At 36.2% G+C, this 72089-nt stretch overlaps 2 protein-coding genes and 1 long non-coding RNA gene across 14 annotated transcripts; 1 reads left to right on the forward strand and 2 right to left on the reverse strand.

Annotated features, from left to right (window-relative positions):
- Positions 1 to 7503: 7503 nt before the first annotated feature.
- LOC107770643 (U-box domain-containing protein 5) lies at positions 7504 to 14155 on the reverse strand. Of its 2 annotated transcripts, XM_016589980.2 has the most exons (7): positions 13756 to 14152; positions 13226 to 13290; positions 12410 to 12586; positions 12160 to 12267; positions 10588 to 11714; positions 9115 to 9897; positions 7504 to 7626 (listed from the first exon to the last, which is right to left on the reverse strand). In XM_016589980.2, exons 2-6 carry the CDS (start codon positions 13280 to 13282, stop codon positions 9159 to 9161), a joined length of 2208 nt encoding a protein of 735 aa, XP_016445466.1. In that variant the 5' UTR covers positions 13283 to 13290; positions 13756 to 14152; the 3' UTR covers positions 7504 to 7626; positions 9115 to 9158. The 2 variants fall into 2 exon arrangements, with proteins under 2 accessions (XP_016445466.1, XP_016445465.1); XM_016589979.2 differs by lacking the exon at positions 7504 to 7626 and having other exon boundaries at positions 8765 to 9897; positions 13756 to 14155.
- A 20374-nt stretch (positions 14156 to 34529) lies between these two features.
- LOC107770646 (uncharacterized) lies at positions 34530 to 35175 on the forward strand. Its single transcript, XR_001644661.2, has 2 exons — positions 34530 to 34813; positions 34957 to 35175. It is a non-coding gene; the product is annotated as an uncharacterized LOC107770646 (long non-coding RNA).
- A 1179-nt stretch (positions 35176 to 36354) lies between these two features.
- Positions 36355 to 53982, reverse strand: LOC107802304 (uncharacterized). 11 transcript variants are annotated; one of them, XR_012698789.1, is made up of 7 exons: positions 53686 to 53979; positions 53342 to 53525; positions 50553 to 51633; positions 41642 to 50440; positions 40589 to 40695; positions 37544 to 37614; positions 36355 to 36598 (listed from the first exon to the last, which is right to left on the reverse strand). XR_012698789.1 is itself a non-coding variant. In XM_016625774.2 (3 exons), exons 1-3 carry the CDS (start codon positions 53735 to 53737, stop codon positions 51588 to 51590), a joined length of 282 nt encoding a protein of 93 aa, XP_016481260.1. In that variant the 5' UTR covers positions 53738 to 53917; the 3' UTR covers positions 51288 to 51587. The 11 variants fall into 11 exon arrangements, 1 of the variants encoding a protein (XP_016481260.1); XR_012698795.1 differs by lacking the exons at positions 36355 to 36598; positions 37544 to 37614 and adding an exon at positions 40052 to 40406 and having other exon boundaries at positions 41657 to 41722; positions 42222 to 50440; positions 53686 to 53978; XR_012698790.1 differs by lacking the exons at positions 36355 to 36598; positions 37544 to 37614 and adding an exon at positions 40052 to 40406 and having other exon boundaries at positions 41642 to 41722; positions 42222 to 50440; positions 53686 to 53978.
- Positions 53983 to 72089: the final 18107 nt, after the last annotated feature.

Below are 72089 nucleotides of genomic sequence, written 5' to 3' on the forward strand. Positions count from 1 at the left end.
TGCGTGACCTTCAAATAGTCACATGACATAAAAATCTGGGGTTTCATACCCTCACGACTAGATTTACAACTATTACTTACCTCAATCCGAGCAAATCTCTACTCCGCAATGCCCTTGCCCCTCGAATCGGCCTCCGAGCGTCCCGAATCTAGCCACAAGCAGAACAATACCATTAATATATGCTAAAGGAATCAATTCCATAAGAAAACTACTAAATTAGACTCAAAACCCGAAATCGACTCAAATCCGACCCTCCGGGCCCACGTCTCGAAATCCGACAAAAGTCACAAAACCCGAAAGCCCATTCACTCATGAGTCTAACCATACAAAATTCATCAAAATCCGACATCATTTGGTCCCTCAAATCCTCAAATTACACTCTCCAAAATCCCAAGCCCTAACCCCCAATTTTCACTTCAAAACCCCACTAATTAGATGAGAAATCAACGGGAAAGCACCATAGCTAGGAGTATTAGAGCTCAAGCAACTTACCTCTGCGAAAACCCTTGAACCCCCTTCAAAATTCACCCCAAAAGCTCCAATGTTCGAGTTAAAAATGGTGAAAATGAGCAAAAATCACGAAGTCCTCAATTTATATATTCTGCCCAGTGAAACCGCACCTGCGGCCCCTTTTTCCGCTTCTGCGACACCGCACCTGCAGAATTTCCATCTTCCGTATCTGTGGCCAAATCTCGCACCTGCGCATCTCCCTCCGCTTCTGCGATGCCAACCAAATTCCTCCTCTCCGCATCTACGATCTCCCGCTCGCTTCTGCGGGATCGCACCTGCGATGAGACATCCGCAGGTGCGATTATGACAGCTAAGTTCAACTTTAGCAATTCCTTCAATTTCCAAACTTGTTCCGTTAATCACCCGGAATCACCATGAGGCCCTCAGGACCTTAACCAAATATACCAACATATCCCAAAATATCATACGAACTTAGACAAATCATCAAATCACTCAAAACAACATCAAAACACCAAATTACATTCGGATTCAAGCCTAAGGACTTCTAAACTTTTGAATTCCACCAACGATGCTGAAACACGCTAAACCACGTCCGAATGACCTAAAATTTTACACACTAGTCAAAAATAACACCATGAACCTATTCCAACTTCCGGAATTCCATTCTGACCCCGATATCAAAATTTTCACTACCGACCAAAATTGCCAAAATTCTAACTTTCGCCAATTCAAGCCTAATTCTACCACTGGCCTCCAAATCTCATTCCGAACGCGCTCCCAAGTCCAAAATCACCTAACGGAACCATCAAAATTTAAATCCAAGGTCGTTTACACATAAGTCAATGTCTGGTTGACTTTTCCAACTTAAGCTTCTACTTTAGAGACTAAGTGTCTCAATTCACTCCGAAATCACTCCGGACCCGAACCGACTAACCCGGTATAACACAATATAGCTGAGTAACACAAAAAGAAGCAGAAATAAGGGAAACGGGGCTATAATTTTTTAAGCGACCGGCCAGGTTGTTACATATATACTTGGCTGAGGGATTAGTAATCATTGCCCTATAAAGATCACAATGGAGGACAACATTGTAAAGCCTAAAAGAACTTTTAAGTACTCTAATGTATGGTATAAACACACTCAGTTCCTGAGAGTGGTTAAAGCAGGTTGTAAAGTACAGATGGACGGTTGCAAAATATTTTAGGTTGTAAAGAAGATGAAGCTTCTGAAAAGAGAGCTCAGGAAGCTTAATACACAACACTACAGGAATATAATCACTGAAGCACAAGAGGATAGGGTAGCACTGCATGTTATCCAGGAGCAGCTTAACAAGGACCCTGGTAACCTGATATTGCAATAACAAAAAAAGGAGAAATACCAGAAACTAAGACAATTATCCTACTTAGCGAAGGTGTTTCTGCAGCAAAAAAACAAGGCTAACTAGATTAAACTTGGGGATGACAACACCAGTTACTTTTACTATGTTATAAGGCATAGGAAGCTCAAACAAGCCACAGTTCAACTTAAGAATAACCAAGGCATCTAGCAAACAGAACAAGCAGATATTTTTAGATTGTTTGTTCAATACTATGAGGATATTCTCAGGAAACAATGTGAGAGAAGAGTTAGAGACTTCAGATGATTTCTAAGGAATGGACCTCTACTAACAACTGAGATTCAATTGAATCTACTCAAACCGTTTACTGAAGAGGAGGTTAAGAAGGCAATCTTTAGCATTGACATTAATAAGAGTCCAGGGCCAGATGGTTATGTAAGTGATTTTTTAGAGCAACATAATGTATAGTAGGAAAAGATATAACAGGGCCAGTGTTGGAATTCTTCCAAACTAGCCAACTTCTGAAAAAAATAAATGCCACCAAACTGCACATATTCTAAAGGTATCAGATCCTGAAAATGCTAGCCAATATAAACCAATTGCATGTTGTAATTTAATCTATAAGGTTATCTCAAAACTTATCTGCTTGAAGCTTAAGGAAGGGGTTAGTCATTTGGTGGTTGAAAATCAAACAGCTTTTATACAGACGAGATCTATGGTGCATAATGTCTTAGTCTGTCATGACCTCTTAAGACACTATAATAGAAAAACTACTCCTAGATACCTCATGAAAATAGACCTTAGGAAAGCATACGACATGGTGAGCTAGGAATTTATAGAAGAGGCACTAATTGGCTATGGGTTTCTAGGAAAAAATTATTTATACTAGTGATGGAGTGTATAACCTCGCCTAAGTATTCCATCATTGTTAATGGAGAAAAAAATAGATACTTTGAGGGTAGAAGAGGACTAAGGCAGGGGGGGCCATGTCACCCCTCCTATTTGTTCTAGTCATGAAATACTTGTCAAGAACACTCAAGAGTATGAGTGAGCTCCAAGACTTCAAGTTTCCCCCAATGTGCAAACAACTCAAACTCACACACTTGGTATTTGCTGATGATTTAACGATCTTCTGCAAAGGCCAAGAGTAGCGTGTAAAAAGATTTATAGAGGCACTGGATCACTTCACAAAGGTCACTGGCTTGATGGCTAACATGGAAAAATCAAGCACGTTTATTGTAGGGGTAGATGATGACACCAAGAATAAGCTATTGGATATCACTAGATTCACAATAGGAGCCTTCCCTATTAGGTATTTGGGGCTGTCACTTTCTTCAAAAAAATGGAATAAACTGGATTGCCATCAGTTGACTGATAGGATCACTCAGAGAATAAAATATGGCTACTCTAAGAAGTTATCCTATGCTGAGAGACTACAAAGTATTAATGCAGTACTCTTCTCCATACATAATTTCTGGTTGACTGTGTTTATACTTCCTCAGAGTGTACTAAAAGAAGTCGACAAGTTATGTGGAGTTGTATAAAAGGAAAGAAGAAGACTCCTTTAATATCCTGGGACAAAATTTGTGTGCCCAAAAAATTTGGAGGACTTAATATCAAGAGTTGTAGACACCGAAATATCGCAGTCGTGGGCAAACTAATATGACAGTTATTAGAGAAACATGACTCCTTATGGGTTAAGTGGGTTCATGATTTATATATGAAGCACGATAGCAGTATATGGACACACAGACCCCCCACCCCCCACCCCCAACCCCCGGATTGCAGTTGGTATTGAAAAAAACTAAACTCTTTGAAAAATGACATGATCACTTGGTACTCAAATGGCAAATATAATCTGAATTCTACTAAGAGGTACTTTATTACAAGAAGCTATATTGCTCTTAAAGGTAACCTTACTAAATGGACAACTACTGACCTGGTGTGGACTGTTATTGCTCAACCAAAGCATCGATTCATTCTGTAGCTAGTTGTACATAATAGGATCTTAATAAAAGATAGACTTAGACAATTGAATATTCCAGTGGATAATAGTGAATGCTGCATATACAGTACACATACAACAGAAACTCCTACGCATCTATTTGCAGATTGTGCATGGATCAGCACACTTCGCAAGGAACTGGAAAACTGGCTGAGCATCCAATTCCAAGCCGGAGAGGTGAAGAGGGTAATGGAAAGGATCAGAAGAAAGCATTGGAAGCAGGCTGCCAAGGAAACTGTAGCCACTATAGGGGGAGCTATCATCTACCAAACGTGGAGGGTAATGAACTGGGCCATCTTTAAGAAACAAAATGTAAATATTGAGTTAGTTGTAGAACAGATTAAGAAGGAAATTGTGCATAGATTAAAGCTTCTAATACAGACAAGGAAAACCTATAGGAACAATAGACTGATACAAAAAATCATTAGTAACTAGGATTCATATTCCGAGGCCTAACTTCTCACATTAACTTTCCTAGAAGGTGGATGTGTGGTAAAGTGCTCTTTAGGTATATTGTGCACTCATGTTTGTTTGTACGGTAATATTCACGGTTGTTACCAAAAAAAACTTAAATACATCTTGCAGTAGTAAAAGGATGAACTCACTAGAGTGAAGTAATCCCTATTATAAAGAAAACACCTATACCTTTATCCAACCCAACATAACGACTTTTTAATTTCCCTCCTTTACATATATCCTTAACCTTCCAAGTTCCATCTATCTTCTATATTTCTTTTTCTCAACAATCATTGGTAAATATTTTAATATGATTTGTGAAAGGATGAAGAACAAGTGTCAAGCAAGTCAACATATTGAATTTATCCATGCAATTCTCCTTATCCACTTAAGCGTAGTATTCTGGTTCGCTACCTAAAATGCCCAAGAAAAGAAATAGGTAAAAATAGCACGGGCTAGCCAGTTTTTTGACTAGGTAATTAAAAAATAGTCAGTTTTTACAAAGTCATTAAAAAATAATCACTATTTTGCTGCAACACGGACCGGTCCAGCATAATATACTGGAGATTGGTGCACCTGTGTATGAACTTCCAGCATATTATGCTGGAACTCCAACACGCGGAAAGTTCCAGCATAAAATATTGAAGATTGGAGCACCTGTGTATGAACTTCCAGCATATTATGCTGGACCGGTATATTATACTGGAACTCTAGTATATTTATACTGGAGTTCAAGTATATTATACTGGAATATTTTCCGGATTTTGAATAGTATTTTCGTTTAGATTTATCTTTACATGAAAAGTGGCTAAATTTCGATTACTTTTGAAACTGTGACTATTTTTCAATTGCCACTTGTAAATCTGGCTATTTTTGAATTTCTCCCGAGAAGCAAGCAATGGTGCAAATCCTTAAAAAAATGATGCAAATCCTAGAATTGGTAATTGGAATAATTCTGATGTGATATGAATGTTGAAATATGCAATGTTTCCAAATCTTATTAAATGTCAATGATCTTTTTCTTCTCTCTTTCCAGTGGGAAAGCCAAAATTTAGAACAAAGACAATGAAAGAATATGATATTTTCACTTTCTTTCTTTCCAAAAAATGGACTAACCCATAAATTTTGTGTCCCCCCGGAGAAAAGGGAGAAATACTTTTTTCGCTTTAATTGGAAGGAGTAAAGTGAGTTGAATAATTGGAAGCCTGGAAATAGCTCACCATTTCAAACCTTTTTTCGTCTCTATCTATCTCTATCTTAGAAAATTTTATCGTCCCAATTTATGCGGCTTGTTCAAATTTTGAGAGTTGAACGAGCTTCTTTTTTTTTTTTTACAGTAGTAATTTTTTAATATACCTTTTAAATATTTTAAATTGCTAATTATTGTAACTTATAGTACTTTTTACATAATTTATTTAAAAGAACTTAAAGATTCTATGTTCGAACTGATGGCCAAAATTAAAAAATTTGACTCTCGAAATCTAAACAATAACACATAAATTGAGAGTAAGTACATAATAACAACAACAACAACAACAATCCAGTAAAATCTCACTAATGGGGTCTGGGGAAGGTAGTGTGTACGCAGACCTTACCCTACCCCGAAGGAGTAGAGAGGCTGTTTCCGAAAGACCCTCGGCTCAAAAAAAAAAGGACAAAAGGGCAAAAAAGAGACAATATTAGTATCACAACAACAATCATAGGATAAATAAAAACACCATGAAAAGAGTAAGTACATAAATATTTCCTATTTACATTTACTGGCTTAAAGTACTGAATCTGCCTGCGCATTCAATTATTGAAGAAGAATTAATCCAAATAGTCGTTCACCTAATCTCTAAAACGAAAAATAACTGGCATATACAACAATAACATACCCGGTAGGGGTGTCAATGGATATTTAAAAACCGACTAAACTGACTGAACCATACCGTACCGAACCGATTTTTAGGCTTCTTTAAATAAAACCATAGGTTTTTATATATATCTATAACCATACCAATAATTAGGATAGATTTTTTATTTTATAAAAATAAACCAAAAAAATACCGAACCGTACTGAATAAATTTACATGTAAAAAATAGATTTATATATTAAGTTTAAGAATAATAATGTATTAAAAATTTTCTTGGGCCTTGAAATTGTGAAAACGGTTACAAGCAAACAAGTAATTAAACTCAAAATCTTAATTCTCAGACCTATAATGCTACTCCTATTGAAACTGAATTATTTCCAACATATTCACTAGCAAGACACAAGTTATTCTAGCTATTAGTAGCAAACTACAATGTATTGAATATGTTTCCTTTCATATGATTTAAATTTATCTTTTTGAATATTTAATCTTCTATAAACTTTATTCTTGAGTTCTAACTTGGTTAATATCTTTTCACTCGGTTAATATCTTTGTTTAGTTTCTTTTACGCTGTTGTAGAATAGTTGATGGATCTATACTCTGGCCTTTTTTAATATTTTCTTAATTCATCACTCTTTAAAGAGTAAAAATATCTAGAGAGTTTGCTAAGTTCTATAAAAGTAAGTATGTTATTGCATTCTACTTTTACTAGTGACTTTTACATGACATTTAAAAAAAAAAAAATTAACCGAACCATACCGATACCGAAGAGAAACCGATATGATTGGGACGGTTTCGAAAAGTCTAATTTTGGTTATGCATAATAGAATAACAGAAAAATTGGTATGGTACAGATTTTAGAAAATAACCTTCCGAACCGAACCATTGACACCCCTAATACCCAGTGTAGTCCCACAAGTGAGATCTGGGGAGGACAGAGTGTACGCAGACCTTACTGCCTTTAAATCAATATATACCGGCTAAAAAAAGTAATCACCTAATTTGGCAGACTATTGTAACATTCTCATTATTGAAATCCCTAAGCACAAAATGTACAGAACGGGGATGGACCTAAATTAGACCCTACAGTGTATTATTTCCAATCTAACTAATATTGAGTGGACGCCAACAAAAAGTTGAGAGAACAAGAGGGACAGTATACTTGGCTGTCATACAAACCAGTAGCCAAAAACCAAGAAATTAAACTCATTACTCATATGTTCATCTGTTAATTAGTAATTAAGTACACATTGCAAGAAAAAGGTGGTATGAATCTAGAAAAGTTGGGACCTATTCTAAAATCTCACTGCTGTAAAGGCATTACACAACTGCCCCCTACAGCTATGTATGGGCCTCCAATTATCCATTGCACCTGAAGACCATCTGAATATTTTAGCAGCAAACTGCTGGGAGATTACAATCTTCAAGTAGGCCTAATTACTGATTGCAAAATACTATTGGAAACTTTCTTCAACAGTACAGATGATGGCAACCGGGCAGGCTGTGACATAAGCCAGGAATTTCACTAAGAATATTTAAGATTTAATATATATGAATAACAAGTAATTTTTTACCTATATATGCAGTATAATGTTTATGTACATAGTACAACTTTTTGATCAAGGGTGTTAAACGCCCTTCTGTCTATGTGGCCTTGCCCCGGATGGGTGCAGGGCAAGGTCAAGGGTGCTCTTATGCATGACAGGATAAAGCGAATTAAAACAATTTTCATAAAATCAGATACAGGATAAAGCGGGTTAAATAAAAATTAACAACTTTTATAGCTTTAAACTCGTCAAATTTAGCTAAACAACAGTAGAAAGAAGAAAAGAAAAATAAAACAAAACTTAGACAGGACCATGCATGTCTATGCAGGGCGAGGCAGGTTAAAAGATAGAGAAGATTGCTCAGCAGGGCCAGGCGGATTAAAACTTTTGCGAGTAAGACTTAAATTGCCTCGTCTGACCTCGCCCTGTTAACTATCTCTATTCCGTAGACATCTTAAAATTGTTTTTCTTCTGTATGCACAATACAATTTTTCGATAAAGAGTATTCAACTAACCACCCTTCTGTCTATGTGGCTCCCACATGAGCAGGGCAAGGGAGCTCTTATGTAGGGCAGGATAAGGAGAGCTAAAACAATTTTCTTAAAGTCAAATGCAGGACAAGGCAAGAGGCGGGTTTAATGAAAATTAACAACTTTTACAGCTTTAAACTCATCAAGTTTAGCTAAATAACAGTGAAAAGAAGAAAAGAAAAATAAAACAGAACTCGGACGGGACCATGCATGTCTATGCAGGGCGAGGCGGACAAAAATAGATAAGATTGCTCGGCATGGCAGGGCAAGGCGGATTAAGACTTTTGCGAAGTAAGACTTCAATTGCCTCGTTTGACCTCGCCCTGTTTGCCATTTCTATAATCTATAGGCATCTCATTGCTGTTTTTCTCTTGTATGCAGAAGGTGAAAAAATGCAGAAACAAGCAAGGTCTTTGAATTTTCTAGTTTCCTGGTATCATTTTTTCTTTCAAGAAGTAACTCAACAAGGACAGAATACAAAAATTGTTACAAGTAGATAGGTCCTCTAGGACCACTTTAACATGTTTAGTTTCCACCATAAACTTTTGCAAAATAGACACAATTTCATGCTAAGGGTAAGAAGATTTATACACATTTCATTAGTATTTCATAGACCATTTAACAGTATCCATCTACTTACCAAAAGAAATAGCAAAGGAAGATATTTTACAGCTACAAGTCTCAGCAAAGTCTTCCTTCTCAACACTAACAAAAACTAGAGTAGAGAAATTGTACATATCATATCAAGCAATACTATACATATTTATTTACAAGAAATCAGCACAACTCGTACAGACAGTCATGAGGACATATAATCAGCTAACATTATACTCTCTGTAGTCGGAACGACTGGCAACCTTCATTCTAAGATATATATTGAGTACTATTTTTTACTAATAGGAGCAGACGAACCTTGTTTTGAGAATAAAAGGACAGCCCGGTGCCCTAAGCTCCCCCTATGCGCGGCATTGTTTTGAGAATAACTTCTTTAAAAATCCAGGTGCCTTTGAACTAGATTTCTGCAGTGTAAGGTTAATGGTAGAGCCTCTAGAAATGTCAACATCCGCACCTGAAGATTCTTCATTATTACTAAATTCACCTCTCAACAGTGTCAGTAGCTTCAAAGCCATTGTCTTTCCTCTGCTATTCCCGTTGACAGATATGTTGAAAAGATCAAGGATGATCCCTTCATCCATGGCCAGCCGACAGTATTGAAAGCATTGAGAACACAAAGAAAGAAGAAGAGCCACTGCATGCTCCTGATCCTCACGATTCTCACTGTCGAGTAGTTTCACAACTGAAGCAATGCATCCATCGGCTTCAGCTACAGAAGTCGTAGCATCTTCAGTGATGCACAATTTTTTCAGAATGACAAGAGTGTCGCTTGCTAGAGCTGTATCTTCTAGAAAAGGAATCAACTTGGGAATGAATTCTGAAGGTGTAATCAAGGAAACAATTCTGCTATTTTCAGACAAACTACGTAATATTTTGATGGCTGTTTCATTCAATTCTGCATTCTGGGCATCAAGCATCTCTAGAATGGGAGTCAGAGCACCAGAAGCCACAATTTTTTGTGGACAATATTGGTGGCAGGACAATACTTTTAATACGGCAAGGGCTTCTTTAGAAACCTCAGTTTCAAGAAATGATACCAAAAGTGCAAAAGCATCGTCATTCAAATCTGGAAAATTGCTCCTGATACAAAACAACCCATGTAGGATTAGTGTGAGGAAACAAACACAAGATAAAAGAACAATAGAGAAGCCAAAAAGCAAAAGAAAACAACAGATGAGTTGAGCTTGCATCATTAAACATTAAGCAGGACTACTACTTCACATTCTAGTATCATATTTAATTCTAAACCAGCATGCTTCTGAAAGGCCTTAACCATTTTTTTTCTATTAGGGCAGCTCGGCGCACAAAGCATCCCGCATTCACGCAGGGTCCGAGGAAGGGCCGCACCCAAGGGGTGTGATGTAGACAGCCTAACCTAATGCTCTGAAAGGCCTTAACCAATTGGAAATAAATTGTACAAAAAGGCGGTGAACCAACTTGAACCAAATTCATTCGACACTCTAGCAGAGGCATATCAAGGATTTAAATTTTATGGGTTCAGGACTCGGGTAAGAACGACTGAACCCATCACCTTATTTAAGTTTTGGGTTCATAGTTTAATAGTTTCAATAATTCTAATAGATTTTACACATAAATCTAGGTCTAAGCTAAAGGTTATGTGTTAATTTGAACCCATATGTAGACTACTAGATCCAACCCTGCTGGTAAGCCTTACCTTAAAAGGGGTATGAAGTTAGAAACAATTTCACAAAAAATTAACATGAACACACACACCACACACACACACAGCAGAGCGGAGTAAAGGTTTACCTGCATTTCTGCAAAACTGTTGTCAATGTTAGACATCCCATTATTTGTGCATTTAGATCATTGAAATCATGTGCATCTTTCAAAAATCTAACCATTGTTAGAACAAAATCCTCGGATGACATCCAATTGCAAGCTTGATCGTTATGTTTGAAAAAGTTACTAATATCTCCAACCAAGATGCATTGTGACTCCCAAGAAAGTGAACTGAACCCGGTTAAGAGATTCAGGTCCATATCTTGAATGCTTATACCAGATTGAATTTTGTGAATACTGCCATTGCTTTCCCCTGAAACCACATCGAAGTCATTTGGTGTCTTAGCAACAGACACAAGACCAGCATCTGGCAATCCACAAGATAAATTGCTGAATTCTATAGGAAGACGTAAATCATTCACTGAGCTGCTCAAGCTAGCAATTGAATTCAAAGAAGATTTAAATGAGTGAGCCGCTGCCGCCTCCATGCTCGGGTCAGGAACACTGACTCCATGTGTTGCACTCCACCCTGATATTAGGTCCTTCATTGTGTAATTCGGGGTCAAAGACAAGTGGGCCAAATTCCTTTTATTCATTGGACATGTATCGTGACCTTCAGCAAACCATTTCTGAATCCAAAATCTGTCATATGTTTGTCCAGAGGCAATTACGACAGGATCGTGCATTATTCTCAAAGACAAAGGACATTTAAACTCATCCGGTGGTCGAGAGCTCCTCAGTATGTCCACTTGAGCATCGTCAGATCGACATCTCATACGAGATTTTGCTTCACATTGATTTGCATACAGGTAAAAGTCTTCCCGCTGCAGAGAGCCGCTCTCTGTTTGCTGTGTCACAACTGATTTTCCATGCTTACTGAGGATATTCAAAAAAAGCAATAAGATTTTCCTTTTCTCACCGTCCCCAACTCTACCCAGCATCCTTTTTATGGATCTTTTCTCTATTAAAAGAGTCAGTAGAGATGTGATATGAAGCCTCCGCATAGCAACTTGAGTTGCCTCAAAGGCATGTTCTTCCGCTGAATCTGTTGTCACATACTGATGAAGTAATTCCATCACAACCTTCCCTGCCTCCTCTTCAGATGGATCCAAGCTGAATATCGCACCCTTCAGTTCAGCAATCAGTCGCGAAATCTGCAGCCAATATTTTTCATTAAAGTGGATTGCCACAGGACACCAAACAAATATAGTAACCAACCAGGTTTTAAAAAAAACGGGATAAAGAAGGGACAACATGAAATGAAAAAATGACATTTAAACTCACACCATAATCAAAAGCCGAGGGATACACTTGGACCGACAAGTACAAGATGATGGTTCAGAAGTATGACGGATAGTAAACTTATTTATATTTTGTATGATTCAGAGGTAGCTGTTATAATATTTTGGTCTAATTCAAACGCTTATAGCTCCAATTTTGGGAATTATTGCAGGAGAATCGATCAAAAGCAATCTATCTCGACTTGTGCTAACAACGTGTAGTTGTGGTTGTCACAGCTTGCTTTACAGCAGTTCTTTCATCCATAATGACAGTTCCTAAGCATAGATGATTTTCTCAAAGGAATGTATTCAGACTGACCTCTGAAGCCAACGATACTGGAACCATATTTTGCACTTGGCCTAAGCTTTGCTTAAGCAAGTTTCTTGATCTATCACATCGTGAAAGTATGACAGCTCCTGTTAGTGCCTGAAAAAACACAATACAGATTGCTATTCAGTGAATGAAGCCAATAGAGTATCATCAAAGTATGTTCATAAATTTGCGAGATATATTTGACAAAAACAGTTAACACAAAGCTGGTTGGCTTAGCTTGGTCGAGAGTGCGTACCAAGTATAGCTTACTAGATTCACTGCAGTGCTGAATCAGTGTCTTGGTTTTGAAAATTTCAGTGTTCAACAGGCTAAGGGCCTCTAAGCATCGAGGACGGGCTGCTTCAATTTCAGGAAGTAATATCGAAACTCTACTTACTAACTGAATTAGTTCCATGCACATTAGACGATGCACCTGTAGTCATCAAAACCAATCATAAGACAATCGATCTGAGTTTTTTTTTTTTTCAATAATCATGGTGTCCGGGCCAGCTTGTCCGCACCTAGGCTAATTCCACGGGATACCTTCCACCTCGATCGAGTTAATTTAGAATAGGTGGTGTGGAAGTAATGACAAGGAAAGAATACATGAAAACTGAAAGATACATCATTGCATTTAGAAAACTAACGACGTTTCAAAAACAAAAATCCCAACCAACAGAATTTTCTAATAGTTTTTCAGTTCCATTCTTGGAATCTAGACTAGGACTATTCAAATCCAACCATGAACACCTTTTGCACAAAGTCCAATTAATGTAAAAACCTCTTCTTTTAACTCTGTAATTAACCAAGAAAAAGGGTTAATAACAACTTGTACAATTACTTAATGTAAAGATACCAAGACTAATACAAGGTCACAAGCCTACTCTAGAGTAACACCTCTCATTATACGAACAATAACAACAACAGAAAAACATTTACACTCTCAGTCACAAACAAGTTGGGTTCGGCTATATGAATTCTCACTGCCAGGCCATCTCTTTACACGAACAATCCCATAGAGATGCAGATAAGGAATTAAAGCAAAGAGAGATAGGAGCATAGTATTATATACCTTAATAGCATGATGAGACGGCGGTGTCTCACTTACTTCAGCAACATCAATCCCCATAATAATTTCTGGTCAAAAGAGCAGAATACGGAGTGTCAAATTTAGCATAGGATTAAATATTACTCTCTCTATCCCAATATATATGGAACACTTTCTTTTTTAGTCCTATAAAGAATTGTCATTTCTACGTTAAAAAATAATTTAACTTTAAATTTCTCATATTACCCTTATAAGCCGAGGGTTTATGGAAACGGTCTTTACCTTCGAGATAGGGGTAACATTCATATAACAATTGTCGGATTTCACTAGGTTTTTTGTTATTGTTGTTGTATCCTTAATGAGATACTAATTTATAACCACACAAATATCCATGGTTTCTTAGAGGTAATATTTTTAATGAAACATGTGACATCGCAAATCAATTGAAAAACAAACAGATTATAGCAATAACCATTAAAATTTAGAACTTCAAAAGGTTGTAATTTTTTCATAATTACCATGAATAAAGTTAACAAAATTTAAAGAATTCTTACCTATAGGAGAAAATACAGAACCCCTTCTCTGCTTAAGATGAAAAACCAACTTCAATACAGTTTCAGTACTTTATTCAACTGTGCAAAAAGTTCAAAAAACTCTCTTCACAGAACCCAACTCCACATCTCCAAAACTCATAAAATTTCCACCAAAATTTCAAGAATTGCCAGTTCAAAAACACTTCTTTTTCTTAAAAGAAGAAAATTTTCAAGAACCATGCAGTCAGAAACACAGTCATTTGCTTTAAATAGCCTTCAATGAGTTCAAACCCAATTTAAAATGGTAACAGAAAAGGCCAAAACCAGACAGAAAAAGACATGTTGTTAATCTATGGACCCGTATAAATTTTACCAAAATAAACTTTTGGTTTTATTTTTCAAACACATGTTTGGCGATACCTCTAAATTTTGTCGGTTTTGGGCCAAATATTATTTTGTAAGGATATTGTTTCGTCTTCTCGGTCATATAATAGTGTATCATATAGTTCATTATAAAAATAATAATTTTGTATTAAATTTATTTATGTTCAGGACTATGATTTGCGATAATATAATGAATGTTATTGATAATAGTATTATTGGGTATTTGTGATAGTTCTCTCTCTCTCTCTCTCTCTCTCTCTCTCTCTCTCTCTCTCTCTCTCTCTCTCTCTATATATATATATATATATATATATATATATATATATATATATATATATATATATATATATATGTATATACAAATTTTATATTTTTTTTTCGCTACCATATATAAATAGTTTCTGGCACGGGCTAAAAGTGGTAATATAACCTCGTTATTCGTTTGCTTCAATAATATGCTTAGAATTGATCCTGACAACTCTATTTTCTTCAAATTTTAACTTTTCTTTTTGAAAAAATCAACCGAAATTTTTAAATGTATATATATACAAATTTTATATATTTTTTTGACTATTATTTTTGCAGCGGCTATACAGTGTCATTTTCTCATTGAAAACTGACACATAAGGAAATATTTTCAAGGTCAAAATTTTAGAAGACATTATCTAAAAATGAGGAATTAAAGTGATAATTTGCGTTATCCAATAAAAGGAGAGGAAACATTTTGCTTCAGAGCAGAAGATTTGATTCATGAATCAGAGTTGGGTAACACCGTTAGTTTTTGAACATATTGTGTCAATGAGACTAAAAGTGCTCCATTTTAGCATACTTAAGGGACTAAATATGCTCAGAATTATATTTGAGGGACCAAAATAGACCTACCCTCAAAGATAAGGGATAATATTGATCAAAAACTCATTCTTTTACCAATAAATATTTACTTATGTCTCTTGTTTGTTTAGGTTTAGGATTTACTTTAGATTTAGGATCCTTTATTATGCTACATATCTTTTGTAACAACTTTGTTTTCGTTTTAATTATTGTATGTAGCTTTATTTTGTTAACAACTTTTATTTTCGTTTTAATTGTTGTAGGTATCTTACAATTGATCATTGGAAGAAGCTCTTAAAAATTTGTGGGTTTGGATACGTTAGTAACAACGTCTCTAGAGGCAAAATTTATTTATATTTGAGGTAAACCTTTTAATTTTTGTTGTGTTTAAAATACAATCTGGACATGCTACTAAACCCAAAATCACCTAACGGAGCTAACGTAATGGACATAATTCTATTTCGGAGTCATCTTCACACAGTTTCGACTACGGTCCAAATTCTAAGGCTTAAACTATTATTTAGGGACTAAGTGTCCCAAAACACTCCGAAACTCAAAACCAATTATCCCGGCAAGTCACAATAGCAGAAAAGGATTTGGGGAAAGTAGTTAATAGGGGATCGGGACTATTAGTCTCAAAATAATCGGCCGGGTCGTTACACCCTTGTTAGTCTAGAACTTGCCCCGTGTGTAAGTCGAAGTGAAATGATTAAGTCTTGTGGGTCTAGGAAATGATATAGGCATTTATTTGATTGACCCTTGATCCTATTTGCCTACCACTGATAACATTATCCGTAGTCAATCATTTTGAGCCTATAGACCTTTTTTTTTGGTACCCACATTACGAGTCAACCCTTATCCTGTTCTAAATCGTATTTTTTTTTATTTTTTACAATTTTTCATATATGATTATCAGTTTAATGACTTATTTATAGATTTTGTACAAGTTGTTTAGACTTTAGATCATTGCATTCCGTAACAAAAAAATAGTTAGGCATTCTAACTCATAATATAAATTCAAAATCTTATTACTTTAAGATTATTTTGCCTTATGTTTTATAGTAATTAAAAATGTTAATTGTTGTGCGAGCTCAAGTTGCTCGGTATATCAAATTCGAAACACGTGGCTTGAGTATATTTAGGTGGACCAATTAAACTTTAGAAGGAAAACATTATAAATATAGCTGGTAGTATCATGACTAGAGAATGTAGAGGAGATAAAGTTGGTTAGATAAAATAATATTTTCATCTTTTATTAGAGGTTTGATAAGCATTGTCAAAATATTGTTGCTACTAGGTTAGTTCAATATTTTGATAAAACAATCTTTCTATCAACCGACATATGATACCGATTTGGGATAGAACCAAAGTAAGTTTTGCGAAGGACAACTAGGAAGATACAAAGGATAAAAGTTTCGAGAGACAAATATTTCAATTGTTGTTAATCAATCATAGTAATAATTATCATAGAATTATATGTTCTTTATTCAAGTTCCATAACAAGGAACAGAGTTTGTTAAAGTGATTTGAATAGTATTTGTACTAAGTTGGCTGGACTCGTAACCAAAATGTCCTAAATGACATAACTATGGTCTGTAATATTCCTAAACAATGTATATTTTAATATACGTAATTTCTTTTTTCCGCTAAAAATAGTGCCATATAAAGATAGAACGACATTCTTTCAACACTATCCCCCTTATAATATTTTGATATAATGAAATAGGTACTGGAAGAAACTATAAAAATACAAGACTGGACTCAATTAAACCCCTAAATATATTTTATATTTATCTTCTTTTTTTAAAAAAAAAACTTGCAATTTTGTCTTAATTTTTATTATTTTATAATACAGACACATATTTTGAATATTACTTACATATTTTAAAAAGTTTATTCTCATTGACACGAAATACACGCGCAACGCGCGCACCGAGAGACTAGTGATGTTAAAAAAAAAAGGCATTAACTTTTAGCGCGTCTAGGACATAAAAAGAACAAAGATAAGAGATAGACAAGAAAAAAAGGTTATGTGGGCTTTTGGATATAAGAATTGTTAAATTTCAAAATAAAATTTAAAAAAAATCAAGTGCAAAGCGTATTTGAAAATTAAAGTTGTGTTTGAACATGAATATAATTTGAAAATATTTTTTATTTATGCGAATAATTTGAAATAAAAAATTTGAAAAATAACTTTTGCAGTTTTTAAAATTTCTGAAAAATTTTAAAATTCAATTTTTCAGTCAAACACTAATTCAGAAAAAAAAATATATATATATATATATATATATATATATATATATATATATATATATATATATATATATATATATATATATATGGCGAAACGGGCCCTAAATAAGAAAAGAAAAAAGTAAAAGAATCTCTTGAATGCCTTGGGAATTGGGGGGTCAAAATCAAAGGACCATTTTTGTTATATTTAAAGATTAGGAAAGTTTCTATCTGAAAAAAAAGACCGCGCTATCGCAAAGAAACAGCCTTTGGTCAACAACTAATAGTAACGCGCTGCTACTTTTTTATGTCGTCACTTTTTATGACGTGTATGTATGTTTAATTTTTATTTACCTCAACTAACTCATTAGATATTTTGCTATGAATTATGATAAGTAAAAATGTCCAATAAAATTAGAATAAAAAGAATTTGACTAAAATTCTCGGTGTTTGGACAATATTTAATTGAACTAAAAGTGAAAAAAATATTTAAAGTCAACAGTCATTTACGTTATGCATTTAGTCATTTTCTGTCCATTCTGTTTCCTCTCTTTTCCTTTTCTTTCTTTTCTTTTCTTTTCTTTTCAACTTCGTTTATTGGTTGGTTTTGGAATCTCTAATAGAATGTGATGTCTTGATGTGATGTTGCTGAATAATAGTCTGTTTCGCCATTTTTTTTTGGGTCAAAAGTATTTTTTTGGTCAAAACTTGAGGTGTTTGGCCAAGCTTTTAGATGAAAAAAAATATTTTTGAGGAGAAGCAGAAGCAATTTTTTAGAACAAAAAAATAATTAATTCTCTCCAAAAATACTTTTTTGAAAAACACTTTTGAGAAAAATACACTTAGAAACGGTTTTCAAAAGCTTGGTCAAATACTAGTTACTGTTCAAAAGTACTTTTCAAATTAATTAGTCAAACACAAACTACTTATCACCAAAAATACTTTTTTGAAAAGTAATTTTAAGAAAATCAATTTTTAAAACTTGGCCAAACAGTCTATATAAGTGATGGAAGATATTATTTCAAGTATGACCTTAGCAAAGAAGTGAAATCATCATTTTAATTTGATGAGTTTAATCCTTAAAATTATAAAGTTATAATTTAATACTCCATCCGTTTCAATTTATATGAACTTATTTCTTTTTAGTTGGTGCAAAAAAGAATGACATCTTTACTTATTTGGAAACAATTTACATTTATGCAATGATTTTTAGAAACACAAAATATATATGCCTCATTTTACACCACAAGTTTAAAAATCTTCTTTATTTTCTTAAATTTCGTGCTCACTCAAATAAGTTCACATAAATTGAAACGGAGTGAGTATAATTTAATATCTATTAAAATTTATTATATATATATATAAATTCCATGTTAGGTTATTCCATATTAAATTTAGTTAAATCGATAGCTCTAATACTACATCGGCCACTGCTTTAGTACCCTATCCCCGCAACCAACAAGCTCTTTTTTGTCAAAAACGAAAATCACAATAATGCTTGTGGAAATATTAAGCCATTCTCTACCTTTCCTTTTCAGCTTTTTCCAACCTTTTTTTCCGGGGCTAAGTTTGACCAATTATAGATAACTTCGTCAATATGACCAGTACTAGTTTTTCGTGGGGAAAAAATACACAAGTACAAATTTATTTCTATTCGTTAGTTAATACAACTTGGGTAAATGCTCAAAAAACTTATATTTATCAATTATGATATACTAAAAAAAAAAAAAAAACTTTCACTAATTACTTTAATATTATGTTTACAATTTTGAATTAAAAGGAATACCTACTTTTATTGCTTATTGCTTCCTTAGCAAATTTTCTGAATATAAGTTCAAATTAATTCGGCCAATAAATTTTATTGCTTAAAAGGGGAAAACAATGTTCTTGACTAACTAGACGAAAGTGCACAAAACGAACTTGCTTTGGCTTACCATTCTCAGATTGAAGAAATATGGTACAAAATACTAGCTCGTTGCAATTTGGATTGAAAATAGACCTTACAAAGACTCACGGTATTTTATATTACGAATTTTCTACATTATTTAAATTGTCAATTCCTCTTCGTTCATTGGTTGGTTTTGGAATCTAAAAGTGAAAATCTTGATGTGATGTTGCTGAAAAGTACAACGAGAATCACTAAGAATTGTAATTCTATTATTCTTAATTAGATGTTTCTTATTCGAAATTCTTTATTAGGGATTATTTGACCCACAAAGTAAAATATTTAGATACAAATTCGAATTTAGTCGGATCTACGTATAAATATAAGACATCAGATAGAGAAGGGAAGAAAAAAACACCGAGGCTAATAGTAAGGGCATATATTATTTTGAGTATCGCCTTACTGCCCACAACCAACAAACCCTTTTTTGTTGAAAACAAAAATAACAATCCATATGGAAATATTAAGCAACTCTCTATCTTTCATTTTTCTTTTAATTTCTCCATTTTATTTTAAGTATTTTATTTAATTGAGCACAAAATATATAAAATAAAAAATTTTAAAATTTGTTGACTTAATTAATTAAAATTTGTATAACATACACAGTATGCCTTTGAATTTTATGGTATTAAACATGTGATATCATCTTATAAGGAATTGTCATTAATGATAACATAAAAATGTTGAAATTAAAGAGGAGTATTAAAAATTTTGAAATCACTCAAGAACCGTTTGGTATTCACCCAAATAGAAAATTCAAAGAACCTTTAGATTTCACAGCTGTTGTTGGCGAAATTAAGAGTAAAGATAACAATGATTTTGGATGAGATGAAAAGATGAATAAACTAACCAAAGGATGAAGTAAATTTCAAATGATTATCGTCGGGTTGGTGGGACTGATATTTTATAAATAGTGAAACATAACCAATGTACTTTAGCATGAACTAAATTGAGTTATTCTACAACGCGGTGGATCTTTATAAAGTATTTGTCTTTTTAAAGGCACATAAAATTTTGAATCACCTAAAATGAAAGCAACATACACAAGGGGATGTTCAAACCAAATCGAAAAATCGCACCAAACCGAAAAATCAAACCAAATCGATTAAAAATCCGACTAGATTTGGTTTGATTTGATTTGGTTTTGAGTAAAAATATTCGAACCAAACTGATATATATATATATATATATATATATATATATATATATATATATATATATATATACTCTGATCACTTTATATAGAATTTTATTTAAAAAATGTCTAGAAATATTTGGGATCGTCTCATGGGATGTAATACTTAATAGAACTATATACGAGGTGCATTCATTTTTATTTACTTTAAATAATGGATTGTATCATTTTTCTTATTAAGTGTCTTTGAAATGTGTCAATCGCCTCTTTGTTCTTTCATATTCATATGTCAAGATTTATTATATCTTTTTCGAATTTGAAGTGATATTTAGATAATTTAAAATTATATAAAATATATTATTATTTAGGTGTCATATTAATTTTTATGTTTAATTATTAAATTCGATTAACCTTGAAGGGTACATGTGATGAACCAACATGTCATCTTTAATTTTAAATATTATTTTTGTGTTCTAAAACCTTAAATAGTACCATTTAGCTTTTTTCGGCTTGCGTACACTGTCCGTAAATTTTTCAGAAAAGTTTTTATGTGAAAGATTGATAAAAATGTAAAATAGTGTTTTAAAACTCACTTAAGTTGATTTCGGTCAATATTTTGAGCAAACGGACCCGGATCAGTATTTTAAAAGTTTCGGTAAGTCCATATCATGATTTGGGACTTGGGCGTATGCTCGAAATCGAATTCAGAGGTCCCTTGCTCGAGTTATCGCTTTTTGTCAAAAAAAATAAAGCTAAAAGGTTTAATGACTTTAAAGAGTTGACCAATGCTTGACTTTATTGGTACCGGGTCCGTACTCTAGTTTCGGAACCCGGTATAGATCCATTGCTATATTTATGATATATCTGTCAAATTTAGTGAGAAACGGAGTTGGTTTGACGTGATTCAGACGTCCGGTTGTTAAAATAGAAGTTCTAAAGTTTTATTGAAAATTTCATTTGATTTGATGTCCGATTTGGAGTTCTAAGCTTTACATTGGTGTTTTGATTACGCGAGCGAGTTCGTATGAGATTTTTGGACTTGTGTGCATATTTGATTTGAGCCATGAGTGCTCGGATGAGTTTCGGATAGCCTATTTTTGAAAAATCTGGTTTTTGGGACTTCTGCAGGTTTCTGGTGTCATGTGCTTCACGAACGCGAAGAGGAATTTGGGGCAGGGGAATTTTCTTCATCATGAATGCGATAGCTGGATCGCGAACGCGCAGCAATGGGGGGCCTTACCCTTCGCGAACGTGACCAGCTTCCCGCGAACGCGTAGCCTTGTGACATGGGGAGGGGGAATCATTGTTTCTTATATGCGAACGCGAAGGCCGGGGGAAGCAGTCTTCGCGAACGCGTGGGAGGACTCACGAACGCGAAGGCTACTTGGGTTGTTGCACATCGCGAAGGCGACATGCCCTTCGCGAACGCGAAGAAGGCCTGACGCCACTGATTAAAACATACCAAAAATGGGATTTTCCCTATTTTTTCACAAAGCCTCCATTAGAGCTCGGCCTAGGGGCGATTTCAAAGGATTTTTTTACGATTTCGAACTGGGTAAGTGTTCTTTATCATATAGTGATTATATTTCATAAATCCATGTCTATATTCATCATTTATTTCGGATTTAGATGGAAGAAAATTGGAATTTTTGTAAAACTTTCCAAAAACAAAATTTAAGATTTAAAGGTCCATTTGACATCGAAATTTGATAATATTTGTATGGATGGACTCGTCTCAAAATGGGTGTTCGGATTTTATATCGAGATTCGAGATATGGGCCCCACTGTGAAATTTTGAGATGAATTTTGGATTTTAATTCGAAAAATTAGTAATTTCATACGGAATTAATTCCTACGATTCGTGTTGAGTATATTGAATTTTTTGTGACTAGATTTGAAGCTTTAGGACACTAATTCGCAAGGTTTATTGGAATCTTGAATTTGGTTGCGAAGTGAGGTAAGTGTCGTGGTTAACCTTTACTTGAGGAAGTAAGACTTATTTGTCTATTTGCTACGTGATTTAATGTGCGGGTACAACGTATATGTGAGGTGACGAGTACTTATGCGTTTTGGTTGAGTCAAAGCATGCAGGTGGAATTTGTTTATTGTGAATAATTGCTTATTTAATTAAGATATTCCTGCTTAAGTTATTATTGGTTATTTGATCATTTTTCATGAGATTATTGCTAGTTTAATTATTGTTGAATATTTTGGAAGGTGAAGTCGGTATTCTGGTATGGAATTGATTGATAAGTATATATCCCCGCATTTAAATACTCTTCGGAATTTATATTATTATTTTCATGGTAAAAAAGAGTGTAAAAGCACGAAGGGTGATGCCGTGCTATTTATATTATCCTTGCCATGGTGAGAAAGAGTGTAAAAGAACGAAGAGTGATGCCGTGCCATTTTCAAAGAGTGTAAAAGTACGAAGGGTGGTGCCGTGCCAGAAGAGAGTTAAAACACGAAGGGTGATGCCGTGCCAATCTTATTATTTATTTATAAATTTATGGGAAGAATGAGAGTAAAAGCACGAAGGGTAGTGTCGTGCCATTTTCATATTATTAACTGCTCATTTTGTTGTTGATGAATTAATTGGCTGCTACGCGACACTTCTCCTGCTGAAATTTCTATATCATTCCCCTTCGCATGTTCCCTCCCAAATTTATAAATTGTTAATTATTGTGTTATTGTTCCTTTGTAATTGTATATACTTGTATAAGTTATTTACGCATGTGTCTTGTCATAGCCTCGTCACTATTTCGTCGAGGTTAGACTCGACACTTATGGAGTACATGGGATCGGTTGTACTCATACTACACTCTGCACTTCTTGTGTAGATTTTGGAGTTGGTCTCAGCGGAGTACCATAGACTTGCTTGGATTCAGCTATCTCAAAGGAGACTTGAGGTATAACTACACAGCGTCCGCACATCTGAAGTCCCCTTCTATCTTATCTTAGCTGTGTATTATCTTACAAACAACTTGAATTTTATTCAAACCTTTAGTTGTATTATTCTAGTAGCTCGTGCACTTGTGACACCAAATTTGGGGATATATTTTGATGATTCAGTAGTTATGGTTTTTCGCACTTTATTTCAGTAATTGACTTACGTTTAATTTAATTTGTTTTAAAATGGTTAAGATTATTCTAATGTTGGCTTGCCTAACAAGTGAAATGTTAGGCGCCATCACGGTCCCGAAGGTGAGAATTTCGGATCGTGACAAGTTGGTGTCAGAGCACTAGGTTACTTAGGTCTCACGAGTCATGAGCATGCTTAGTAGAGTCTGAAGGATCGGTACGGAGACGTCTGTACTTATCTCGCAGAGGATATGAAGTTTAGGAACAATATCATTTCTTTCTTATTCTGTCGTGCGATTTTATTCTATCATCGATGATTGAACCATTATATTCTTATTCTCTCACAGATGGTGATAACACGTAATACATCTACCGACGGACAGGGACCAGAGCCCTCGGTGGCAACTATGACCAGGGGTAGAGGCCGAGGTCGTGCCGGAGGCCGAGGTAGAGGCAGAGTCAGAGCTCAAGCTAGAGCTCGAGAAGCATCACCCGTAGTGGATCCGCAGGTGGATCTTCAGGAGGAGGTTTCAGTTCAGACTATACCCGTTGGACCAGTTCAGGTCCTAGAAGGATTCATAACTACTCCAGTGCTTTAAGACGCTCTAGTCCGTTTTGTGACTCTTATGGAGGGCGTGGCCCAGAATGGTACATTTCCAGTGGCACCAGCCGTCTCACAGGATAGGGGAGGAGCATAGACTCCCATTACTCCCGCTCCGGAGCAATGGCCTCCAACAGCCCCGCCAGTTGAGGTAGTTCAGCCAGTTATTGCGGCACAGATCGGTGATAGGCCCGCCATGTCTTCTGAGGCTTTATTGAGGTTGGACAAGTTTACTAAGCTCTTTCCAGTTCACTTCAGTGGTACACCTTCTGAGGACCCACATGATTATCTTGACCGCTGCCATGAGGTGTTGCGGAACATGGGTATAGTTGAGACCAATGGGGTCGATTTTACTGTATTTCAAATGACAGGTGTCACACCTCTTTTTTCTCCAAGGGATATGGGAATTTTTCTAATTAAAGTGACATTAATCGAAATTGGATTATTTATTTAATCAGAGTCACCATTTGGAATAATTTATGGTATCCCAAGTCAGTAGTTTATTTTAAATCCCAAATTGAGGAAATTTGACTCTATTTTTATGGTCTGCGAACACAGAAGACCAGGTAAGGAATTCTGTTAACCCGGGAGAAGGTGTGAGGCACTCCCGAGTTCCGTGATTTTAGCACGGTCGCTCAACTATTAATAATTGGCCGAATTATCTGATTTAATACATGTTTAAAACCTACTGTGCATTTTTAACTTCTAACCACTTTTAGTATTTATGGGATTTATTTGAACAAGTCGCAATGTCGCGCTCTCGTTTATTTTTGTACATATTGCGAATCGCGTCACGTGAAACGCAAACTTCCCAAAATTCGACTTTCGCCATTCCAAGCCTAAATTAGCTACAGACCTCAAATTCACAGTCCGGACATGCTCCTAAGTCCAAAATTACCCAACGAGGCTAACAGAATCGACAAAACTCCATTCCGGAGTCGTCTTCACACACTTTCAACTACGGTCAAAATCCTAAGACTTAAGCTTTCATTTTAGGGACTAAGTGTCCCAACACACTCCGAAATTATAAACAAGACCTCCCGACAAGTCACATAAGCATAAACAGATACGGGAAAAATAGTAAATAGCGGATTGGGGCTAATACACTCAAAACGACCGGCCGGATCGTTACATGTTCATATCCGAATTAATATAATTAGCACCCGTCAATCTTCTTAATGGTCTTAAAACACTTCAAAATTTTCCGGAGTGTTACATACTGCTTGTTCATAGTTGGTATAACTTTGAAATTTTAAACATGGTAGGAACTGATTTAAAGATTCTTCAACAACACTTTTGCTTGTTCAAAATAAAGAAAACCCTTTATATATATAGACAACATAAGCTTCGAATTGTTCTTCTCCTAGTCAAATTGAAATGGTTCTAGAATTTCAACATAAGTAAAAGTTCTTGTTTTAAAATTTCAATACAAGTAGAAAAGAATATCGCAAATAGCTAAGAAGTTTGAACTTGAGGTGTATTATTATCTGAGATCTGACAATTTTATCCAATTATGTCCTAAAACTAATAGGATTATAAGGCTAATATCTAAAATTTCGGTTATCTCCTTTTATTATGAGTTATTATGCTTAATATTATAAGGTTATTTTTGTAAACCGACATTGTATTCATGCTTTTATAATAAATAGTCTCTATATACGTGTCTTGCACGTAAATGTTTAGTTAATTATTTATATATAAAAGAGCAAAAATTAAATTTATTATAAATATATGAAAGAATAAGGAATTAGATTTATTAAAAGTTACATACGAGAAGGAAAAATCATTGAAAAGCAATTGTCTTTGTAAAACTACAACAATTTTTAAAATTGAAAATCAATCATATTATCAACATAATAGTTGGCTTCAAAACGAATGAACATCGTATTAAAAGCATACTTTAAAAACAAATCATATTATCAATGTTTGTCTTTTCTGTAAAATCTTTCGAAACTTATTCCTGAATTTTATTATAATTTTCCTACATTAAACAATTAAGTCATTTGAAGAGAATGCTCATTCAGTAGTCGTGTGTTAGTGAGTCATATTGCTTTCAAAAAATTATGAGTAAGTTTTGTTACATATGTCAAATAATAGATTAAGAAGGAAATGTATTTATGTTAGTTTCTTCGCAGTTCTTTCATAATATTTCTTTTTGAGTCACTCAAGACGTTTTAATTCATTTGTTCTTTATGTTTGCGACCGAGATAAATATTTGAATCTAACCTTGTTTGTCTGGTTATAGTCCAAGTAGGATTGGTATGACAATACTGAAATTTTATGTTGTCTAAGAAGAAGTAGGCTACTAGCACAAAGACGCAAAACGATAAAGACTCAAACGAATTTGACCCAAATTCTGACTTAGTAGGCTCGGCGTATGTGTAGTTTAAATCGAAAAAGAATTTTAGCCTTAAGTGATTTACAATTATATCGTTAAATTATACAAATATTAAAGGTTATAAAAGTCGATCAATATCTCGGGGATATTTTAGTCGTTCAATATTTAGTACAAATTATTCGTGCTTTTATAATAACTAGTCTCTATGAACATGCGTTACACGTAAATATTCAATTTGTTTAATAATTGCATATCGATGTCAATCAATAATCTTTATTTTGCCTTGAAAATTTATATTTTTATAATAATAATAATAACAACAATAATAATCATATTAACTTTAATTTATTTATTAAAAATATAATAAATACGTCTAGGCACTTTACTCTGATGGAAACTTTGAAAAAAAAAGTTATTTCTTTTATGATATCTGAAAATCAAATATTATGGATTATAAAAAAAATTTAAAAAATCAATTAAATTGGATCTGAGAAAATATTCCTTAGCTTTTCCGGTTGATTTTATTTTGTAAGAGAGTGATGCTAACATTAGTGACTTTATTGTCCTAAAATAAAGATAATTGACTTTATTCCACAATTTAACTAACTTGAGTGACCTTCTTGGGCCAATACCTGTTTCTAAGCCCGCCATACTTCTCGGGCCAATACATGTTTCTAACTAGTAAAAATTGCATGGGACGTCTTATTTGGTCGTCCTCATTTAACCTGTATCCAATTTTATAATTTTTTTTAACTTGCCCAAAGTTTAAACTTCGGGCATTTTTCTCCTCTTTTTTCTTCTTCTTCGGGTGACATTTATTTATACTGTGTTTGTGAACATATTTTAAGATAGTTTATGATATTTTATAATGGTGAGTTGTTGTGTCGCTTTATCTTTCACTATTGCTTAGGATTTTTTCTTCTTCTTTTTCTTAATTGCAAAATGAGTTCGTTAGATTTATTGTTGTTTTGACAAATTGATGATTGAAGTTTGTTCTTGATGATATTTGGAGGTTATGTTTCTAATTTGAGCTCATTTGGAGTAGATTTAAGTATTAAATCGTATATTGGATTGTTAAAATTCGAAGAACAAATTTGTGTTTTCGGACAATTTGCACTTCAGGCCTATTTGGCCTTAAAGTGCATGAAAATGTTGGTTGCACTTCTGACTTTTTGGCCTTAAGTGTATCTGAAATGCAATTTTTTACTTCAGACTTATTTGCCTTAAGTATAGGAAAATGTTCGTTGCACTTCAGACCTTTTGGCCTTAAGTGCATCTGAAGTGCAATTTTTCAGTTCAGACTTATTAGCATTAAGTGCATGAAACCATTGGTTGTACTTTAGACCCATTTGGCCTTAAGTGCATATGAATTGCAATTTTTCACTTCAGACTTATTGGCCTTAAGTGTAGAAAAATGTTTGTTGTACTTCAGACCTTTGGCTTTAAGTACATCTGAAGTGTAATTTTTTCACTTCAGACTTATTGGCCTTAAATGCATGAAATCACTAGTTGCACTTTAGAACTATTTGACCTTAAGTGCATCTCAATTGCAATTTATTTTTACTTCAAACTAATTATTTTTTAACTTCAGACCCGATAAGTCTGGAGTTGATCCTAAAGTGGGTACGCTTGCAATTCTTTTTGCAAAGTAGGTATAAGTTCAATTGTACCCCAAAACCGGATATAGATACAAAATTTCACATGGATTGATTTGGAGGATCATGAAAACATGGGCTAAGCTTTTATGAGATATGTTATTCGACGAAGTTATTCAGGAAAACAAAAATGTTACTCCATCAAGTTATTCAAAAAGTAATTAAGGATAAAGTTATTGTTTTAATTTTGATAAAGAAAGAAAGAGTTATATAGGGAAAAAAAGAGAGGGTTGCGTTATCTTTATCACCTCCTCAAGATAGTGATTTCATGACTCTTGTAGGTAGTAAATTAATGGGATACAACAAGTTTGTTATAATTTGTCTTGAAATGTGTGATTTGAAGTGATGAGTTCAAATAGTGTTTCATCTTGTTTTTTTTTTTTTAATTTGTTCCAAAAAAAAATCGATTTATAATTATATTTATAAATAATTTAACTTTAACTTTTTTATTTTATTATTAAATAGCAAGTTTCAAAAATCTTTTATTCTTTATTACACCTTTTCCAATCAAATACTTCCGACATAAAATAAATGGATAGAGTAATATTTGAGAACAAATTTTACCCTTTCAGAACAATTATATCGTATAATAAGAAAGTAAATTTAACTTTCAATTACATAAGTAGTATATTAGCATTGTATCCATTTTTTCTTATCTAAAATATCCTTGCATTTGTGCTGCCTATGCATTAGCTATGGGCGCACTTTGGTAATTTTAATTAAAACCCAGCTAATTCCGCATCATCTCCCCTCTTCTTCCCTTGTTCTTTCTTGGGCAAAATATAAAACTTGCCAGTCAGCTATTTCAATTTATTTGCTAACCGAAAAATATATAAAATATATATTTTTGTATACAATACATACATATACAACAAAAATATATTTTAGCGGTTATTATTTTTTTGAGTGGCTAAAAATATACATTTTTCTTTTTTTCCTTTGTTCTAGATTGCCATGGATGGTAAATCCAAACTATGGGTGTTAAGGGGCCGGGCCGGGCTAGAGGAAAAGGGAACCGATCGGTTTCGGTACCGGTCTGGTTACCGGTTATAATATACCCGGTTTACCAGTTCCGGGCTTAACCCGTGCTAAATTAAACCGGAACGGTTCCAGGCCTAATGGGACGGGCAAGGCCGGTCTTATTTAATTTTTTTATTTTGTATTTTGTGTAACAATCGTAATTTATAAAAATACTAAAAACTAACGTATAAAAAGAATGTTTGAATAAATTTCAAAGGCTTTAAAAGCCTTATATTGGAAATTTTGAATAAAAAGTTAAAAACTTCAAAGGCTTTAAAAGCCCTTTGTTTGAAAAATTCATTACGAATTTAAGATAATACAATGAACATGAAAAACAAATATAACTTATAATTTGCAAGTTCTTTTTTAATTTAAACTTGTAAATTAAAGTTTACATTTTACAACAACTAAATCAAAGAAGAAAAAATTAAATTCAAATTTAAATTATTAAATATAATCTTCAAGCTTCAAAAGTTTTGCATTGCCCTAGTAAGTTCTTCATAATTAATATGAACTTCTTGGCCATCTGCTAGAGTGTTGAAATTTGAATTTGAAAATTTAAATTAAGTGGCTACATGAAATTATTTAATAAGACCAATATATAAGGATCAAACTTCAAAGGCTTTCATTTCATATTTTTATTGCATAATAATACTTCAAATTAACTTGTCTAATAAACTAGCGCATTAAGCTTAAATAAGTCTAATAAATTCAAAATAACACAAATTATCTCAAATCAACTTAAATAGGAATTCCCGGAGGACGCTCAAGACAACCCTTGATATGCCTCCTTAAACCAGTTGTGCCCTCCCACTTTCGACGAATATTAAAGACCCGACTACAGTTCTTGCACTCTACTTTGCGAACTTCTTCATTTTCTTCTACCACCTCGAAGTGTTCCTAAACATGTTAGCGCACTCTAGAAGCACAAGGCATGATTTAACCTGAATTAAAAATTTGAGTTTGAGAATTGAGAGATGATTGAAGAAATGAAAAAGAGGGTGAGTCTATTTATAGTTTTTTAAAGGGCTAAATTAGTAAAGAATAAAAGTATTATTTTTGAAAAATAAATACCCAAAAGGGGCTATTCTTGACAAGACCTTACTGGGTTGGACCGGTCCTGTTACTCGATAGTGAAATCTTCCTTGTCATAGGCCGGTTCACATCCAAACCCAGCCATGCCAGCTTCATTACCACCGGGTCGGTCTAAAATTGGTCAGAGCCAATCCAGAACTGGGCCAGCCTGACCCGTTTGAAAGGTTTAATCCAAATCAAATGACAGAAAATTTTAGAGTTTCACCCACATCTCCGATTAACATTTGACCGTCCACGAATTCAATCTTAACCCCCTATTTGGATAGGATTGGGTTGGAATTTTTTGAGCTCATTTAAAACTGAGGCTTATAAGCCCGACCCAAGTCAGCCCATTAGACCTTAGGATTGATCAGGGATGGGCCTAGGTAGGCCCCTAGGCTAAAATTTAAATTAAAGTCTAATTTAAATATTTAATATTTGAAAAAAGTAAAAATATGAAATACTATTAACTAAAATCCTCATTCTCCAACTCTATATTGCCCATTTTCCCTTGACATGCATGTAGTATGACAAGATTAATTTTTCTTTTGCTTAATTAATAACGAACTAGGATTTTAAAAAAAATATATATTATCATTAATTAGTTTGGATTACTATAATATATTATGCTCTTCAGTATAGGAAAAGATCAATTTTCAAAACCCAATAAAATTTGACAACACTAGCAAATATTATGAATTATTGAGTATGATGATGAAATCAGCAAATGATCTTAAACCTAAATTAAAAGAACTCATTATATAAATTTATTGAAGTAATTCCTGAACCTGAGGAAGTTGATAAGAAAAGTATTAAAATATTTATATGAAGTAAAAAAAAAAGAGATAGAGATATAAAGAGTTTACATTTCAATTATGAGATTCCTTATCAAATATTAAAAAAATTGTACGGATCTAAGCAAACAAAAGAATTTCACATGATTAGGCGAATATTTCATGCAAAAATCCTTAAATATTTGAAGGGAAAAAGTTGAATAAAAAAATGAAGGGTCGACCCGGCCTAGCTTGTTGTTCTGGGTTGGGCTGGCCATTTTGAGGCTCATTCAAATAGCGGACCGACACATCCTAGTCACCATATTGAAAAGGTCGTGAGGTATGGGCCGGGCTGAGCTGGCCCGATTTTATAGCTTTAGTGCTGGCATTAAATAATAAGGATATTTTAGGAAAAATAAAAGTGAATATAATATGTTAGGCCCCGCACTCCTTATTCACCCGTGAAGTTAAATGGTTTACAAATTTAGCCTTTAGCTCAGCCAATGAGTCGATGCCACGCTAACCGACAAGAGGGTGATTACATTTTATTAGGCTTGCACTAGTTGTCCCACCGGGTGCTGTGGCTGGGGCCACATGTTTTACATGTGGAGGCGGTGGAGTTTTCTAGGCTTGATATAAAAAGGCAGTGCAACTCTTTTCCCTTTCATTCTAGAAAATATTGCTAGCTTTAGCTCACCCAAATTGCTCTCAAGCCTTCCTAAATGGATATGGCTAGAATCAAAGACGAACTTGGTGAAAAAAAATTAGGAAAAGGGGCTCATGATCATCACGGTACCATCTACATTCTTGTGATACTTATTTTGGAGATTTCTTTGGAAATCCAGATAATCACCATAGAAGTAGGAAGTTCAGGGAGTGTAGGTAATTCTTCAAACAAGGTATATAAGGTAACATTCTTTCTTTGCATGACTTGACGTAAGATTCTCATTCTGAATGATTTCTATGTTATTAGACTGAATTGTCCTAAACCTTTCTTGATAAAGTTGTTCTTGTTCTTGTACATTCTTTTCCAATGGAATTTCTTTCACGCTCGATATGTTCCCAGATAGTATCTTAGGGTTGAAAAAATGTGAATTCATTCTGAGTTTGATCTTGATGTATCCTGAAATTGAAATTTAGTCCACTTATATATATATATATATATATATATATATATATATATATATATATATATATATATATATATATATATATATATATATATGATATGAGTAGGTCGGGTCCTGTTGAGACCGAGTACGACTGAGTCCTCTATGAGGCCGGGTATGGAGTAACGTGATATGAGATATTATCGATCCCTTATATGGCCGTTACGATCGAGTCCTCTTGAGGCCGGTTGCATCGAGTTCTGTTAAGACCGAGTACACCTGAGACCTCCTGAGGCCTGGTAAAATGTGATGAAAGCATGAGATTTTACCGAATCCTCTATCAGGACAGTTACGATATGAGATGACATGCCCCAAAGAGCAGCTGAATAATATTATATTTTATTTTATGCACAGTCCAATGAGTGGCTTAACCTTTATACAACTTGCATGCATTCATGATTTATGGTTATTACATTACACGCCCCTGGTGGCTTGTCTTTGATATTTAGGTTAAACTTGTGTATTCATATCTCTTATGTTATACCTCTGGTTTACATACGTTATCTGTCTTACATACTCGGTACATCTTCCGTACTGACACCCCTTTCTTATGGTTGTTGTGTCCAAGCCCAAAGGTGCTGATAGATCCGGTGATGTCTCTCCTCAGCTATTGGTTGTCACACTCTACTTCTCTGGAGTATTTGTTCAGAAGTCGATAGATACTGAGGTGTTTATTCCGGTCATTCTAGTTACGCTGAGGTCTTATCCCGACCAAGTTGTGTGTCATGGTACACTTAGAGGCTTCCTGACTAGTGGTCAGATGTATGTAAATATTATTAGAACCCTATTAACAATGGATGTAAATTTACGTATATATTTAATGTTAAGGTTTCTTCCATAGCCAATAATGAACATTTATAAATTCTGGTGTCATGTTGGGAGGTCTAGTTGGCCCAAATTCATGCTGAGAGATTTAAGTATGGAAGTTGGTTCGCCCGGGCCTTTGGGCGTCATGTGTCGGTCGCACCTCCCGAGTTTGGGGTGTGACAAACTTGGTATCAGAGCATGTCAGTCCTAGGAAGTTTGCAAGCCGAATCTGGTAGAGTCTTGTTTACGAATATGTCGTGCACCATACTTATAACATGAGGCTACGAGATATTTAAGATGAATACCTTTCATTTTAATCAAGATCATGCGCTAGAGCGGAGTCGTAAGTATTTATTTCTAATCATCATCTTGTTTATGTTCATAGTAATGCCTACTACAAGACGTCCGGCGATTGTTCAGAGATTAGATGATGAAGCGGGAGAGGGTACCACTCGGGTGCCATCTGCTCACATGGATCAACGTGAACCTCATGATGAGGCTGATACCCAATTTTTGGGAACAACACCACTACCCCCGGAAAGGCCAAGGGAAGCTAACGTTTCACGATTCCTCCTCTGGTTGCTCCTGAGCAGGACTTAGACATGAGAAGTGATGTGCAGTTATTGACTCGATTAGTAGCCTCGCATGCCCATCATTAGGCTCCTGGGGTAAGCGTCTGATAATTCTGCTCTAATTATTTCATCATACGCTTCAGTTGTCAACAATTTATAGTCATTCTCTAATATAATAATAAAATGAGCATGGGGTTAACCTCGTTTATGAAACTCAACATTGCACATAAAATCATCAACTTTTCCAACGATATTTCTTTTCAGTATATCCGTCTTCAGCTTTTCTATTTTGGACCTAAATATGCGACTAATCAAATCATGTCTATTTTGTACCTCATCGCTTGATGCTAAATGTTCCTCAATTTTCGGCCAAGTTGGGTTACATGTCATTGTTATAAATAGATCAAATTTTCCAAAATATTGTACTAACACAATAACGTCTATATAACGTTGACGTATATCTCTAGGCCCTCATATAAATGAATTTAGGAGAAATGTTTGTTTTCCAACATTAGAAGTATCTCGTTCACCAAGTCTTAAAAGGTCAAGAAGTCCTTTTAACATATCCATTCTGAACAAATCTTGAATGAAGAAAGCAAAATCCAATCTTTGAGCCTCCAATTTTATATATTTATCAACCGAATACTGTTGAAATAATCTCCCTGTATGTAGAAGTTCATCTTCGTCATCGTTTCTCATCTAGAGCTTATAACTGCAGTATTCACGAACTGAAACTATCTCTCTCTTTCTTTTCCCTTTTTTAATAACTTGATCTTCCATATCATGATATCCGTCAACATAGGTAATTTTTTATATATTTGGTAATTGTTCCAAATCAGACAAAGCATGATTTCTAGACATATTTTCTGTCCCGTGAAACTTTCTAATACCACAATGCCACTCACGTTGGCCATATGGAAATAGTAAGAGATACTGTAAAGGCACTACAAGAAATCGGGGTTATGGCGACGTTTATTTACTGACCTTTGCAATAAATGACGATAAAAGTTTTATTTTTTGACATTTTTTAGAAAACGTCGTAAAAATAACGACTGTTAATAAAAAATGTCAACAATTCGGTGACATCTGATTCAGAACATTTGTCGGTTTTAACGACTTTTATATACTAAAAGTGGGGGATTTTACCACTTCCGTAATTAAGTTTTTAAATAAAAAAGAGTAAATTAGCAATATTTCAGGACACTAACTAATATAGTAAAATCATCATCCTCTTTGCCGTGTGCCTACAATTGAATTCCGAATACACAAACGAAGAGATGCCGTCAATCCTCAAAATCTGTTGGTAATCCATCTGACTCATTGCCTCTCTGACACTCATACTTGTCACCCTCTTTTACCCAATCTCACTAAAAGCAAAAACCCTAGAAAACCCTCAATCCTATTATTCCCAAACGAAGGAGAAACGACTGAGAGATCTAGTGTCAAATATAGGACAACAAATGTAATGAGAAGATTTTTTTGTGAACTTTTTGGCTTTTAATTGTGAAATCTGGCCTAATTCTTTAGTTCAAGTTAATAGTTCTTGTTTGATTGAGTTCAACGAGGTTGACTATTTGAAGACATGCTTTTATAATATTTTCTCAGGTTCTTTTTCCTGTTTTCCCCTTCCTCTGCCACAACACAATGAGAGATTCAGGAATTTGGCTATTGCTTGCTCGTGGAGAGTGTTAACCGTGTAAGAAGAATCTTTCTCTGTTCCAGTTATTGCTCTTGTTGAAAAGTTTATCCATCTTTAAAGTGATTTAGGCCTTGTCCCGGATGAAACTTATATTACTAATTCATTTTCCTTTGATTTGTCTTTAATACCATCTCATTATGCATAAGTTTGCTCGGTACACAGCATAGATACATCAAAGGGGATAGAACTATTTCATAATTTTATCTAGTGCGGCGTTATTATTTTTTGGAGTGCAAATGGGGCACATTTTTGTCCAAGTAATAAGCAATTAGTTAAAGTGTTAGTTATATTTTTTTCATCATTGTTCATCGGCTTTGTGTTCTAATAATCATCTTTGGATATGTGTGATGACAACAATACATCTTAAATTTTATATTTTCTATAGGGTAGAAAAGTACTTTTTGGATAAATTGCTAGTAGCAGACCATGATGAGATCTCACTATTTTGAATTGGTAATTAATATTCACTCTTTGCGTTCAGTTACTATGAGTATAAATTTGAACATGCGGTACATGAATAACACCCATATCATTTTCGTTAACCCATATTGCTACAATATCAGTAGTACTCGTTGATCCAATCCAAAGTCATATTTGAGTGCAATGATAGTTCTGTAAGATCAAAATCGCAAATAAAGTTTGTAAAAATATAAAATATGAGTTATCTTTTAGTGTGTCTATCAATTCATCTATTTTATCTGAGCAAGCCATTCTATTTGCAACCTCATTATCGTTATCATAAAAGTACAACTGTAAATTTTTAGGCCTTCTCTTTGTAAGATATAAATCATCTATAAAGTGATACATTTGACCTTGAACTCTAAATGTATATATACCACGATTTGTTTTTGGCTAAATCTTTGTCGTAACTAACATCAAGTGAGATAAAACCGAATATATTATTATACGTTCTAGTATATGTCTGGAAGTGCTTAGATTTTGCAGAAGATCCTTGATATAAATTTCTCAGTGTAGGTAGCATTCGATGATAAGTCAACTTAACTGTACCATTAGCACAACAAAATCCAGGAGATTCATACTGAAATTTTTTTGCCGAGCAGAATTCATAATTTGGCACTTTTTTTAACAGATGTAGAAACGTCAATGATCAAGGATGACGGGGTTATCTTTTTCAAAAATGTGTGTAACGATCCGAAATTTCCACATTCGAGATTGTGATGACGCCTAACATTTCACTTGCTAGGCAATCCAACGTTAGAATATAATTAGTCATTTTAACAAAAAATTTAAATTAATTAATAACAAGAAAACAAATGCAGAAATAAAGTCTGAAATAAAGTGAATAATCCATAATAATCACAATATTTAAATACCATTCCAGAACTGGAGTCACAAGTGCACGAGTTTCTAGAATGATACAAATAAAGGTCTGAATAAAATAAATTTGTCTGAAAGCAAACACACAGCTTAAATAGAGTAGACGGGGACTTCAGAATTGCGGACATTGTGCAGTTATACCTCAAGTCTCCTCTAGGTAGCTGAAATCCGAGCAAGTCCATGGTACGCCGCTGGGACCAACTCCGAAATCTGCACAAGAAGTGCAGAGTGTAGTATAATTACAACCGACCCCATGTACTAGTAAGTATCAAGCCTAACTTCGACGAAGTAGTGACGAGGCTAAAGCATGTTACTTACATTAACCTGTACGCAATAATAGTAATAACAACAATAATAAAAATAAATCAGTTAACTCATTTTAATAGTTGAAGCCAACTCGGCAGTCACAACCAATTATTATTTTAATCAACTTCCGTTGCGGCGTGCAACCCGCCCCAATAATATAATTCCTCAATAAATTTTCGTTGCGGCGTGCAACCCCGCTCCAACAATATAAACTTTAAATAAATCTATTGCGGCATGCAACCCGCTTCTCCAATATATTCATTTCAATTAGTTTTCGTTGCGGCGTGCAACCCGCTCCTCCAATATATTCATATTCAATTCTGTTGCGGCGTGCAACCCAATCCCAATATATCTTTTCAATCAATTCTGTTGCGGCGTGCAGCCCGCTCCTCCAATATATTCATTTCAATCAATTCTGTTACGGCGTGCAACCCGCTCCTCCAATATATTCTTTTTCATTAGACAACAAGCATACCATAATTATGATTTATTAGAAATAAGTGATGACAAGTAACAATTAATTGTGAAAATTAAGGATGTAATAGACATTTTAATAATTAGTATGTTAAACGTCAAGTGGCAATTAAGTCACATAAATCAAATAAACACGTAGCAATTATAGCATGGATTCAAGGCATGATATTGAGCAAAGAACACGAGAGAAACAATTAATATAATAATTAATTCATGATTTAAAATGATTTATAATTTTTAAATAATTATACAAACAATTAATTTGACGACGTATAAACACTCGTCACCTCGCCTATACGTCGTTCACATGCATTTTACATAACAAATAATTTAAGGGTTCTATTCCCTCAAGTTAAGGTTAACCACAACACTTACCTCGCTTTGCAACCAAATTCAAGAATCCAATAAACCTTTGCCTCACGAATTCGTGTCCGAAATCCTCAAATCTAGTCATAAACAATTCAATATACTCAATACAAATCGTAGGAATTAATTCCATATGAATTTACTAATTTTTTGGATTAAAATATGAAATTCATTTTAAAAATCGACAGTGGGGCCCACATCTAGAATCCCGAAAAAACTCGCGAAATCTGAACACCCGTTCTGATACAAGTTCAACCATACAAAAATTATCGAATTCTGACATCAGATTGGCTTTCAAATCCTCAAATAAAGTTTTGTTTGAAGATTTCTATCATTTTCAATCCAATCTTTACCCATTTGAACTCAACAACCTTCCCATAACCTTATTGGTACAAGCATGTATAACTAATACTCTTACATGCAAGAATCATACTCACAATCACCCATCTTTACCCTAACTCGAAATTGAAGAATAGGGGTTAGAACCTTACCTTTTGGTGTGAAGATCTTGTGATAATTCCTTGTTGGATTTCAAAGCTTGAACAAGATTTTTGATGAACAAAGCACTTGAGCTTCTTCCTATCTCTAAAACACTCTCACTTTTCTCTAAAATCATCAGATAATTATCCCAAAATAAGCCCCTAAAGCCTATTTATTAAAATGGGCCCGGGTTATGAAAATAGAAAAATTAACCCTTCGAAATCGGATCTGCGGTCGCATAATGGATATGCGGGTCGCACAATGATCACAAAAATCGGTGCCCAAAACTGGTCTGTTCTTGTCCATTCTACGATCAGTTTGCGGCCGCAAAAGTAGTTTCGCGATCGCATAACTATTCTGCGATCGCAGAATTGGTCGCAAAATCGCATTTTTTCAGCCTTTAATAATTTGGTCATAACTTCTTGTAGTAGTGTCCAAATGACGAACGGTTTGAAGAGTTAGAAACTAAACTTGAAGAACTTTCATTTGATAGGTAGATCATCACATAATTTCTTATATATAGGTATATATGATCGTTCAAAGTTTGATCTTGTGCGTACCCATTTGAAACTTTAGTCTATTATGAAATTTTCCAACTTGACTTAGACTTAGGCCTCTCCTTAGACCTCACATCACTTATAATATGCCTCGTACACTTGTTATCATATCCAATTGGTATCCATAATATTAATAGTCCTCAAATGAGAAGTAGAGTCCGCCCCCAAACACATAACATAACTTATCTCTTCTTTCACCCATTTCAATTTCCCGAATTTTTACCAACTCCCAAAATTTCCAAAAATTTCGCTTGAATTTCCTTTGTCTGGGCCTATCCACCTGTCAGAGAATCCCAGAAACCAATCCTAACAACACATACATAGTCCAATCAACGTAACACAACATGAAAACAATACTGACAGTGGCATCATAAGCAATATATTACTTTAAAAGGAACACCATTAACATCAATTATTCAGGTGATACATAACTGATAGCAGGTAAGCTCTCAACATCTTTATAGAACACAAAAATGAACGTTTAAATTAAAGATGACATTTTTAGATTATCACAACATGAAAAAGGTAAAACACATTTTTCTCTTTGTGAATCATATGAGGTGGCATAAAAACTTCATGTTCAGTGATTGCTGCAGGAAACAAATGTTAATAAACATAAAGATCACATGGCCTAACTGTTTCGCATACATCGTGTATATATATATGTAGCGACGTAGCTATGAATTTCGCCAAGGGTGTTCAAATTTTAAATAAGTCAATAATTTTTTTTTCCGATGAATGATGTATCAAATTTTTTTAATCAAACTACATAACATTTACCTAAAAAGTAAAAAACACTTTTAATAGAACTATAGCTTTATAAATCGAAACTAAGAACAAAAAAATAACAATAAAAATTTTACTAGTAAAAGTAAGCAGAAAACCAAAGGAAAGAGAGTCGGGGAAATTTGTAGTTTGTAGAGAGCTTTTGTTGAAGAAAGTTTTATAGAAATTGACTTTTAAATTATAAAATTTATTAAGAAGTAACTTTAGTTAAAAAACTACTTTTAAAATTAGTTGTTTATTTCTACATAAATTTTAAGTTTTAACTAAGAATTATTTTATTAGGATTTATCAATCCAATAGAGCACAAATGATGGTCTCCATTTAATTTTGGCAAATAAAATAAGCATAACTTTGAACCCGAGAACAACACGTCACTTTAAACACTCTGAACCCCTGAACTACCTCACTCAACTATATTAAGGGTGTTCAAAATATAATATACAATCATATAAAATAGTATTTAACTTATATACGAAGGGTGTGCGCTTGACCACCCTTGATATAGGGTGGCTACACCATTGTGTGTGCGCGCATATATATATATATATATATATATATATATATATATATATATATATATATATATATATATATATTATTTGTTTGTGTCGTTTAGTTTTGGCAGAACATAAAGATGGGAGAAGTGAACCTTACTAAACTTAAAATTTTGTTTCTGCAATCGTAAAGGTATGTGGGGTTTAAAGGAAGTAAGAATCGTCTCTACCAATATACCAACAAAGAATGTTTTAAGCAGCTGATTTAGGAGATCAAATTGCAGTCCATTCTCCTATCCAAACTCTAAGCTAATTTCGAAGCTCAATAGCTACTTAGCCTTGTGTCTATAAAGGAAAACTAATAGCATTCATCTCACTAAAGAAGCATCAGGAGCAGCCACCTTTACAAATTTGAGCACACCTCACATCGACCATTTACATAGTTCGTCTTGAATATGTTGATTGGCTAATGACACCAGGTGATTTAAATCCCCGCGTTGTCTTACCAGCATCAACTTCCATATTTGCTCCATGTCTTATTGAAAGAAGTGCTATCTGTCAAACGAAGTTCAACATCTAAAGGTTCCTTATGTCCTACTCTAAACTATAGTAGTAAAAATTATTGACTAATTAATACCGGAAGCACCAATTAGGAAAAGTTCAATGGCAAAAAGCAATAGTGTAGTACCAGCAACAAATTGGTAGTTACAACGATGAACTTAACAACACTTACATACCTGTGATTCTCTATTTGTTTCCTGCAGTTATACGCGGGTTCATGAATATGTGTCATCTTCACCAACAAATGTTAGGCTGGAAGGGTGCTGGACTTCCAGTTATTAATCTGAGTGAAAAGGTTTCATCAAATAGGCACTACCAATTAAATCAAGCTCTAAGTTCATGATGCATCTAGAGTATAATAACATTGGAAGCACTGTCAAATTTTGTAGACATATGTAATAAGCTCGGATAATCAAAATGCTTTTTAACTGATGAACCTTACAGAAAATCATTGAATACTATGATGTAAATAGATAAGTAGAAAAGTTAAAAGACTTCTCTAGGTAACATGGATAAAAAACAATCAAACTTTAATTTCAGAGCCATAATCACAATTTATCTATAAATCCTTATTTAATTGGATCAGAGATGTTGCACTCTTTGAAGAGGGACAAACAAGGTTTAGAAAATTGTCCATCGAAATGTATATATATCATAGTGTTTAGAAAAGGATGGAGGGTTTAGAAAAAACATCCGAGAAAGCATCCAGTATATTTTATTAGCAATTTATGAAACATGTCTGCATCATGAAGTACAAATACAACGGTTGCTAAACTATGAAACATAATACTCAATATCTCAGTCTAAATTCAGTGGCACATATATTAATTGTAAATACTGCTATACATTGTTAGTGTAACCACACTTCTATGAAATAATAAGAAATATTTTCATTAAATGTATAAACACAACTGATGTATTCTGAGGGTCTCTCTGAAGCAGCATCTCTACATCCACAAGGTATGAGTAAGGTTAGCGTATATACTACCCTCCCCAGACCCCATACTATGAGAATATATTGTTATTATTGTATAATGCAGATCATAAGATATTCTTTCCCTGGGAAGACTAATATGCCATATTGTTCATATTTTTACTTATGTCGTGGACAATAGATGCAACAATATAAACATGAGAAGTTTCAAGTTTACCAAAATTCTTTTGGCAGTAGATAAAAAATAAAACTCAATTTTCAGGAGTGAAGTAATTAGCTCAATTCTAATAATTACCAAGAAATTATATACTTTTGAACCCAGCCCCTGACAAAGAGCTGAATTGATGTTCTTTCCCTTCTTGTGTCTGCTATCAAACTGTAGATGGTATAATGGACTCAATTAAAGCAGTGTGTTTCCACCCTTCGTCCACAAAAGATTGTCCTCAATCATAGAAGAATCATTTTATTCTTCTTCTAATTTTTTTGCTCTATAACTTAACCCATCACAAATGCTCAAAAGAGCCAATGTTCTCTTTGTCAATCTCAAAAGCTCTAAACTACAAAATGTTAGCAAGTTGTGAGGTAGAAAAAATAACAATTATTGTTATAAAAGAGAGGATACATTTGGCAAGTACCTTATAATGGTGAACCAGTTGTGACTTTTTCAGTTTTAGTGTGGGCATAACTAAATCTCTTGCAATCGCAAAGAGATTTAGCTCCATATGCATAGTGCGTCATATTTCAAAGAAATAACGCTATGCAAGTATTTTTCAAATCAGATGGAAACTTAGAATGGAGGAAATTAAAATTGGTAATATTAATACTTGATATTTCCTGGCAATGGTGTTGAGTTCATCTAAAATGTAGTTCCTTACCTTCGAGTTCTTGCATAAAGATGAAATCTCCAGCTTCTTGATTACTTTAGGCCAAATATTCAATTCTTCTAGAACTACCATGGCCAGCTAAAAAGATTTCAAGCTGATTCGTTATACTCAAATCAGTAAACTAAATGTTGTGTTAAAAGGAAGATGTAAGATTATCAGTGTCATATAAACATCTAATAACTTTTTGATCACATGTGGGATTCAATGTTCTTTGTGGAGAGTATAACGACAGAATTGATATCACCATGATATATAGGAGGCTCAATCATCTTATGCAAAAAAATATAACCTCCTTGATATATCAGTAGAAATATCCAGTGAGTAGCCACATTTATAGGATGTTGTTCACTTCTGAATTTGTTCAACATCAGCTTTATTTTTCCAAAAGGAAAAAACAACTGAACTGTTACACACCAATCTAAAACATGACAACTAATTATAATGAAAAGCCATGTTAAGATAAGAAAATATGGTCAATAAGATGCATCTGAAATTATCTATCTACTTGGAGCCAAATTATCATATTTCATATCAGCTGGTATCAAGCATATTCGACAAATATAACCTGGAACGACCTTCTTTCATCCATCACAATTGGTAAGTGATTCAAGATCTTTGTTACAATAGTGATGTTTTGACCCTCTAGTTAACAGAAAGGAAAATATCCATTCTTCTTAAGTCCTTGAATAGATATCAGTTATCCAAAGTGAATTAACACTTCACTTGATAGAGAAAAACACATAGCTCTTCTTTTATAGATGATTTTCTTGTATCTTGGTAATTTGCCAAGAATAAGTGAATCCACTAAAGCATTGGAAATAATTTTCAGCACTCCAAATGCATTATTTTATTATCAGACAGCCTTGTGTCTGCTCGTATCAAGAACAAAGGTAAAACTTTAAACAAAATGGTCAGTCTACTGAGCAACAACCATTTCATCTTTTTATTTTACACCAATTCTGCATCCCAGATTTCTTTTGCAGTTTACATCATAAACAATTACCAATTATCTCATCAAAATAATATGGTAGTAAGTCGTTGATTCAATGCAATCAAATTTTAAGACTTCGAATCTAACCATGTATTGGAGCCTCACCTCGGAGGAGCACGACCACTTGAGAAACAATATTCTAAGAAGCAGAACGCTTGGCCTCTATGTTGGCCAAGCTTTTCAGAAAGTGCTTTTAAGTATCAAATTACGAATAGGGACATAAATAAATTTACTTAATAGTTAATATTATAAATAAATAAATAATCTTAAAAATTTGTTATTACAGGCAATAATTAAATTTTTTCATTTCATTTAAGTAAAATATGAAAATAAAATTTAAAAGTACTTAATTCTTTTAATATAAGTTAAATATATTAAAAATCATTCAACAAATATAAAAACATTCACACCTAAAGTCACTGTATATTATAAAGCTATCCTAAAAATAATAAGAAATATTTATACATTAATATCCTAAGTATTAGGTTTAACAGTTATTTTGGTATATACTATATTTTGTTAAGGGTATTTTTGGTAAGAAGAAGAGTCAAAACTGCTTCTGTTTTTGGGAAGAAGTTACTTTTTTCTGCTTCTCAGAAATTCTGCTTCTTCCAAAAAGCACTTCTTTTCCCCAAAAAAGTTTGGCCAAACACCTCAAGTTAGGGAAAAAAGTGCTTTTGAGAAAAAAAAAATAAAAATATTTTTGGCCTCCTGAGAAGCTTGGTCAAACAGGCTATAAGACTCCTAACCTAATTAGCCAAGAGAAGAGAAAAAAATCAGATTTAATTTTCTTTGAGATGAACTCTATTCCAATTAGAATAAGAGTAAACGCCCAAGCAAACTTAGGTTTAAAAAAAGATACGACCGCTTAATGAATATCTCGATTCTCGACTCCAATACAATGAGGGTTCGTTTGATAGGGCGTATAAGAATAATGCTAAATAAGATGTATTAGTAATGCAGGAATTAGTAATACATGAGTTAGTAATGCAAGCATTAGTTATACGGAGATTATTTCTTATGCATTATTTGGTGTGATGTATTAAAAATTAAAATGCATTGCATAATTTTTAAGAAATTTAATTGTTTACAAAAATGCCCTCCATATTCTTTAACTTAAGGGACTTTAAGGATAATTTTGTCTTTAACCATATTAATGCATGCATTAATAGCCTTTGTATTGCTAATGCCATGATTTTCTATGCATTAGCTATACATAGGATAATACCAAATAGAGTGTATAACTAATGCTTGTATTAGTTATACATAAGTTGAAAATGTGTACCAAACAAAACATTACTAATACACAAAGCTAATGCATGCATTATTTTTTCTAACACACTTTCTACCTTTGACTGTTTTACCTTCTTGATAACAACACACCCGCTTGGGCTAACCAGTAAATATAAAATTCTAATATTGCTTCATTTTTTACAAGTAGCATAAAATTCTAACATTGCTGAATGCTATCAATAAGTATTCTACCATTTGTATAAAATTTATTCAAAAATTTCCCCCAATTCACAGGGATGTACAAACTTTACATCGTTGAAGGCAGTTCTAATTTACTCGTAACAGCAAAAGAGAACAAAAGAAGTTCTTACCAAATAGTTAAGTTGTTTCAAGCATATCATCGAATACCTTAGGCTCATCAGCCTTAATAATTCATATGAAGCAAAGACTGAAAAGTAAGAATAAAATAAAAGAAGAGAAGAAGCCATTAAATGGACTTGTCACAAACTTTAAAATATATCTACAGAAAAAGAACACCACGAAAGTATGTTTACGAATACATCGATACTGTCAATAACAAAAAAATTGTAAGTAGCAAAGACCTAATCTTCCAACAACAAGCTTAATTATATTCCAGATTTTTGCATAGACATTTCGATTCAGTAATTACTTGGTGCCAAAGGTTGAAAAGACATAGACGATCAGTAATCCAAAATAATATACAATTACATGCACCAGTCATCTATTTTCAACCATGCATGTTCAGATCAGTGAAAGACAAGATAAAGTTAAAGCAAAAAATGGACAAACTTTCAAAGGAATACAGAAGTGAAAGGCAGAAATCACTGAAAGAAATGAATAAAACAAGGAAAACATATCAGATGTAACGAATGAATTAGAGATTAAAAAATAAAATCAGAGAATCCCGAAAACTGAAACAAAACTGAACAACAATGTAAAAGCAAAGGGGGGAAGAACTCGCCAAAAAGTAGATACACAAAAGTGGGAGAAGAATGGCGGAGAGAGAAATGAATAGTAAGCCAAATGAATGTTGCTCTCATCAAAAGAAGCATCTGAAAACATATCGATATTGTGGAAAGATAAATGCAGCCCACGTGGGTCTCCATATAAAAGAGCCACGCAATCTATTGAATACCCACATTTTAGCTTTTATTAACATAAATACCCTTCGTCGTACGAAGGGTTCACTTATTATATAGTTAAAGTTAATATATATATATATATATATATATATATATATATATATATATAGGGCCAGTTAGTGAGTTTAATATTCTAACCTGTTTTTGACATAGAACAAGAGGTTCCAATAACGAAATTACCTTGCATTACATATGCTGGTTTAACAAGATTGACAGAAGTTTTATTTCGCGAGAAGACGATTAGTTGTCTCTCTTATTTTAAAATGCAACAACAATAATAACAACCCAGTAAAATCTCATTAATGGAGTATGGAGAGGGTATTGTGTACGCAGACCTTACCCTATATATATATATATATATATATATATATATATATATATATAAATTAATAAGTTAGTGAGTTTAATATTCTAACCTGTTTTTGACATAGAACAAGAGGTTCCAATAACGAAATTACCTTGCATTACATATGCTGGTTTAACAAGATTGACAGAAGTTTTATTTCGCGAGAAGACGATTAGTTGTCTCTCTTATTTTAAAATGCAACAACAATAATAACAACCCAGTAAAATTTCATTAATGGAGTATGGAGAGGGTATTGTGTACGCAGACCTTACCCTTACCCCGAAGGAGTAGAGAGGTTGTTTTCGAAAGACTCTCGGTTCAAAAAAATAAAAAGACAAAAGAACAAAAATGAGATAATATTAGTATCACAACAGCAATCATAGAAAAATTAGGAACATCATGAAATCCAGAAGAAAGATGCAAAGTAAAGGGAGACAATATTAGTATCACCACAACAATCATAAGAAAAATAAAAACACCATGAAATCCAGAAGAAAGATGCAAAGCAAAAGCGATAACTAGTAAATAAGACCTGCACTAAAAAGCGAAATATCAAGACACAACATTGCCACTAGCTATCTTAGACAAAAACCCTACATGGCTACTCCCACAATGGTACGAAGTAAGGCACGACTCAACTATCTCCTAACCTACAACTCTAATACTCGGCCTCCACATCTTCCTGTCAAGTGTCATGTCCTCGGAAATCTGGAGTCTCGCCATATCCTGCCTGATCACCTCTCCCCAATACTTCTTAGGCCGCCCTCTACTTCTTCACGTGCCCTCCACAACCAGCCACTCACACCTCCGTACCGAAGCATCTGGGTTTCTCCTCTGAACATGTCCGAACCATCTAAGCCTCGCTTCACGCATCTCGTCATCAATGGGAGCCACGTGCACCTTCTACCCGAATATCATCATTCCTAATCTTATCTATCCTAGTGTGCCCGCACATCCACCACAACATCCTCATTTCTGCTACTTTCATCTTCTGGATATGTGAGTTCTTAACGGGCCAACACTCAACCCCATACATTATGGCTGGTCTAACCACCGCTTTATAGAACTTACCTTTAAGTATGGGTGACACTCTCTTGTCACACAAGACTCTAGATGCTAACCTCCACTTCATATATCCTACCTCAATACGGTGTGTGACATCCTCATCGATCTCTCATCCCCCCTGGATAACCGAACCAAGGTACTTGAAGCTGCCTCTACTCAGGATGACCTGCGAATCAAGACTCACATCAACGCCCACTTCCCCTGGCTCAGTGTTGAACTTACACTCCAGGTATTTCGTTTTCGTCCTGCTCAGCTTGAAACCCTTAGACTAAAGAGCCTGTCTCCAAACCTTCATCCTCTCGTTAACACCGGCTCATGACTCATCAATCAGAAATATGTCATCGGCGAATAGCATTCACCATGGCACATCCCCTTGAATATGATGTGTTAACGCGTCCATCACCAGGGTGAATAAGAACGGACTGAGCGCAGAACCTTGGTGTAACCCCATTACAACAGTAAAATGCTCAGTCGCCTCCTACTGTCCTAACCCAAGTCTTAGTCCCATCATACATGTCCTTAACCGCCATAATGTAGGGAACCGACACACCTTTTACCTCCAGGCATCTCTAGAGAACTTCTCTAGGAACCTTGTCATACGTTTTCTCTAGGTCAATAAACACCATGTGCAGGTCCTTCTTCCTCTCTCTGTACAGTCCACCAACCTTCTAACAAGGTGTATAGCTTCTGTAGTCAAACGACCCGGCATGAACCCGAACTCGTTGTCGGATACGGACACTGTCATTCTTTCCCTCGCTTCAACCACCCTCTCTCACACTTTCATGGTATGACTCGGTAATTTGATACCCCTATAATTATTACAACTCTGGATATCACCTTTGTTCTTATACAATGGAACCACCGTACTCCACCTCCACTCATCCGACATCCTCTTCGCCTTAAAAATAACATTAAACAACCTAGTCAACCACTCCAAACCTGCTCTCCCCACACACTTCCAAAATTCCACCGGAATCTCATCTGGCCCGGTCGCTCTGTCCCTACTCATCTTACGCATAGCTCTCACGACCTCCTCAACCTCGATACACCTGCAGTACCCAAAGTCACAGTGACTCTCGGAATGCTCCAATTCGCCTAGTACAATATTCCGATCCCCTTCTTCATTCAGAAGTTTATAAAAGTAAGTGTGTCATCTCCTCTTAATCCGAGCATTTTCCATCAATATTCTACCATCTTCGTCCTTGATGCATCTCACTTGGTCCAAATCTCGAGCCTTACTCTCTCTCAACTTGGCCAGCCGGAATAACTTCTTCTCCCCACCTTTTTTCCCCAATTCCTCGTACATACGATCATAAGCCACAGTCTTAGCCTCTGTGACCGCCAACTTAGCCTCCTTCCTAGATGCCTTATACCTCTCCATGCACGCTCGCCTCCCCTCCTCACCTATGCTCCCCACTAACTTCAGGTACGCCGCCTTCTTTGCTTCCACTTTACCTTGGACCACTTCATTCCACCACCAGTCTCCTCTGTGCCCACTAGAGATGCCCGTCGAGACCCCTAACACCTCTCTCGCAGCCTCCCTAATACAGTCTGTTGTCGCTGACCACATAGTACTCGCGTCACCACTACTCCTCCAAGCTCCCGTAGTTGACAACCACCCTTCCAACGCTTGGGCTTTATCCTTAGTTAAGGCTCCCCACATGATTCTCGGTCTTCCTCAAGTAGACGTTTTCCTCTTCTTTAACATAATACCAACGTCCATCACCAAAAGCCTATGCTGCGTCGCGAGTATCTCATCCGGAATCACCTTGCAATTCTTGCACAACCCTCTATCACACCTCCTGGGGAGGAGATAGTCAATCTGAGTCTTCACCACCGCATTTTGAAAAGTAACCAAATGCCCCTCCCTCTTCTGAAAGCTAGAGTTCGCAATCACCAACCCAAAAGCCTTAGCGAAGTCCAACAACGATGTACCTCCTCCGTTCCTCTCCCCAAAATCGAAGCCTCCGTGCACCTCGCCATATCCACCCGAGGTCGACCCAATATGCCCATTGAAATCCCCTCATATGAATAACTTCTCAACAGGGGAACCTAGCGCACGATCTCATCTAATCCTTCCTAGAAGCGCCGTTTAACCTCCTCATCTAGGCCCACATGCGGCGCATAGGCGCTAACGACGTTTAGGGTGCACTCTCCAACCACCAACTTAATAATCATCAATCTAACATTCACTCGTCTAACCTCAACCACAGACTCTCTAAGTTACCTATCCACTAAGATGCTCACTCCATTCTTACCTTTATGGACTCCTGAGTACCAAAGTTTATACCCGTCTGCGTCCCTTGCCCTCGACCCTACTCACCTTGTCTCCTAGACACACGCTATATTGACCCTCTTCTTCTGGAGGATCTTCGCCAACTCTGTAGATTTACCCGTCAATGTACCTATGATCCATGACCCAATTCTCAACCTACATACACCATTGTTCCATTTACCTCCCTTGCCTCCAGACCCACCCCCTAAACCCTGCCCTACCTCCCGCTCCACCCCCGTTCCTCCCGAGAACATGACCTCACTCGACCATCCCAGATCACAGCCACTATACCTACGTCAGAGTAAGGGGAATCGCTATCACACACATGGTAACAGACCAAACCAAAAGAAGACAAGTTGCAACAACATGCACACTAATACGGTGAATAAACTAATACGAAGTAAGATGACAACAATTTAACTCACACAACAAAGAAAACTGAAAAACGGAAGGTACCAACTCCCGCGAGTAGAATAGTAAATTCGAAGCAAGAACAATAGAACCTGAAGTCACAACGAGTGCCAAGAAAGGTGTTGTTCACAACAGCTATATTTTGGAAGTTCCTGCCCGAAGCTCGCCGAAAAATTGTCTCAGCCGTCACCGCTGTTAGGCTAGATCAGTGTGTCAAAAAATAGGGGGACAGGGGTAGAAGAGACGAGGTATAGGAGAGAGAAAGAAAGGAGAAGAAAAAAAGGAAAATATATATTAAAAAAAGGGGGGGTTGCAGATCTGGAAAGCAAAAGGGGGGAGGTGAGTAACAGGGAAGAAGAAGAAAGCAGGAGAGAGAGAGGGGAAAAGAAGACAGGGGTGAGGTGGGTGGTGGTGGGGTAGGATGGGGCTCTTACCTGGTCCGGTGGTCGCCGGAGGTCTGGTACTTCTACCACTGGCTGAGTATTCGAGACTTAGAGGCAAAAGCTGCTGAAGTTAAGTGTCGAGGGAGGATTTGGAGCCTAGAATTAGCGGAAGAAGCCATGAATCACTTTTCGGCCATGGTCATATCATTGTACAATTCACGTCATTTGGTACTCTTATCATAAGCTTCTATCGTTATGCAAGGATACTTTCTTCTTTGTTGAGGATCCATTGTTAAGAAAACTTGGAGGTTGCAAACGTCAGTATTCCATTCACAGTACAAACCTACATCACAAAAATAGAGATTAAAAGGTAAATTTTTAAGCCTTAGGCTTTCTCATTAAGCAACTCAATTATTTTAATGATAAGAGGAACAAAAATAAAGATTAAATTGAACCTGTTGAATTGAATATCATAATCGAAAAAGCTGTAGGAGCAGAAAATACATCATAGAATTATAGAGTTATTGGTGTTCACCACTTTGGCCATAAACCCTCAAACCTTGTATATATATATATATTCATCCATCTATCCCCATACCATTTGGGTACAATAAAATGGATGCAGCCAAAAATTTCTGCGTTTGTCAAGAAAAGCGAGGTATAATGTCTTCTGAAGACTTGAACTTCATGGAAATTGTCATTCTGATTAGAAAAATAAAAGTAGCAGTAAACTTAACAATTTAAATTAGTTTTAAACTAAAGGTTGCAGCGAGATGTCATTTAGATATAAAGAAAATACAGTTTAAAAAATACGAAATGATAAGGTTGCAGCGAGATGTCATTTGTTCTGCTCTTCCTAATCCCACAACAATACGAAATGAATCAACGGATGGCCAACCGGAGATAAATTTTGTCATTAAAAAAAATCAAGAATCTTTCCTCTATCTTAAATGATAAGGAAACCTTAATTTTTTTTATCCGTAGCAAAAACAAAACCGTATTTTCCATTCTTGGAAGTTTATACCTAAAACATTCTTAAACATTCTTGTGACACCTGAAATGATTCAAACACTTGCCAATAATGACACATAATATGATTAACCAACGAGGCTTAACCTAAAGTTGTATCCGCCACATAATGAATAGAAAATCTAGCAGCGTACATAACCCAAGATTTGGGTAATAGTCACTTGAAGAATTAAATTCTTAAATAAATCAAGGTGCACTCACATAGTTGAGGTCCAAAACATAAACAAGATAGAATCTCACACAATGTACATAACCTATAATTGGGGAAATAGACATTTGAACTCTTCACCACATTAAAGGTGCATCGTCATATTGAATATCCAATTATTTATCGAGATCGAGGACAAGACAGCAAGGACAAAACAGAAGAAAGAAAAAAAAATCTAGATTAATAATCCATATAGATGAGGCCGCCTCACAAAACCATACTGGTTGCATCAATTTCTGCCGCCAACCCATCATCAGAAGCATGCATCTAGGAGACAGCAACAGCACAGTGCAGCCAAACTGTAAAAACATAACAGCCACTATTAGTAATCTGCCATAAAATTGGCAAGACCAGGTGTGTATAAACATAACAAACAACAACCGAGTAAAATCTCACTAATAGGGTCTGAGGTTAGAGTATACGCAGACCATACCCACCCCGGAGGGGTAGTAGATAGGCTGTTTCCGAAAGACCGCTCGAGAAAATGAAAAGAGACAATAGATCCGAACAACAACAGAAACTAGAAAAATAATATCAGTATCGTGAGAGACAGCAAATAGATAGACAAGCAGTATAAACATGCATAAGCGAAATGAAGACACATAACAATATATATACATGAAAAACTTATAAGTGTACAATGAAGTTATTGCAATCATAAACTTAACATTTGAAACATGGAAATACATTCAACAAAACTCTTGGATTGACTTTTACGCCCTTTCACAATTCCAGCAATTTTTTACCTCCTATCATCTAACTAAAAAGCAAGCATAAATAGCAAAAACCAGAAGATTTCCACCTTTTATATGACACATAACTTCAACATAGGAAAGCTTAATGTGGATAATGTTATGGACTGACATTAGCCACATTAAACTCTCGAGAAAATGTCAGTCATTTGGAGTTCTTGAGATAATGTCAGTCATTTGGAGTTCTTGAGATAATGTCAGTCATTTGGAGTCCAAATCACGAGATTTGCCCCCTTAAGCTTGAACTCCAAATGACTAACAGTATCCACATTAAACTCTTGAGATGTGAAACACATTTAACTCAGCGCATAGTTGGACCCCAGTCCAAACGTAGAAATAGGATTATGATAAATTAAAGACTGCCTACCTTAGATCTGTAAGGTGTACAGATAATTCGGACCCCAACTAGGTGGGTTTGAGGACACAATTCATCACTAGAACAATACATACATCTTATCTATAGTAAATTATTTTTGATAATACAAATATTTAAGCAAAATGCATAAATTACCACCTGAAATATGGACCAAATCACACTTTATGCGGAAGAAAATTACCTTACACACTCAATCTTTCCAAAGTGTGCCTAAGATACACCACGTCGACTGCACGGCAGGGCGCGTGTAACCAAAAAGATAAAGAGCGTGTAACCAAAAAGATAAAGTGAGTGAACCCTTTAAAAAGAATATCCCAATCCTTGTTTAAGTGCTACTACATGTCAAAATTTTATATATATTCTTTATTTTTAAGATTAATTAGTCCCAAAACCCCACCCCTCCCTTCTCCTCATCCGTCCATCCAAAAACCTTACACTATACAACTTTCCCTTTTCAGCAATCGTGGCTCTACAGACCAACTTGTGAAGGGTGTCAGCTGTTTTTCAAAGATTACATCCCAAGAATTGGAGCAAACTCTAATCAAATTAGCTAAAAATAAAAATAAAAAAGTTACCCTGAATTCGAGTGTCAATTGCATCTCTAATCTAAGTTTATGAAAAGCTCGAAACCCTCCCACATGTTTCATCTTCTTTCACACATATTTTCCACTCAAAATCACTTCTACAACTTGTTTTAAACAGAAAAAAATACCAGGCCGTCTCTAAAATCTTCATGAGTCTAAATTACAACCCATTTCATCTCCGACTTTTCCTGTTCGAATCGCTCTCTTTTTTCAGATCTGTAAAGATAGATCTCTTTTTTTTTTGCGCACGCGGGGGGGGGGGGGGGTAAAGAGAATTGACGATTAGAGTGCATACCATCCTTCCATGAAGCCAGTGCTACCAGATTGTTGCTGTTGTTGTTGAGGGGGTGGAGCACCATACTGGGGAGGGTACCCTTGAGGAGGGTAACCTTGTTGAGGGTACCCCTGTGGTGGGTAACCCTGTTGTGGGTACCCCGGTGGTGGGTATGCGTCCTTAGGGTAACCTTCCGGTGGATATCCTATTTACACATCCAATAATCAAAAACCAAACCCTAAAATCCATCAGATCTAATCAGAAAACCAACTAATATCATACTGAACTTGTCCAAAAAATCATCAAAATAATAATAATAATAATAATAATAATAATAATAATAATAATAATAATAAGAATTTTACCTTGCGGGGGAGGGACACCAACAGGGGGTTGTTGTTGATTGTAGTAACTCATGATTGAATTCTTTGGGGCTTGGATCTAGACTCGAGAGAGATTGTGAAATTGGGAGTTTTTCCTTAGGCAGAAAGATGACTGGGGTACAGTAATATTTGTGGGTTTTATAGGGCAAGTCAAAGTGGAGACAACGAGGACTAAGCTCTAGCAGATTCCAAGAAACCCTTTACGTACTTTTTATTTTTGTGATCTTTTCCAGTGTTGTTATAGGTATTGCCGTGCGCGTATCATACGCGTCCAACTTATCTTCGCTTCTAAGTAAATGCTCGAGTACAGAAGGAAAACACTATATAACAATTATAAACATAAAGATATGGTAACAATTAAACTATCCAAAGGGAATATATAAATTTAAAACACTTTCATGAACACATTTATTTCATAGTATATTCTTTATTTTCTGGAAAGTTGTATTACAACATTTCTGATGGTGGATAAGTGTCTCTATCTCTCCTTTTTTTTTTTTAAAGAGAGGAAACTCGCAGCCGTTACAATATCTGCTACAGCATATGTCCTTCGGGTGAACATTCTGTGGTGAGCAATTTGTGTGCACTGGGTAAACCTCCCCAGTGTAATAGCCTGTAAATCACACAAGGATGTAAACTGCACTAGGCAAGCCCTGTGCGACAGGCTTAACCCAGAAGACATTGAGGGGGAATTCGATCCCAGGTCATCCATATGGATGGCCACCCTCCAAACTAACTGGGCAACCCCAAAGGGTTCAGTGTGTCTATCTATTTATATCTATATTTATACTATATTAAAAGCACGAATATTTTTAACGAAATATTGTTTGTTTTTTTTACCCTTAAAATAAATTTTACACTGGATAAAATAATAATTTAAGTTATGTTCCTAATATTTTGGATTCTGAAATTAACTAAAATATTAATTACTAAATATTTTCTTTTTTGAACTATATAGAGATTTCTAAAATTTTGGATTATTAATCCCACCCGCAAAGACCGAGCTTTTTGAACTTCCAATTCCAATTCTTCTCTTGTATATATGAGATATGGGAACTAATTGCTTTTCATAAAGAAGAAAGAAAGGAAACTCCATTACATCACATACGTATCTTCTTTCTCTTTATTTTTGCTTTAACCACTCGCCATCGTATATTTTTTATTACTTTGATGCGTGATTTTAATTAGTATTCAATTTTTTGTTAGATAACATCTTTTTTTTTTCCTCTCTATTTTTTCATATTCTTAAATTCATTATTTTTTATCGTTGTTTCGATTTCTGAGATTAGTTCTAAAATACATTTACAATATTATGTATTTCACACCTAAAGGTAAACATTATATTTTAGTTGTCACACGGAATTGCTCCTATGTAATAGATGGAGAGGTAAGAGGCTTTGATTGAGAAATTTCGAAATCCAATATCTAGTAGTATATTATACAATTATGTATGAGAAACGTTATATGTGATTATTAGATGATAATATAGAAGTATTTTTTCAAGCTACGCTAGCTGTCATGAAAGGTATATAAATGACTATGAAAAATAAAATTTGATTTGATTTTTAATGGCAGTGAAGAATTTCTTGTGAAGGGCTGAAGGCATGTTAATATTGAAGAGAAGATGACTATTTTTCCCAACTTTCACGACCCCAATTTTCCACATTAGAATGTCGTGATGACACATATTCTCTAAGATTAGGTAAGCCTAACATATGCTGATTATAACTGAAATTTAACTACTTAACTGCAATACGTTAAATAATAACGGATACAATATAGTTGAGCCAACATCGATCATACAATTCCCCAAAAGGTAGTACAAGTCATAAGCTTCTCTAAGGACAATTAGGAATACCAAGTACATCATTATTACAAAATAATAGAACAGTGGAAATAAAAGACAAGAAGGTGACTTCGGGGCTCGCGAACGTCGAGCAGCTATACCTTGAAGTCTCCAGCCACACAGATAATAGTCTAAAAACCAACTCGATCAGAAGTACCTGGATCTGTACAAAAATATGCAGAAGCGTAGCATGAGTACACCACATCGGTACCCAGTAAATATCAAACTTTATCTCGATAGAGTAGTGACGAGGCCAGGTCAAGACACCTACCAGACATGTAAGTCTGTGCAGGATATAATGTAAAGCTAACAATGGAGAGAACATTAATGTAAAACCAACAGCAGAAGGATCACAAATTTATAGCCAACGGTTGAAATAATAGAAGTACAAATAGCAATAGGAAATAACCAGGTAATAAAGATACAACATAGTTAGAATACAAATGAAATATGAATGAGCCCAAGTAAAGAAAACCGATGACAACTCAATTAATAAAATCTTTCCTAATGCACGCATTACAACAGGAATTACCCAAAGTACTACTCCTCTTAATCTCAAATCATAAGTAACAACTTCCAAATCTTACACGGATGACATTTTGTGCCTATATTTTTCTAGATCACTTTCGCATGGCAAAGTCCACGTGCTACCATGTATATTGTATCCGTGTCAAATGCTAAATAAAATATTTGAGAGATTTATTTATATACAATAAGGCATAATAACAATCTTGGATAAATTAGGGAATCAAATGAGAAAATGAGTTTATTTTAGGAACCAAATACAGTGAAATAAGGTACAATTTATACTGTCACGACCCTAATTTCCCATCTTCGGACCGTTATGGCACCTAACATTTCACTTGCTAGGTAAGCCAACGTTAGAATAATATTAACCATTTTTAAAATAATCTTTAAATTTATTAATAACAAGGAAGCAAATGCAGAAGCAATTTTGAAATAATCCATAATAATAACGGTGTCTAAATACCATCCCAGAATTGGTGTCACAAGTGCACGAGCTTCTAGAATAAATACAAATAAAGGTCTGAATAAAATAAAGCTGTCTAAAAATAAACACACAGCTAAAGTACAATAGACGGGGACTTCAGAACTGCGAACGCCATGCAGTTATACCTCAAGTCTCCTCTGATAGCTGAAATCCGAGCAAGTCTATGGTACGCCGCTGGGACCAACTCCAAAATCTACACAAGAAGTGCAGAGTATAGTATCAGTACAACCGACCCCATGTACTGATAAGTGCTGAGCCTAACCTCAACGAAGTAGTGACGAGGCTAAGGCGGTTCACTTACATTAACCTGTACGCAATATTGATAATAACAACAAATAATATAAATAAATCAGGTAACTCATTTATAATAATTGAAACCAACCCAGCAGTCATAATTCGTTATTATTTCAACCAATTCTGTTGCATCGTGCAACCCGCTATCACAATATATTCACATTCAGTTCTGTTGCGGCGTGCAACCTGCTCCTCCAACATATTCATTTTAATCAAGTCTGTTGCGGCGTGCAACCCGATCCTCCAATATTAACTTTTTAACAAGTCTGTTGCGGCGTGCAACCCGATCCTTCAATATTGACTTTTAGTATGTATGTTGCGGCGTGCAACCCGATCCTCCAATATATTCATTATAATCAATCATGTTGCGGCGTGCAACCCGCTCCTCCAATATTTTCATTTACCAATTCTTATAGAAGAAATTTTCCCAATAAATGTAACAATTAATATAAAATTACAAGACAACAAGCATACAATAATTATGGTTTAATTATGAAGCAAACAAAGACAAATAGCAAATTATTATGAAAATCAGGGAGCAAATAGGCAGTTTAATATTTATTATGTTAAATGTCAAATAACAATTAAGGCACATAATTCAAATAGCATGTAATAATTAATGCAGGAATTCAAGAACTTATATTTGCAAAGAATAAGAGAGAAATAATTATTATAATAATTAATTTATGATTAAAAATAATTTATGATTTTTCAAGTAAGCAGGCAAACAATTAATTTGACGACGTATAGGCACTCGTCACCTCGCCTATACATCGTTTACATGCAATTCACATAACAAACAATTTAAGGGTTCTATTCCCTCAAGTCAAGGTTAACCCCGACACTTACCTCGCTTTGCAAATTCCAATCAATTATTCAACCACAGCTTTTCCTTTTAAATTTGCCTCCTAAAGCTTCAAATCTATTTACAAATAATTCAATATATTCAATACTAATCATAGGAATTAATTCCATATGAATTTATAAATTTTTCGGATAAAAATCCGAAATTCATTAAAATATTCGGCAGTGGGACCCACATCTCAAATCCCAGAAAAACTTATGAAATCCGAACATTCGTTCCGATATGAGTTCAACCATACCAAATTTGTCTAATTCCGATATCAAATGGACCTTCAAATCTTAATTTTTCATTTTTGGAAAATTTTACAAAAATTCCAATTTCTTCCATCCAAATCCGAAATAAATGATGAATATAGACATGAATTTGTGAAATAAAATCACTATATGATAAAGAACACTTACCCAGTCCGAAATCGTGAAAAACTCCTTTGAAATCGCCCCTAAGCCGAGTTATAATTGAGGGTTTGTGAAAAATGGAAAAAATCCCGTTTTTGGTTCTGTTTTAAGTCACAGGGGTCAGGCCTTCTCCACGTTCGCGAAGGACCTGTCGCGTTCGCGATGAGTAGCAGCCCATGGCTTTTGCATTCGCGAAGGTCCCCCCCCGGCTTCGCGTTTGCGAGGCATAGCTCGCGTTCACACTGAAGGAATGATCGACCCTCCCCCAGGTGTGCCTAACACTACGCGTTCGCGAAGGGTAATGCCCCCATCGCTTCGCGTACGCGACCAAGCCTTCACGTTCGCGAAGAAGAAAGATCCAACTGCCTAGTTTACTCTTCGCGTTTGCGAGAGTACCTTCGCGAACGCGAAGAAAAACATGCCAGAACACCTGCTGCAGCAAAATACTAGATTTTCAAAGTCCAAAATATTCCGTAGCCTATCCGGAACTCACCTGAGCCCTCGGGGCTCCAAACCAAACATGCACACAAGTTCTAAAACATCATACGAACTTGCTCGCGCGATCGAATTGCCAAAATAACACCTAGAACTACGAATCGGACACCAAATCAAAGGAAGTTTTCAAGAAAATTTTAAAACTTATATTTTTACAACAGGACGTCCGAATCATGTCAAATCAACTCCGATTCTCGCCAAATTCGGCAGACAAGTCATAAATATTACAATGGACCTATACCGGGCTCCAGAACCAAAATACGGACCCGAGGTCAATAAATCCAATATCAGTAATTTCTTAGAAATCATTAAGCTTTCAAGCTTTTAAATTTTCATCAAAATTCCATAACTCGGGCTAGGGACCTCGGAATTCGATTCCGGGCATACGCCCAAGTCCCAAATCAAGATACGGACCTATCAAAATTTTTAAAACAGTGATCTGGGTCCGTTTGCTCAAAATGTTGACCAAAGTCAACTTAGTTGAGTTTTAAAGCTCTATTTCCCATGTTAATCCATTTTTCACATAAAAACTTTTCGGAAAAATGTACGGACTGTGCACGCAAGTCGAGGAATGATAAATGGTGCTTTTTGAGGTCTTAGAATACATGATTACTTATTAAATTTAAAAATGACATTTTGGGTCATCACATTCTCCACCTCTAAAACAAACGTTCGTACTCGAACGGAGTTAGAAAAATAAGTACCCGAGCTGGAGAAAAGGTGTGGATATTTACTCCGCATGTCTGACTCAAACTCCCAGGTAGATGCCTCTACTGACTGACCTCTCCATTGTACCCGAACTGAAGGATAACTCTTAGACCTCAACTGTCGGACCTGCCGGGTAAGAATAGCCACCGGCTCCTCCTCGTAAGTCAAATCTTTGTCCAATTGGACTGAGCTGAAATCTAATACATGGGACGGATCACCATGATATTTTCGGAGCATAGAAACATGGAACACCGGATGAACCGCTGATAAACTAGGTGGTAATGCAAGCCTGTAGGCTATTTCATCCACCCTTTCAAGAATTTCAAAGGGTCCGATATACCTAGGGCTCAACTTGCCCTTCTTTCCGAACCTCATTACACCTTTCATAGGTGAAACCCGGAGCAATATTCGTTCTCTAATCATGAATGCAATATCACAAACTTTACGGTCGGCATAACTCTTTTGCCTAGACTGAGCTGTGCGAAGTCGATCCTGAATAATCTTGACCTTATCCAAGGCATCCTATACCAAATCGGTACCCAACAACCGAGCCTCTCCCGGTTCAAACCAACCAACTGGCGATCGGCATCGCCTTCCGTATAATGCCTCATATGGAGCCATCTGAATGCTCGACTGGTAGCTATTATTTTAAGCAAACTCTGCAAGTGGTAAGAAATGATCCCAAGAACCTCCAAAGTCTATAACACAAGCGCGAAGCATATCTTCCAATATCTGAATAGTGCGCTCTGACTGTTCGTCTGTCTGTGGATGAAATGCTGTACTCAACTCCACCTGTGTGCCTAACTCACACTGTACAGCCCTCCAGAAATGTGAGGTAAACTGCTTACCTCGATCTAAAATAATAGACACGGGCATACCGTGAAGGCGGACAATCTCACGAATGTAAATTTTAGCTAACCTCTCTGAAGAATAGGTAACTGCCACTGGAATGAAATGGGCTGACTTGGTCAACCAGTCCACAATGACCCAAACTGCGTCAAATTTTCTCTGTGTCCGTGGGAGCCCAACAACAAAATCCATAGTGATACGCTCCCACTTCCACTCAGGAATTTCTAACTTCTGAAGTAAACCACTAGGTCTTTGATGCTCGTACTTAACTTGCTGACAATTCAGACATTGAGCTACATGTGCAACTATATCCTTTTTCATTCTCCTCCACCAATAATGTTGCCACAAATCTTGATATATTTTAGCGGTACCTGGATGAATAGAATACTTGGAACTGTGTGCTTCTTCAAGAATTAATTCACGAAGCCCATCCACATTAGGCACACAAATACGGCCCTGCATTCGCATAACTCCATCTTCCCCCACAACAACCTGTTTGGCATCATCGTGTCACACCGTGTCCTTAAGGACAAGTAAATGAGGATCATCATACTGCCTCTCTCTGATGCGCTCATATAAAGAAGACCGAGCGACTGTACAAGCTAGAACCTGACTAGGTTCTGAAATATCTAACCTCACGAACTGATTAGCTAAAGTCTGAACATCTGCAGCTAATGGCCTCTCACCAACTGGAATATATGCAAGACTGCCCATACTCACAACCTTTCTACTCAAAGCATCGGCCACCACATTGGCCTTTCCGGAGTGATACAAAATGGTGATATTATAGTCTTTCAACAACTCCAACCATCTTCTATGCCTCAAATTAAGATCTTTTTGTTTGAACAGATACTGAAGGATACGATGATCAGTAAATACCTCACACGAGACACCGTAGAGGTAGTGCCTCCAAATCTTCAGCGCATGAACAATGGCTGCCAATTCTAAGTCATGAACAAGATAATTCTTCTCGTGAACTTTCAACTGCCGCGACGCATATGCAATTTCCTTGCCATCTTGCATTAATACTGCACCAAACCTAATGTGAGATGTGTCACAATATACCGTATACGATCCTGAGCATGTGGGTAATACAAATACTGGCGCCGTAGTCAAAGCGGTCTTGAGCTTCTGAAAGCTCAACTCATACTCGTTTGACCATCTGAATGGAACACCTTTCTGGGTCAATCTGGTCAATGGGCTTGCTATAGATGAAAACCCTTCCACGAACCGACGATAATAACCTGCCAAACCCAGAAAACTCCGGATCTCTGTAACCGAAGTAGGTCTAGGACAATTTTGAACAACCTCAATCTTCTTAGGATCCACCTTTATGCCTTATGCTGATACAACATGTCCCAAAAAGGCAACTGAGTCTAACCAAAACGCACATTTTGAAAATTTGGCATATAACTGATTATTCTTCAAGGTGTGAAGCACACTTCAAAGATGCTGCTCATGCTCCTCTTGACTGCTGCAGTAAATCAAGATATCATCAATAAATACAACACAAAAGAATCCAAATAAGGCTTGAACACCCGATTCATCAAATCCATAAATGCTGCTGGAGCATTTGTCAACCCAAATGGCATCACTAGGAACTCGTAATGCCCATACCGAGTCCGAAAAGCTATCTTAGGGACATCAGATGCCCTAATCTTCAACTGATGGTAACCAGATCTCAAATCAATTTTCGAAAATACCTTGGCACCCTGAAGTTGATCAAATAAGTCATCAATTCTTGGCAACGGATATTTGTTTTTGATAGTGGCCTTGTTCAACTGCCGATAGTCTATACACATCCGCATCAAGCCATCTTTCTTCTTTACAAATAATACTAGTGCACCCCAAGGCGAGACACTGGGTCTAATGAATCCCTGATCAATCAAGTATTGTAACTGCTCTTTCAATTCTTTCAACTCTGGCGGGGCCATACGGTATGGTGGAATAGAAATGGGCTGAGTGCCCGGAGCCAAATCAATACAGAAGTCAATATCTCTGTAGGGTGGCATCCCCGGTAGATCTACAGGAAATACTTCTGAAAATTCACGAACAACTGGTACTGAGTCCATAGAAGGGACATCCGCACTGGGATCATGAATATAAGCCAAATAGGCTAGACATCCTTTCTCTACCATACACCGAGCTTTCATATAAGAAATAACCCTGCTGGCAGAATGGCCAGGAGTTCCTTTCCACTCTAATCGAGGTAAACCCGGCATAGCTAGGGTCACTATCTTGGCATGATAGTCCAATATAGCATGATAAGGAGACAGCCAATCCATACCCAAGATGACATCAAAATCTACCATATCAAGAAGTAGAAGATCCACACTAATTTCAAGATTACCAATAGTAACCACACACGAACGGTAGACATGATCTACTACCACAGAGTCTTCCACCGGTGTATATACACACACAGAAGCACTTAGAGAATCACAAGGCACAACCAAATATGAAGCAAAATAGGAGGACACATAGGAATAAGTAGATCCTGGATCAAATAGAACTGAAGCATCTCTATGGCAAACTGGAATAATGCCTGTGATTACAGCATCAGATGACTCGGCCTCAGGCCTAGTTGGAAAAGCATAAAACCGGGGCTGGGCCCCACCACTCTGAACTGCATCTCTGGGACGGCCTCTAACTGGCTGGCCTCCACCTCTAACGGTCTGACCTCTACCTCTAATGGCCTGACCTCCACCTCTAATGGCCTGACCTCTACCTCTAATGGCTTGACCTCTACCTCTAACTGCCTGACCCCTACCTCTAGCTGGCTGAGCAGGCGGTGAAGCAACCGGTGCCGGTATGATGGCACGAGAATCTTGCCGAGATCTGTTACTCGCCAATCTAGGGCAATACCTCCTGATGTGACCAATGTTCCCACACTTCCATCCTGATGTCGTGGCTGTTGAAGCTGAAGCTGACCCAGATGGGCCGGATAACCACTGTAGTAACTCTGGAGTGGTGGTGCACTGATAGGAGCGGAATGTGCACTGAATACTGGCTGCCCAGAGTAAGGCATAATAGGACCGTGACTCCCTGAAGCACCGGGAGATACATGAAGTGCTGAATGAAACGGTCTGGGAGGATGACCCCTACCAAAATTACCCTAGCCTCCGAACTGACGAGGCCTCTTATCGGACCTCTGCCCTTTTTCCTGTGCAAGAACCATCTCGATCCTCCTTGCGACATTAGCAGATGCCTGAAAAGAAATCTCACTTCCGGTCTCCTTGGCCATCTGAAGTCTGATAGGGCGAGTGAGTCCCTCAATAAACCTCCTCACTCTCTCTCCCTCCGTAGGTAGTAAAAGGAGAGCATGATGGGTCAAATCCACAAAACGGGACTCATACTGAGTAACAGTCATACTGCCCTGCTGTAGACGCTCGAATTGCTTGCGGAATTACTCTCTCAGTGTGATAGGGAGGAACTTCTACAGAAATAGCTGAGAGAACTGCTCCCAGGTAAGTGCAGGTGATCCGACTGGTCGGGTCAATGCGTAATCTCTCCACCACCTCTTGGCAGTACCCGTCATCTGGAATACAGCAAAATCAACCCCATTGGTCTCAACTATACCCATGTTCCGCAGCACCTCATGGCAGCATTCAAGATAATCCTGTGGGTCCTCAGAAGGTGTACCATTGAAGTGAACTGGAAAGAGCTTAGTGAACTTATCCAGTCTCAATAAGGCCTCAAAAGACTTGGCGGGCCTATCACCGGTCTATGCCACAACAACTGGCTGAACTACCCCAACTGGCAGGGCTGCTGGAGCCTGATTCTGGGGAGCTATCTGCTCCGGAGCGGGAGTAGTGGGAGTTTGTGCTCCTCCCCCAGCCTGTGAGACGGCTGGTGCCACTGGAAATGTACCATTCTGGGCCACACCCTCCATAAGACTCACCAATTGGACTAGAGCATCCTGAAGCACTGAAGTGGCTATGAATCCTTCCGGGACCTGAACCGGTCCAACTGGTACATTCTGAACTGGGACCTCCTCCTGAAGGTCTATCTGAGGTCCTTCAACAGGTGCAGCTGCTCGAGCTCTGGACTGAGCTCTACCTCGGCCTCTAGCACGAAATCGGCCTCGACCTCTACCCCTGGCCATAGTTGCCACCGGGGGTTCTGGTCCTTGTCCATCGGTAGAGGAATTACGTGTTCTCACCATCTGCGAGAGAATAAGAGTAGAATGGTTCAATCATCGATGATAGAATAAAATCGTACGACAGAATAAGAAATGAGTGATATTGTTCCTAAACTTCATAGCCTCTGAAAGATAAGTGCAGACGTCTCTGTACCGATCCTTCAGACTTTTCTAAGCTTGCTCGTGACTTGTGAGACCTATGTAACCTCGGGCTCTGATACCAACTGTTACGACCCGAATTTCCCACTTTCGGACCGTGATGGCGCCTAACATTTCACTTGCTAGGCAAGCCAACGTTAGAATAATATTAACCGTTTTTAAAACAATCTTTAAATTTATTAATAACAAGGAAGCAAATGCGGAAGCAATTTTGAAATAATCCATAATAATAACGGTGTATAAATACCATCCTAGAATTGGTGTCACAAGTACACGAGCTTCTAGAATAAATACAAATAAAGGTCTGAATAAAATAAAGATGTCTGAAAATAAACACATAGCTAAAGTACAATAGACGGGGACACTGCGAACACCATGCAGTTATATCTCAAGTCTCCTCTGATAGCTGAAATCCGAGCAAGTCTATGGTACGCCGCTGGGACCAACTCCAAAATCTGCACAAGAAGTGCAGAGTGTAGTATCAGTACAACCGACCCCATGTACTGGTAAGTGCTGAGCCTAACCTCGACGAAGTAGTGACGAGGCTAAGGCGGTTCACTTACATTAACCTGTACGCAATATTGATAATAACAACAAATAGTATAAATAAATTAGGTAACTCATTTATATTAATTGAAACCAACCCAGCAGTCATAATCCGTTATTATTTCAACCAATTCTGTTGCAGCGTGCAACTCGCTCTCACAATATATTCACATTCAGTTCTGTTGCGGCGTGCAACCCGCTCCTCCAACATATTCATTTTAATCAAGTCTGTTGCGGCGTGCAACCCGATCCTCCAATATTAACTTTTTAACAAGTCTGTTGCGGTGTGCAACCTGATCCTCCAATATTGTCTTTTAATAAGTTTATTGCGGCATGCAACCCGATCCTCCAATATTAACTTTTTAACAAGTCTGTTGCAGTGTGCAACCCGATCCTTCAATATTGACTTTTAGTATGTATGTTGCGGCGTGCAACTCGATCCTCCAATATATTCATTATAATCAATCATGTTGCGGCGTGCAACCCGCTCCTCCAACATTTTCATTTACCAATTCCTATAGAAGAAATTTTCCCAATAAATGTAACAATTAATATAAAATTACAAGACAACAAGCATACAATAATTATGGTTTAATTATGAAGCCAACAATGACAAATAGCAAATTATTATGGAAATCAGGGAGCAAATAGGCAGTTTAATATTTATTATACTAAATGTCAAATAACAATTAAGGCACATAATTCAAATAACATGTAACAATTAATGCAGGAATTCAAGAACTTATATTTGCAAAGAATAAGAGAGAAACAATTATTATAATAATTAATTTATGATTAAAAATAATTTATGATTTTTCAAGTAAGCAGGCAAATAATTAATTTGACGACGAATCGACACTCGTCACCTTGCCTATATGTCGTTTATATGTAATTCACATAACAAATAATTTAAGGGTTCTATTCCCTCAAGTCAAGGTTAACCCCGACACTTACCTCGCTTTGCAAATTCCAATCAATTATTGAACCACAACTTTTCCTTTTAAATTTTCCTCCGAAAGCTTCAAATATATTCACAAATAATTCAATATATTCAATACTAATCATAGAAATTAATTCCATATGAATTTACAAATTTTACGGATAAAAATCTGAAATTCATTAAAATATTCGGCAGTGGGACCCACGTCTCAAATCCCAGAAAAACTCGGGAAATTCGAACACCCATTCCGATACGAGTTCAACCATACCAAATTTGTCTAATTCCGATATCAAATGGACCTTCAAATCTAAACTTTTTATTTTTGGATAGTTTTACAAAAATTCCAATTTCTTCCATCTAAATCCGAAGTAAATGATGAATATAGACATGGATTTGTGAAATACAATTACTATATGATAAAGAACACTTACCCAGTCCGAAATTGTGAAAAACTCCTTTGAAATCGCCCCAAAGCCGAGTTATAATTGAGGGTTTGTGAAAAATGGGAAAAATCCCGTTTTTGGTTCTGTTTTAAGTCACAGGGGTCAGGCATTCTTCGCATTCGCGAAGGGCCTGTCGCGTTCGCGATGAGTAGCAGCCCGTGGCTTTCGCATTCGCGAGTCCTCCTTCGCGTTCGCGAAGGTTTCCCCTCTGCTGGCCTTCACGTTCGCGAGGCATAGGTCGCGTTCGCGCTGAAGGAATGATCGACCCTCCCCCAGGTGTGCCTAACACTACGCGTTTGCGAGGACATGGTCGCGTTCGCGAAGGGTAATGCCCCCATCGCTTCGCGTTCGCGACCAAGTCTTCGCGTTCGTGAAGAAGAAAGATCCAGCTGCCCAGTTTACTCTTCGCGTTCGTGAGAGTACCTTCGCGAACGCGAAGAAGAACATGCGAGAACACCTGCTGCAGCAAAATACCAGATTTTCAAAGTCCAAAACATCCCATAGCCTATCCGAAACTCACCCGAGCCCTCGGGGCTCCAAACCAAGCATGCACACAAGTTCTAAAATATCATATGAACTTGCTCACGTGATCGAATCGCCAAAATAACACCTAGAACTACGAATCAGACACCAAATCAAAGGAAGTTTTCAAGAAAACTTTAAAACTTATATTTTTACAACCGGACGTCCGAATCACATCAAATCAACTCCGATTCTCGCCAAATTCGACAGACAAGTCATAAATATTACAGTGGACCTATACCGGGCTCCGAAACCAAAATACGGACCCGAGGTCAATAAATCCAACATTAGTAATTTCTTAGAAATCATTAAGCTTTCAAGCTTTTAATTTTTCATCAAAATTCCATAACTCGGGCTAGGGACCTCGGAATTCGATTCCGGGCATACGCCCAAGTCTCAAATCACGATACGGACCTACTAAAAATTTTAAAATATTGATCCGAGTCCGTTTGCTCAAAATATTGACCAAAGTCAACTTAGTTGAGTAAAGTAAAAACATCAGATAGGGTAAGGAGTTTAATTTGAGAAATCAGTTAAAGTAAAATATGACAACTATTAAGAATATTAAAGCACTGAATGAAATAACGAGTTTCAACTTAAGAGTCATATAAGGTAAGCATGTTCTTAATTCTTTTATTTAAAACTGTTATGTTACCAACAACTCAACAAGGTATGAGATAATGACTTCGTGCAATAAATTCATCTTGAAAATCAATTCACCAAGTAACCACGGAAGCACAAATTGACACATTGAAGTAATACAATAGTTCACATAGGATGCATGACTCACACAAGATATAACAACAACAAGTACAACACACACAATCTGTTGCGGCGCGCAATCCGATCCCACCGTATCATCATTTATCAATATCATAATCCTCCCTTATTCCACCATAATATCATTAATCAATATCAATATCACGTAGACAATCCGTTGCAGCGTGTAGCCCGATTTCACCGTATCATCATTTATCAATATCATAATTCTCTTTTATTCCACCATATCATCATTTATCAATATCAATTATTATGTACACAAATTATTGCAGCGTGCAAACCAATCCTACCATATTATTATTTATCAATATCATAATCATCTCTTATTCTGCCATTTTAATTTATTATCCTTTAATTCCCGTTGCGGCGTGCAACCCGATCCTCAAACAATATGAATTAAGCAAATAAACCACAACCAACTATGACGTATCACAAAATTAAACGAAATAAAGAACTAAACAAAGAAGGTCACGAGCGGATAAAATAGTTACATGAAGACTCACAAAGTCAAATAGCAAGCAGTGACGGTTCATGAATAAATGTACAATTACAAAGAATCAATAAACAATTAAGGCACGTAACGTGTAATGACCCGAGCGGTCGTTTGAGATCTAACACGTCGTTCGACTGTTTGAGGCCTTCAGTAGTTTCACTTCAGGTATTGTGACTTGTACGTGTGGTCGGATTGAATTTTGGGAAGTTCAAAGTCGATTTGGGAAGAAAATTCTAATTTCGGAAGCTTTAAATTAGAAGAATTGGCTAAGATTTGACTTTTGAGTAAACGACCTCGGAATTGGGATTTGAAGGTTACAATAGGTTCTTATGATAATTTCGGACTTGGACGTATGTTCGGGTTGAGTATCAGATCACCTAGGAGCATTTCGATAGTTTATTATGGAAAGTTAATATTTTGAAAGTTTAAGGATTTCCTAAGTTTGGTTTGGAGTGGGCTTTGGTGTTATCGATGTCCGTTTGGGATTCTGAGCCTTGGAATAAGTTCGTATTATGATTTGTGACCTGTGCGCAAAGTTTAGCATTATTCCGGAATGTTTTGATATGAATCAGACGCGTTCGTCGAAGTTTAAAGGTTTGAAAGTTTAAAGAAGGGCTTTGATCGTCGATCCATAGTTTTTATATTGTTTGGCATGATTTGACGCTTCGACTAAGTCTGTGTCATGTTTTGGGATGCGTTGGTCTGTTTGAATGGGGTCCCGATGGCCTCGGGTTTGATTCAGAATGAATAGCAGTGAGAATTTGGCGTTATGAAGTTTCTATTGGCATCACATTTGGTGTAACCGCAACTACGAGGTTTTAGCCGCAGGTGCAGAGCCACAGAAGCTACCAAGAGGGTCACATAAGCGGTTCTGGGCGAGCTGGGCAGTGGCGCAGGAGCGATACCTTTTCCACATCTGTGATGGTGCAGATGCAGCGTCCTTGAGCGCTGAAGCGGAATGTCTGGGGGAGGTTAGGACCGCAAATGTGGTCAAGTTTCGCAGAAGCAGAATCGCACCTGCGCATGAGGAGTCGCAGAAGTGAAGGCATAAATGCGTTGGAGGGGCCGTAGATGCAGAGGTTGAGGGGCTTGAAGGGACCCGCAGAAGCGGACTCTGTGCTGCAGAAGCGACTCATGTTCCGCAAATGCAAAAATGTCGCTGGGCAATAAGGTTTTTATAAAAACGTGAATTGGCCCATTTTCTTTGATTTTTACTTGGTTGGGCAATTTTGGAGAACTTCAAGGGGAGATTTTCATCAAGCAACACAAGGTAAGTGACTCCCACCTATTACAAGTTGAATATGTTCGTATTGGATTTAAACATGGAAATTAGTAGAAATTTGGGATTGTTGATAGAAAACCTAGAATTTGGTATTTTTTGGAATATGACCACGAAATTGGACATGGAATTTGGGATAAGTTATATATTTTAATTTGTGGTGTTATGGGTAAAGTTTATCCTTGGAAAGTTTCGAAATCCGGGCACGTGGGCCCGAGGGTTGTCTTTGTTGTCTTTGAGCAGAGTTGGGAATCATTTTAAAATGATTAATTATAGGTATTAGAGTATATTTTGATTGGTTTGCACATTGTTTGAATAGTTTTGGATTGATGGGCTTTGGTTTGAGGTGTTAGAGAGGCTTTGGAGCCGCTTATGGAACTTTGGAGTGAGGTAAGTCTCCTGTCTAACCTTTTGAGGAGGAAACTACCCCTAGGTGATATATATGGTTATGCGCAATGAGTTGTGGGTGCTACGTACGCACAAGGTGACGAGAGTCCATACGTGGCTATAACATGTTTATGTCCGGGTAGACTTAGGATCTTATCATGTAATATTTGAATTATTTGAACTCTTTTTGTTGACTTAATTAATTAAAGTTATAATTGAAATTGATTTAGAAATAAAGATATGTACATTAGGCCAAGCCTTAACACTTTGAGTTTTGGGCGAGTTGTTTGAGAAATAATAAAGATTATATTCATTTTATGCTCATGTGTTGTATTGTAAACACATGTCTCGTAATTCGGTAACTTCCTTCCTTTTCTTGTGAAGCAGGCCGAATGCCTCGGCAGTATATAGATGCATCTATGGTTCATGTCGCATGACCCACGGCAGTGTACACATTATTCTGGAACGACCTTGGCAGAATCGTGCGTTATATCGCCAGTAGACCGAATATTCACAAGCTAATCTTTCCACTGATGCCCGGCATTTTATATGGTATTCCTTATTTATTTGATAACAACACTTGACATTTTCTGAGTTGTTAAGGTAGCCTACAAGATTTAGAAATTCATTCTTTAAATGAAGTAATTGGAAGATTATGTAACTTACAGATTTACCTCATCATTGCCGTATGCTTTATATATGCTCATGTTTTATTATATTTTTTTATTGGACCTTTAGTAAGTGTCGATGTCGACCCCTCGTCACTAGTTCTTCAGGGTTAGGCTAGATACTTACTGGTTACGCATTGATTTACGTACTCATGCTGCACTTCTGCACTAAATGTGCAGGATTTGACAGGTTCATTTGACAATCACATTGGAGCGTAGGCGCACCTGTTGAGGAGACTTTATGTGAGCTGCATTCTAGGCTACACATCGTAGTCCACCGAGTCTGCATTGTACTATTTATTTAATTCTGTCTTACTACATTTGGGACAGATGTTGTATTATTATTGTACACCTTAGATATTGCTTATGCACTTGTGACACCAGGTTTTGGGGGTTCCTACTGGTTGTTTGTTATTGTAGTTCACGCTGTTATTATCGTTTTACCCTGTAAATTCCATTTTATACCATTTACATAATGGAGATTATGATCTTGAAAGCAATAAAATGAGTAAATAAATTGATAAATTAACGTTGGCTTGCTTGACGGCGGCATTAGGCGCAATCACGACCTATTGTAGATTTTGGGTCGTGACAGCTTGGTATTCTAGCATTAGGTTCACTTGGGTCTCACAAGTCATGAGAAAGTCTAGTAGAGTCTTGCAGATAGGTACGGAGACATCTGTACTTATCTTCGAGAGGCTACAGGGCTGGTAGGAGCACTTCCCTTCTTGATTCCTCATCGTGCAGTTTGATTCCATTGAAGCTTGTGCCTTTATTTTCTTCCTACTCAATCTTATGCGACATGAAGCACTTGTTATCAATTGGGCGTCGAGGAGTTGTAGTGGTACTACAGACGTGGTGCAGGGTGTTTTTTCCTACGTGTTTGGGAAGGCTATTATCGTCGCCTTGCAGAAGGATGTTCTGTCATTTCAGCTCAGTAGCTGTATTTTCGATGGTTTTGAGGCTATGCATAGATTGCCATGATGTTCCTGCGTCGTTATTGCACAATATTGATGTAACAGTGGGGTGCTCGTTTATATGGTGAGGTAGTGAACGACTTGAATGGAGGATTTCTCAGTGCATGATTTAGGGGTTCAGCGTTTAATTCTAATGGAGGAAAGGCAATTGAACTATAGATGTCCAGGTTTGGTTGATGAAGTGACGAGACTTGGTATTTTCGAGCATGGTGGAATTCTCATTTGTGATGTGGTATCGTCATACTTGTTGGGAACACATTAAGGTTCGCCGGTGTTATGGTCTTCTTTGATTTTTGCCTTCAGGGTAGGGTGTTGTGAAATGATGCTTAAGAAACGGTTGTCAGAGATAGTGGTGTGTAGTTGTTCTGAATCGAATTGGTGATTCTAATGTCGATGGCTCGAGAAAGATGATCTTCCAGGAGTTTTAGAGTTGGTAGCAATTCATTAGTTCAGGTGCTACACATATGGATTTGATTTGAGGCAACGGTTGGGCAGCAAAGTATGAGGGGGGAATATGGCGGGAGGTGTCTCGCAGTGGTTGAAGTACTAGCAGGTCAAGTATGAAAACAGAGGTTGAGAGGTTGCTT

This window comes from Nicotiana tabacum, chromosome 14 (genome assembly GCF_000715075.1).
Source record: "Nicotiana tabacum cultivar K326 chromosome 14, ASM71507v2, whole genome shotgun sequence".
Lineage (NCBI taxonomy): Eukaryota > Viridiplantae > Streptophyta > Magnoliopsida > Solanales > Solanaceae > Nicotiana > Nicotiana tabacum.

Coding starts and splice junctions, on each gene's coding strand:
- LOC107770643 (XM_016589980.2), bottom strand. CDS start 13,282: ATGGGGATTGATGTTGCTGAAGTAAGTGAGACACCGCCGTCTCATCAT. Junction 11,715..12,159: donor CAGTATCGTTGGCTTCAGAG/GTCAGTCTGAAT, acceptor TATTGGCTGCAG/ATTTCGCGACTGATTGCTGA. Junction 9,898..10,587: donor ACAGTTTTGCAGAAATGCAG/GTAAACCTTTAC, acceptor GTTTTGTATCAG/GAGCAATTTTCCAGATTTGA.
- LOC107802304 (XM_016625774.2), bottom strand. CDS start 53,737: ATGAGTTACTACAATCAACAACAACCCCCTGTTGGTGTCCCTCCCCCG. Junction 53,526..53,685: donor TGGTGTCCCTCCCCCGCAAG/GTAAAATTCTTA, acceptor ATGTGTAAATAG/GATATCCACCGGAAGGTTAC. Junction 51,634..53,341: donor ACTGGCTTCATGGAAGGATG/GTATGCACTCTA, acceptor ATGTTTTTACAG/TTTGGCTGCACTGTGCTGTT.